At 43.9% G+C, this 72,089-nt stretch overlaps 2 protein-coding genes across 3 annotated transcripts; one reads left to right on the plus strand and one right to left on the minus strand.

Annotated features, from left to right (window-relative positions):
• Positions 1-20,096: 20,096 nt before the first annotated feature.
• On the minus strand, positions 20,097-36,022 carry LOC110521414 (DCC-interacting protein 13-beta). Of its 2 annotated transcripts, XM_021598944.2 has the most exons (20): positions 35,707-36,020; positions 31,064-31,162; positions 29,490-29,549; positions 29,015-29,086; positions 27,900-27,987; positions 27,732-27,773; positions 27,578-27,636; positions 27,042-27,188; positions 26,644-26,879; positions 25,611-25,799; positions 25,438-25,480; positions 25,186-25,242; positions 23,851-23,945; positions 23,543-23,698; positions 23,384-23,436; positions 23,105-23,279; positions 22,949-22,985; positions 22,529-22,684; positions 22,346-22,393; positions 20,097-22,276 (listed from the first exon to the last, which is right to left on the minus strand). In XM_021598944.2, exons 1-20 carry the CDS (start codon positions 35,758-35,760, stop codon positions 22,145-22,147), a joined length of 1,998 nt encoding a protein of 665 aa, XP_021454619.1. In that variant the 5' UTR covers positions 35,761-36,020; the 3' UTR covers positions 20,097-22,144. The 2 variants fall into 2 exon arrangements, with proteins under 2 accessions (XP_021454619.1, XP_036824696.1); XM_036968801.1 differs by lacking the exons at positions 29,015-29,086; positions 29,490-29,549 and having other exon boundaries at positions 35,707-36,022.
• A 2,329-nt stretch (positions 36,023-38,351) lies between these two features.
• Positions 38,352-53,912, plus strand: LOC110521415 (overexpressed in colon carcinoma 1 protein homolog). The gene is made up of 6 exons (XM_021598946.2): positions 38,352-38,685; positions 48,971-48,995; positions 50,946-50,981; positions 52,090-52,169; positions 52,806-52,845; positions 53,016-53,912. Exons 1-5 carry the CDS (start codon positions 38,643-38,645, stop codon positions 52,808-52,810), a joined length of 189 nt encoding a protein of 62 aa, XP_021454621.1. The 5' UTR covers positions 38,352-38,642; the 3' UTR covers positions 52,811-52,845; positions 53,016-53,912.
• Positions 53,913-72,089: the final 18,177 nt, after the last annotated feature.

A 72,089-nucleotide genomic window follows, 5' to 3' on the forward strand; every position in this document is an offset into this window, starting at 1 on the left:
TTTTAATTTAGCCATTGTAGATTTTCTTTTGTAGTTATCTTTCCAAGTGCAAAAAAATAAATGGTGTTTCTTTCCCCCTCTTCAATCCATTTCACTCTTTATCTGACAAAGGCACCCTGTATTATAATTCTTTAGAAAACGGTCAAGACTGCTCATCATTTTCTTCTCTCGCCAAGTTGCTTCAGCTCTTGGGCACGTTTAAGCTACAACTCTGATTTTATATTTGAATAATTCCCATCTACCTCCATGACTGAAGTCTTTTCTTGCAAAAAAATATTTTGGCTAACGATTTGATGTTTTCAATAAAAATAGGATCTTTAAGAAGTGTATTTAATTTCCAATAGCCTCGAATACCCAAGTATTTGATACACTGCCGATTTTGCAGGTTTTCCTACTTACAAAGCATGTAGAGGTCTGTCATTTTTATCATAGGTACACTTCAACTGTGAGAGACAGAATCTAAAACCAAAATCCAGAATATCACATTGTATGATTTTTAAGTAATTCATTTGCATGTTATTCCAACACTTTGAGAGAATGAGCAGTGGCCACACGCAGAAAAATTACCCCCAAACTCAACTCTGTTTTACTCCTGTCGCAGTGGAAAACCTTCAGCTGTCTCTTTCTACACAGCTCAACCACCAGTCTTTCCTGGGTGCAGAAATGTGTGGACGCAGTGTTCTTCTTCGATGAGGTTTAACAGCGGTTGGCATCCAATAAATGTTGCATTACTGCCACATACTAGACTAGAGTATAATGTACCTCGCTTATACTTTGCTAAGTACAAATAAATCAACCAACACCCTACTGTCTAACCCTACACTCACTAAAAACCCACCACCCTACTCAACTATTTAAATATATCTAGTCCTACCTCAGGCCAACACCACCACTCAACACACCTTGTAACTCTTCTGACATCAAGTCTCACACACCCAAATACCTCTCTGCAGCTGCCACAACAACTTCAATTTTCTACAACTTACGTTGCATCCTGCAGTACGGTTGATAACCATTGCTATAAATCTGTTCTTAATGAAGCATATATAACTTGTTGGCCTATCCCTCTGTACTGGTACAGATTTTCTCTCCAATTTCGTGGAATCCAATTGGTAGTTACAGTCTTGTCTCATCGCTGCAACTCCCGTCCGGACTCGGGAGAGGCGAATGTCGAGAGCAGTGTATCCTCCAACACAATGCCCACTTAACCCGGAAGCCAGCCGCACCAATGTGTCGGAGGAAACACAGTACACCTGGCGACCGTGGCAGCGTGCACTGCGCCCGGCCCACCACAGGAGTTGCTAGTGCGTGATGGGACAAGGACATCCCTGCCGGCCAAAACCTCCCCTAACCCGGACGACGCTGGGCATATTGTGCGCCGCACCATGAGTCTCCCGGTCACGGCCAGCTGTGACAGAGCCTGGATTCAAACCCACAATCTCTAGGTCCACAGCTAGCACTGTGATGCAGTGTCTTAGACCACTGTGCCACTTCGGAGGCTTACCCATCTTCTCTACTTTCGTCACTGCCCCAGCAATTCAAAAACAACTTTATTGGCATGGCAAACATCTGTTTACATTGCTAAAGCAAGTGAAATCGAAATAAACTAAATGAACAGTAAACATTACTCTCACAAAAGTTCCAAAGGAATAGAGACATTTCAAATGTCATATTATGGGTATATAGTGTTGCAACGATGTGCAAATAGTTAAAGTACAAAAGGGAAAATAAATAAACGCAAATATGGGTTGTATTTACAATGCTGTTACAGCATACGACAACTTCTGCACTACTATAACCCTGAAAAACTCAACCTGCCTCTCACACACTGGACATTTCAGAAGTTATTGGAGCCAGGCCCAGCCAATCAGATGTTTTATTTTCTTAAATACTCCTCAGCATGATCCCGCAGGTGAAGAAGCCTGATGTGGAGGTTCTGGGCCGGATGTGGAGATCACGTGGCCTGCGGTTGTGAGGCCAGTTGGACATACTGCCAAATTCTGTCAAATTACATTGGAGGCAGCTTATGGTAGAGAAATGAACATTAAATGGCAACAGTTCTGGTGGCCATTCCTGCAGTCAGCATGCCAATTGCACACTCCCTCAAAACTTGAGACATCTGTGGCATTGTCTTGTGTGACAACACTGCACATTTTAGAGTGGCCTTTTATTGTCCCCAGCCCAAGGTGCAATTGAGTAAACAAATTTGTGCACGAAATTTGAGGAAAATAAGATTTTAGTGGCGAGAGAGAGAAACTTCCCTAAACTTGATACTCTAACTATCACTGAATTCCTACAAGTCTGTACGTAGTCACTAAATGTGATTCCAACCAATTGCCTGTGCATTGCTTAGGATAGTTAGTCTTTTTTCAACAAATAACTATATTTCATACCTATTAGAATTTATGCAGTGTTACGCTGTGTAGTGTCCCACAGGCAGTCAGGCTCCTGTTTTTTCTGTGTTGTAGGTATCTGTCAGAGCTGTGCTGTGTGGACGGGGCTTTTGGTGTGGGCCAGGCTACCTTCCCTGTGGTAAGTTACTGTCACATTCGTTGAAATGAGTAGACCAAGGCGCAGCGTGCGTAGAGAGGGTTGTCGCTGGAGGCACCGGACCGTGGAACGTCGCCGGAGGCTCCAGACCGTGGATCGTCACCGGAGGATCCAGACAGTGGACTGAGAACCCCTGCTGAAGGCTCTGGAGGCTCTGGATTGCCGACCATTGCTGGAGGCTCTGTACCGCTGACTGTCGCTGGATGCTCCGGACCGCCGACCGTTGCTGGAGGCTCCAGACCGCAGACCGTCACTGGAGGCTCCGGACCGCAGACCGTCGCTGGAGGTTCCAGACCGCAGACCGTCTCAGGAGGTTCCGGGCCGCAGACCGTCTCAGGAGGTTCCGGACCGTAATCCATCTCAGGAGGTTCCGGGCCGTAGACCGTCGTTGGAGGTTCCGGACTGCGGACCGTCGTTGGAGGTTCTGGACCGCAGACCGTCGCTGGAGGTTCCGGGCCGTAGACCGTCTCAGGGGGTTCTGGACTGTAGACCGTCGTTGGAGGTTCCAGACTGTGGACCGTCATTGGAGGTTCCGGACTGTTGACCGTCATTGAAGGTTCCGGACTAAGCACCGTCATTGGAGGTTCCGGACTGTGGACCGTCGTTGGAGGCTCTGGACTGGAAACTGTCGCGGGAAGCTCTGGACTGGGAACTGTCGCCGGAAGCTCTGGACTGGGAACTGTCGCCGGAAGCTCTGGACTGTGGAGGCACACTGGATGCCTGATGCGTGGTGCCGGCACTGGTGGTACTGGGCTGGTGACATGTACCTCAGGGCGAGTGCGGGGAAGAGGCACAGGATGCACTGGACTGTGGAGGCGCACTGGAGGTCTAGAGCACAGAGCTCACTCCAGCCCGGCAAGTGTGGGAAGCTGGCACAGGACGCACTGGGCTGTGAAGGTGGACTGGCGACACAGTGCGTAGAATTGACTCAGGATATCCTGGACTGAGGAGACGTACTGGAGACCAGGAGCGCTGAGCCAGCACAATCCATCCTAGCTGAATGCCCACTCTAGCACGGCAACTGCGGAAACCTGAAACAGAGCGCACCGGGCTGTGAATGCGCACTGGAGACACCGTGCACATCATCGCATAACACGGTGCCTGACCGGTCACACGCTCCCCGCGGTAAGCATGAGGAGTTGGCTCAGGTCTGAACCCTGACTCCGCCAATCTCCCCGTATACCCCCCATTTTTGGGGGGCTGCCTCTCATGCTTGCTTCGTTGAGCTATCTCTTCGTATTGTCGCCATTCCACTTTCGCTGCCTCTATCTCATCCTTCGGACGGCAATACTCCCCGGCCTGTGTCCAGGGTCCTTTACCATCCAGGATCTCCTCCCAAGTCCACTCCTCCTGTACACTCTTCCTGCAATAGGTAAGCAGCTTGGTTTGAAGAAATCAACTGTGGGAGCAATTATTAGGAAATGGAAGACATACAAGACCACTGATAATCTCCCTCGATCTGGGCCTCCACACAAGATCTCACCCCGTGGGGTCAAAACGATCACAAGAACGGTGAGCAAAAATCACAGAACCACACGGGGGGGCCCTGGGGAATGACATGCAGAGAGCTGGGACCAAAGTAACAAAGCCTACCATCAGTAACACACTACGCTGCCAGGGACTCAAATCCTGCAGTGCCAGACATGTCCCCCTGCTTAAGCCAGTACATGTCCAGGCTCATCTGAAGTTTGCTAGAGAGCATTTGGATCATCCAGAAGAAGATTGGGAGAATGTCATATGGTCAGATGAAACCAAAATATAACTTTTTGGTAAAAACTGGGGGTGGAAACATCATGCTTTGGGGCTGTTTTTCTGCAAAGGGACCAGGACGACTGATCCGTGTAAAGGAAAGAATGAATGGGGCCATGTATCATGAGATTTTGAGTGAAAACCTCCTTCCACCAGCAAGGGCATTGAAGATGAAACATGGCTGGGTCTTTCAGCATGACAATGATCCCAAACACACCGCCTGGGCAACGAAGGAGTGGCTTCGTAAGAAGCATTTCAAGGTCCTGGAGTGGCCTAGCCAGTCTCCAGATCTCAACCCCATAGAAAATCTTTGGAGGGATTTGAAAGTCTGTGTTGCCCAGCAACAGCCCCAAAACATCATTGCTCTAGAGGAGATCTGCATGGAGGAATGGGCCAAAATACCAGCAACAGTGTGTGAAAACCTTGTGAAGACTTACAGAAAACGTTTGACCTCTGTCATTGCCAACAAAGGGTATATAACAAAGTATTGAGATAAACTTTTGTTATTGACCAAGTACTTATTTTCCACCATAATTTGCAACTAAATTCATAAAAAATCCTACAATGTGATTTTCTGGATTTTTTTCCTCATTTTATCTGTCATAGTTGAAGTGTACCTATGATGAAAATTACAGGCCTCTCTCATCTTTTTAAGTGGGAGAACTTGCACAATTGGTAGCTGACTAAATACTTTTTTGCCCCACTGTACATTTCACCTAGATGACCGACCCAAGTCACTATCACTTCCGGCGCCGACAGAGATGGCCGCCTCGCTTCGCGTTCCTAGGAAACTATGCAGTTTTTTTTTTTTTTTACGTATTATTTCTTACATTGGTACCCCAGGTCATCTTAGGTTTCATTACATACAGTCGAGAAGAACTACTGAATATAAGAGCAGCGTCAACTCACCATCAGTACGACCAAGAATATGACTTTCCCGGAGCGGATCCTGTGTTCTGCCTTCCACCCAGGACAACGGAATGGATCCCAGCCTGCGACCCAAAACAACGACGTCGTAAAAGAGGCAAACGAAGCGGTCTTCTGGTCAGGCTCCGGAGACGGGCAAATTGCGCGCCACTCCCTAGCATACTACTCGCCAATGTCCAGTCTCTTGACAACAAGGTTGATGAAATCCGAGCAAGGGTAGCATTCCAGAGGGACATCAGGGACTGTAACGTTCTTTACTTCACGGAAACATGGCTCATTCGAGAGACGCTATCGGAGTCGGTGCAGCCAGCTGGTTTCTCCACGCATCGCGCCGACAGAAACAAACATCTTCCTGGTAAGAAGAGGGGCGGAGGCGTATGCTTTATGGTTAACGAGACATGTTGTGGTCACAACAACATACAGGAACTCAAGTCCTTCTGTTCACCTGATTTAGAATTCCTCACAATCAAATGTCGACCGCATTATCTACCAAGGGAATTCTCTTCGATTATAATCACAGCCGTATATATTCCCCCCCAAGCAGACACATCAATGGCTCTGAACAAACTTTATTTGACTCTTTGCAAACTGGAATCCACACATCCTGAGGCTGCATTCATTGTAGCTGGGGATTTTAACAAGGCTAATCTGAAAACAATACTCCCTAAATTGTATCAGCATATCGATTGCGCAACCAGGGCTGGTAAAACCTTGGATCATTGCTATTCTAACTTCCGCGATGCATATAAGGCCCTCCCCCGCCCTCTTTTCGGAAAAGCTGACCACGACTCCATTTTGTTGCTCCCTGCCTACAGACAGAAGCTAAAACAAGAAGCTCCCACACTGAGGTCTGTTCAACGCTGGTCCGACCAATCTGATTCCACGTTCCAAGACTGCTTCCATCACGTGGACTGGGATATGTTTTGTATTGTGTCAAACAACAACATTGACGAATTCGGTGAGCGAGTTCATTAGAACGTGCGTTGAAGTTTCCATAGCAACGATTAAAACATTCCCAAACCAGAAACTGTGGATTGATGGCAGCATTCGCGTGAAACTGAAAGCGCGAACCACTGCTTTTAATCAGGGCAAGGTGACCGGAAACATGATCGAATACAAACAGTGCAACTATTCCCTCCGCAAGGCAATCAAACAAGCTAAGCGTCAGTATAGAGACAAAGTAGAATCGCAATTCAACGGCTCAGACACAAGAGGTATGTGGCAGGGTCTACAGTCAATCACGGATTACAAAAAGAAAACCAGCCCAGTCACGGACCAGGATGCCTTGCTCCCAGGCAGACTAAATAACTTTTTTGCACGCTTTGAGGACAATACAGTGCCACTGACACGGCCTGCAACCAAAACATGCGGACTCTCCTTCACTGCAGCCGACGTGAGTAAAACATTTAAACGTGTTAACCCTTGCAAGGTTGCAGGCCCAGACGGCATCCCTCAGATGCTGGTCCGCGCCCTCAGAGCATGCGCAGACCAGCTGGCTGGTGTGTTTACGGACATATTCAATCAATCCTTATCCCAGTCTGCTGTTCCCACATGCTTCAAGAGGGCCACCATTGTTCCTGTTCCCAAGAAAGCTAAGGTAACTGAGCTAAACGACTACCGCCCCGTAGCACTCACTTCCGTCATCATGAAGTGCTTTGAGAGACTAGTCAAGGACCATATCACCTCCACCCTACCTGACACCCTAGACCCACTCCAATTTGCTTACCGCCCAAATAGGTCCACAGACGATGCAATCTCAAACACACTGCACACTGCCCTAACCCATCTGGACAAGAGGAATACCTATGTGAGAATGCTGTTCATCGACTACAGCTCAGCATTTAACACCATAGTACCCTCCAAACTCGTCATCAAGCTCGAGACCCTGGGTCTCGACCCCGCCCTGTGCAACTGACGGGCCGCCCCCAGGTGGTGAGGGTAGGTAACAACACTGGGGCCCCACAAGGGTGCGTTCTGAGCCCTCTCCTGTACTCCCTGTTCACCCACGACTGCGTGGCCACGCACGCCTCCAACTCAATCATCAAGTTTGCGGACGACACAACAGTGGTAGGCTTGATTCCCAACAACGACGAGACGGCCTACAGGAAAATAACCTCACACTCAACGTCAACAAAACTAAGGAGATGATTGTGGACTTCAGGAAACAGCAGAGGGAACACCCCCCTATCCACATCGATGGAACAGTAGTGGAGAGGGTAGTAAGTTTTAAGTTCCTCTGCGTATACATCACAGACAAACTGAATTGGTCCACCCACACAGACAGCATCGTGAAGAAGGCGCAGCAACGCCTCTTCAACCTCAGGAGGCTGAAGAAATTTGACTTGTCACCAAAAGCACTCACAAACTTCTACAGATGCACAAATCGAGAGCATCCTGTCGGGCTGTATCACCGCCTGGTACGGCAACTGCTCCGCCCACAACCGTAAGGCTCTCCAGAGGGTAGTGAGATCTGCACAACGCATCACCGGGGGCAAACTACCTGCCCTCCAGGACACCTACACCACCCGATGTCACAGGAAGGCCAAAAAGATCATCAAGGACAACAACCACCCGAGCCACTGCCTGTTCACCCTGCTATCATCCAGAAGGCGAGGTCAGTACAGGTGCATCAAAGCTGGGACCGAGAGACTGAAAAACAGCTTGTATCTCAAGGCCATCAGATTGTTAAACAGCCACCCCTAACATTGAGTGGCTGCTGCAAACACACTGACTCAACTCCAATCACTTTAATAATTGGAATTGATGTAAAATATATCACTAGCCACTTTAAACTATGCCACTTTGTTTACATACTCATCTCATATGTATATACTGTACTCAATACCATCTACTGCATCTTGCCTATGCCGCTCTGTACCATCACTCATTCATATATCTTTATGTACATATTCTTTATCCCTTTACACTTGTGTGTATAAGGTAGTAGTTTTCGAATTGTTAGCTAGATTACTCGTTGGTTATTACTGCATTGTCGGAACTAGAAGCACAAGCATTTCGCTACACTCGCATTAACATCTGCTAACCATCTGTATGTGACAAATAAAATTAGATTTGATTTGATTTATCACGCCCCAACCAACACAGAGAATAAACAGCTTACTATGGTCAGGGTGTGACAGTTACATTACACCCCTCCTGCCTATTCACCACCCTTCTTTCTCTCACTCTGTCTGTCTATCTCTGTCTGTCTCTCAGACATTAGGAGTGAATTAACTCAATAGCCTAACACAGCCAATATCTTCTGTTCTTCAGGGTGTGAAGCTGCTCTCCTACCTGTACAACGAGGCCCAGAGCAACTGCAGCAATGCAAACTACACCATGCTGCTGTCCCTGCTCAAGAGCAGCTGTGAGCCCTACACATGGTCAGTCACCCCAGTCTGACACACACAACATGTATTGATCTGTCCCACACATCCCACATGGAATTCATGCTAACCTGCATGACTGCATCACCACAATGCTTTAAAGATGCTTGGAAACAACCTGTGCAGGCATGGTTATGTGCCTGATCGATCCTGTTCCCTGTGTTTGTGCTGTCTGTGGATTTGTGTCAGACTGGGTGTACAGCAAAGTGGTCCGGGACGTGAACAGAGAGTTCATGATCGAGGTCAACGAGGACTACCTCAGCTTCAGAGGTCAGAACATACAATTCACTGCCTATTAAGAGTAACCTGCTAGTACACTAGTGACTGTAGTGACCTTGGTACAGCACCCTGCGACCTGCATCAAGCAGTTCAAGCCTCTTGTAGTAACGAGAGCTATTGATACAGCCTGTTAACAAATATGGATTTCGTTACCACATTCAAGGACAGTATCACCTTTAGATTTGTCTGTGGTTTAGAGGATCATTAGCTGATCTGCAACCCCTCAACTCCTGCAGGGACCAACCTGGGGTTCCTCACTCCTGTTTTAGAGGACACACTAATGTCAACGACTTTACTCAGAGAGAAAGAGGCGAAGCGAGAGGATTTACTCCGCTCAAAATCTGTCCGCATGAGATAAGCAGACCAAGTGGGGATTATTTGAATGGAGGTCTATGAGAGAGTGTCGAATTACGTGAGGCTCATTTGATCGAAAATAAGTTTCATAATGTTTAGACTGCTACAAATGTACTGATAAAAGTGGATGCACGTGGCAACTTTGAGAAAACAACTTGATTGGGTCTGTTCACACGCGTATCTGCCCTCTCATTGGCTAGAATGATCCCACCTGATCTCGCCTCCTTCCTCCCGTCTTTGAGTACATGTATTTCCATTGTTGGAGCGGTCACTTGACTATATTGTCAATATAATGGATACTATTTGCTTTACTCCAAGTGAGTCAGTTAGCGAAGCAGTCAGTGAAACTTGCTTGGAAAAACTCTGGAAGATTTAGGGTCACATCTTCATGTAAAGAGCTATAATATGAAACCTGGTGAATTCACACCCCCCAGTGCCTGTATTAGGGTACACCGGATTAACCTGCTCAGTTTTTATTTCTATAGTAGAGCCAGGAAAAACCCAGTTGGAAAAACTCCTGGCACCACTGTAGTAGGGTCAGGAAAAACGCATTGCGTAGTCATTATTCCTGTGCCTCATAGTCTCCCTCTCATCTTTCCCATCTCCCTTCCACGCCTAGACAAGCACTTCTGAGTGCAGGGCACACCCCTGATCTCCCCTGACTTCGAGGACTGTGTGCCTGTCTTCTCTGACACATTGTCAACGACGTCTACGGGAGGACCATTAACCTACTCAAGATCTACTGTCCCCAGGTCAGTAGTAATAATTCATTTTCACAGCCATACCGTCTCATATTATGTCCTAGGGTCAGTGATTACTAGGATGAAATTACACCGAGTGGCACAGCGGTCTAAGGCACTGCATCTCAGGGCTAGAGACGTCACTACAAACCCTGGTTCAATTCCAGGCTGTATCACTACCGGCCGTGCTATGGAGTCCCATAGGACGGGGCACAATTGGCCAAGTGTTGTTAGGGTTTGGCCGGGATAGGCTGTCATTGTAAATAAGAAGGCTTGCCTAGTTAAAATAAATAAATCAATAATAAAGATACTGACCCATGGTTAAGGTTAGACTGTGGGAGTGCTAAGTTTATCCTAGATCTGTACCTAAGAATCTTTTACCAGATCAGCTCAGCGGTCCTATGTTGGAGCTCAGAGTCTGAGCTTCCCTCGCATCGCTGTCACCTTCTCCCTGCTGGCAGAGATGTGCCGTGTACTGAAGATGCATCCTTAGAAATGCATGAAACTCAAAACAGCCATTAATAAATAATACATAGTATTTTATAGCACTTTTCTAAAGCCAAAGTTGCTTTAAAGTGTAGTGCAGTAATGTTAATTAGAAAGATGTAAGGAGAAGAGACAGCAAGAGAAGGAAAGCAACAGTAATGGCCCATTAAACTGATGTACAGATACGCAACTTGAAACCTTGCATGATCTACAGTACAAATCCATGGCCTATCTTTCAGCTAGAACAGAGGGCAGGAGAGAACAGAACAGGGGAGAGGTAAGCCAGAGGGCAGGGGAGAACAGAACAGGGGAGAGGTAAAGCCAGAGGGCAGGAGAGAACAGAACAAGGGAGAGGTAAGCCAGAGGGCAGGGGACAACAGAACAGGGGAGAGGTAAAGCCAGAGGACAGGGGAGAACAGAACAGGAGAGAGGTAAAGCCAGAGGACAGGGGAGAACAGAACAGGGGAGAGGTAAGCCAGAGGACAGGGGAGAACAGAACAGGGGAGAGGTAAGCCAGAGGACAGGGGAGAACAGAACAGGGGAGAGGTAAGCCAGAGGGCAGGGGAGAACAGAACAGGGGAGAGGTAAACCAGAGGGCAGGGGAGAACAAGGGAGAGGTAAAGCCAGACGGCAGGAGAGAACAAGAGAGATAAAGCCAGAGGGCAGGGGAGAACAGAACAAAGGAGAGGTAAAGCCAGAGGGCAGGAGAGAACAGAACAAGGGAGAGATAAAGCCAGAGGGCAGGGGAGAACAGAACAGGGGAGAGGTAAGCCAGAGAGCAGGGGAGAACAAGGGAGAGGTAAAGCCAGAGGGCAGGGGAGAACAGAACAAAGGAGAGGTAAAGCCAGAGGGCAGGAGAGAACAGAACAAGGGAGAGATAAAGCCAGAGGGCAGGGGAGAACAGAACAGGGGAGAGGTAAGCCAGAGAGCAGGGGAGAACAAGGGAGAGGTAAAGCCAGAGGGCAGCAGATAGATCTCTGCTAATGATGGTCTGTCTTTGTTCTCTGTCTTTGCTGTTAGGTCCTGTGCAGAGAGCAGGCACGCCAGGAACTGATCAATCAAGTCGGAGTCGGCCCGCCAAGACACTGGAAAGCATCTGTGGTGAGAGGGACCATACACATGGCAATATACACACACACTTAGACAAATGCACAGGCGCACAAACACACCTTGCTACAACACTGATTATACCTTTACAACATTGCTCACAAAACTGATTACACCCCAAAAGAGTTATTGGCACATCCCTCTAAGAGCTCTCTATAACCCTAAGGATTCCTCACAGAGACGAAAGAGAGAAGGCGGGCTGATATGAATGAGAAAAGGCTTTGAACAGCTTCCAGCACTGCAGGGTGGGAAATCTAATCATCGCTCACATAGTTTAGGAAACTGCTCATATAATTTATTACTTCAAATATGTGCAGCGAGAAGTGAATGAAGCTAGGGCCAAGTACTGCTGTGTGTGTATGTGTGTGTTAACGGGGTAACCGGCCTGCTGCGGTCTCTTTCCCCCTGCAGGGTGCCAGGTGTCACAGCGTCTGGCTGAAGAGGGAGCGCTATGAGGACCTGAGACTGCACCTGGAGCAGGAGCAAGAGGTGGGACAGACACAGAGAAGGGAAGCCAGAAAGAAAGAAAGAAAGAAAGAAAGAAAGAGAGAGAGAGAGAGAGAGAGAGAGAGAGAGAGAGAGAGAGAGAGAGAGAGAGAGAGAGAGAGAGAGAGAGAGAGAGAGAGAGAGAGAGACTTTTTAACTATTTTTTGATCTTGAATCATATAAACACCTGTTAGGAACAAAACACTGTTGTTTAATCTGCCATGTTACTGTTGTCTTGCCTCAGCTGTAGTGTGGGTGTAACCTGTGTTTGTGTGTGTGTGTGTGTTGTTGTTGTTGCACAGTGCAGACAGGAGAAATGAGCAGGAGGATGACTACAGCTTTGGCAGAAAGAAGAAACTACAGGACCTGGAACAGCAGCTAGAGATCAGAGCCATGCCTTGCCACTAGAGGGCGCCACCACACCAAATTCATGTTGTACACACGAAGCCATGCCTGGCCACTAGGGGTGCGCCACCACACCAAACACACGTTGTACACACATAGCCATGCCTGTTCACCAAGGGGGCGCCACCACACCCAACACACATTGTACACACAGAGGTAATTTAATATTGTAATTTAATATTATGTGGATGAAGGGCGGGTGAGGGGTGGGCATGTTGAATAAAGAGAAAACAATATCTTAAAAAATCCCAGAATGTACCATTTTTGTGCAATTTGTATCTTTGATGTTTTTCTTAAATTATTTTAGGCTATATGTCATTAGTGCGTAAGCCTAAGCTTTATGTCCTAACTGTACTCAACACACCAATTGCCAAATGCTTTTGGGAACGAGCAGAAAAAGTTAACGTCGATCCATGGAAGCAAAAAGGACAATATGGAAGTTTAATTCAATAAGAGAAAAGCTGTGAAAGGAGAGTTGGAAATAAAGAGAAGGGAGGGTCAGAAAAGTCATATTTGGGAAAGATTTGATTAAGTGGAAAAAGAGGATGATAGCAGTGCTGGCTATGTTATGTATGATGATTGTGAGGCACTTTACAAATTTGACAGTCACAAGACTGGGACCTCAAATAGGCCTATGGCACATCAAGGGAACTGTAGCCTGTTTAGTTGGGTTACATGGAAACTGAAATCTGGACACTGACTTTAGGTCTATGACCTCTCACTACTCCTTCAGAATTAAGTATTTCTTGCAGTAAAATGATACACCATATGTAGGTGTAGCCGATGTGACGTGTGCAGAGCGTCCCTGGTTCGCGCCCAGGTCGGGACGAGGGGACGGACGTAAAATCTATACTGTTACATAGGCAACATTTTTACTTGGGAACAGGAGTGGAGAAATGTGATTTCCGTTCCTCAGCCTCTGACTGTAGCCTACAGCTCATTTTCTATATTAGCGTGTTGGGGTAGGGTGGGGACTTCAAATGTTCACTTGACCACATATAGGTTTCTTTCTATGTTTTGGCCTTTCTAGGGAGTTTTTCCTAGCCACCGTGCTTCTACACCTGCATTGCTTGCTGTTTGGGGTTTTAGGCTGGATTTCTGTACAGCACTTTGAGATATCAGCTGATGTACGAAGGGCTATATAAATAAATTTGATGAAATTTGATGATATAGTGATATAACAATTGCTGGCGGCTGTGGGTGAACAAACAGCTGATCTGCCCACCACCACCACATGCACACGTTACACACACAGAGCCAGGTCTGGCTACTAGGGGGCGCCACCATACACACACACACACACATATTACACAGCCACTCACACTCATTCCTTTAGAGCAAATACTTTTTAAAAGCATAAATTGGAGCTATTTTTATTTACAAAGTGTCCAAATGTAATAAAGCACGAATAATGGTTATAGGTTATTATGATAAAGGTCAGAGTTGCACTAATCTCATAATCAAATCATATCATCTCATATCTTGATATTTAAGACAAGCCTGATTAGGGTGAACATAAATAACCTGAGAAACAATGCATCCTGGTCCTCAGGAAGGAGCTGTTTGCCCAGTACAGCCACCTATCAAAGGAGGTAGAGGGTTCAGTGAATGAGACTGGATGGTTCCCAGGCAGTTCCTACAGCAAGACCAGCAGCTCATTTATCTAAACCCCGAGGCTATTCTTGAGAAGCATCCTCTAGGAGGGCAGAGACCCCCTATGGAAATAATACAGCCAACACCAGCTCAGACCACTCAACCATCAGCACAGGTACAGTGCCTTGCGAAAGTATTCGGCCCCCTTGAACTTTGCGACCTTTTGCCACATTTCAGGCTACAAACATAAAGATATAAAACTGTATTTTTTTGTGAAGAATCAACAACAAGTGGGACACAATCATGAAGTGGAACGACATTTATTGGATATTTCAAACTTTTTTAACAAATCAAAAACTGAAAAATTGGGCGTGCAAAATTATTCAGCCCCTTTACTTTCAGTGCAGCAAACTCTCTCCAGAAGTTCAGTGAGGATCTCTGAATGATCCAATGTTGACCTAAATGACTAATGATGATAAATACAATCCACCTGTGTGTAATCAAGTCTCCGTATAAATGCACCTGCACTGTGATAGTCTCAGAGGTCCGTTAAAAGCGCAGAGAGCATCATGAAGAACAAGGAACACACCAGGCAGGTCCGAGATACTGTTGTGAAGAAGGTTAAAGCCGGATTTGGATACAAAAATATTTCCCAAGCTTTAAACATCCCAAGGAGCACTGTGCAAGCGATAATATTGAAATGGAAGGAGTATCAGACCACTGCAAATCTACCAAGACCTGGCCTTCCCGCTAAACTTTCAGCTCATACAAGGATAAGACTGATCAGAGATGCCAAGAGGCCCATGATCACTCTGGATGAACTGCAGAGATCTACAGTTGAGGTGGGAGACTCTGTCCATAGGACAACAATCAGTCGTATATTGCACAAATCTGGCCTTTATGGAAGAGTGGCAAGAAGAAAGCCATTTCTTAAAGATATCCATAAAAAGTGTCGGGTAAAGTTTGCCACAAGCCACCTGGGAGACACACCAAACATGTGGAAGAAGGTGCTCTGGTCAGATGAAACCAAAATTGAACTTTTTGGCAACAATGCAAAACGTTATGTTTGGCGTAAAAGCAACACAGCTGAACACACCATCCCCACTGTCAAACATGGTGGTGGCAGCATCATGGTTTGGGCCTGCTTTTCTTCAGCAGGGACAGGGAAGATGGTTAAAATTGATGGGAAGATGGATGGAGCCAAATACAGGACCATTCTGGAAGAAAACCTGATGGAGTCTGCAAAAGACCTGAGACTGGGACGGAGATTTGTCTTCCAACAAGACAATGATCCAAAACATAAAGCAAAATCTACAATGGAATGGTTCAAAAATAAATATATCCAGGTGTTAGAATGGCCAAGTCAAAGTCCAGACCTGAATCCAATCGAGAATCTGTGGAAATAACTGAAAAGTTGCTCTTCACAAATGCTCTCCATCCAACCTCACTGAGCTCGAGCTGTTTTGCAAGGAGGAATGGGAAAACATTTCAGTCTCTCGATGTGCAAAACTGATAGAGACATACCCCAAGCGACATACAGCTGTAATCGCAGCAAAAGGTGGCGCTACAAAGTATTAACTTAAGGGGGCTGAATAATTTTGCACGCTCAATTTTTCAGTTTTTGATTTGTTAAAAAAGTTTGAAATATCCAATAAATGTCGTTCCACTTCATGATTGTGTCCCACTTGTTGTTGATTCTTCACAAAAAAATACAGTTTTACATCTTTATGTTTGAAGCCTGAAATGTGGCAAAAGGTCGCAAAGTTCAAGGGGGGCGAATACTTTCGCAAGGCACTGTATGTGTGTAGAATGGCATCGCATAGAAGTTAACCCATATGCAGACTCTTAAAACTCATAGAAGTGTAAGCTTGACTGAGTGTGTGATCTCTGCTCTCTGTCCTTACCTCACTGTTCCCATCCTTGTCTTGGATATAGCCCTGTGAGCATCAGCCAGAGGAACCAACCCAGGCCCTTCTCCACCAATCCTCTCCCCTAAACTCCCCCTCTACGACCCTCGACACCTGGCTAGACGTCACTGGACCTGGCTAGACCTCGCTGGGGACCTGCAGTACAGCTTGATGTGGCTCACCTCCACCTCCACCCCTACATACCCCTAGGTTCCTCCGAGTCTACTCTAGGATGTGTTGTGTCAGGGAGGGAAGTACCTACAGTCATTCTTCAGACTCCACCTTGGGAGGAGGGTGTGTAGTCTCTGGGGCTGAACCCCTTCATGCTCCTCCACCCAGGGTTGAATCTGAGGAGTGTCCAAAGTCACTTCCAAGTAAAGGAATGTGGTGTCAGGAATGGTAAACCTTCCTTCTCTGATACCAGGAAGTGACTATGGACACTCTACAGATTCAGCCATGGGCAGAGGGTGCATGCTATCCGGGATTGAACCCCTTCGAGCTCCTTTTCCTGGCAGCAACTTCGGACAATCCTCCGACTCCACCCTGGGCATGGGCTGTGTGGTGTCATGTGTAAATCCTCTACCCTCCCCCATCCCTGGCAGTACCTACGGACACAGCTCAGACTCTGCCTTGAGAGTGGGCTGTGTGGTGACGGAGACTGGTAATGAATACGACCTCAGGACTCTGGAGCAGCAGCGGCTGGCTGAGGGCGTCTTGTCCTGGGCAGCGGGCTTGACTCTGTCCCCTGGAGAGAGTTCAGAGAGGGAGTACCTCCACTCCCTGGCTGCTCAGTAACCGGTGGAGCAGTACGAAGACTGCTGTAGTCTCATGAGTAAGTCAAATACACCACTGGAGGCTGCTGAGCGGAGGATGGCTCACAATAATGTCTGGAATGGAGTCAATGGAATGGTATCAAACACAGTGAAACCATATGTTTGATACCACTCCATCTATTCCGTTCAGACATTACCATCCTCCCCAACTAAAGGGCCACCTGTGAAATCCATATATGCCTACATGTATAAATAATGTATAGGTTATGCAGTCAACTCCTGATTAGTGCACTTCACACGCACTGTTGTAGTATAGTGCAGTGCTTCTCAAACCTCTCCTCCGGGACTCCCAGGTGTTTCACTATTTTCTTGTAGCTCTGAACTAGTTCCCCTGATTCACTACATAAGGGCTTGATGCTTAGCTGACAAGTTGAATCAGGTGTGATATCTCTGGAATAGATCAAACACGTGGAATGGCTGTAGTTTCCTGGGGAGAGATTTGAGAAACGCTGGTATAGTGCACACTTCCATGACAGTCCCAAGTCACTGGGAGATTCTCGTTTGGGCAAAAGACAGTCCTCTGTCCTCTTTGCTCCATGACCTGGAAACCAATAAGTGGTCGAGAAGTGTGTCAATTCGTTAATTGGCAAATGAAAGTTCCCTCCCCTCCTCGATAGCCACCTTTCATCGAGGATCCTCATGTGTATCCTACTGCAGAAGAGTTTTTAAGTCTGCCACACCCACCTTTGAAACAGCTTCTGTTTTGTCAGAGAAAAACATGCACAGTTTAAAAACAATATGCTACGTATTGTTTTATCTATACAACTTTCTGCACAACTGACTTCATTTGTTTTGAGCACTTTACACATTTATTTTGGGATCCAGCCCTGGAAATGTAATTAGCCTAATGGCGCGTGAGTGGAGAAGGAGACTCATTTTGAGCAATCTCATTTCATCCACGTTCACGCTCCTCGCTGACTCTCCTCCATTAACTTTGACCTTTTCCAAAAGGAGGTGAGAGATGACGGAGGAGACAGTTTGCAGGAGGTGAGAGATGACGGAGGAGACAGTATGCAGGAGGTGAGAGATGACGGAGGAGAGAGTATGCAGGAGGTGAGAGATGACGGAGGAGAGAGTATGCAGGAGGTGAGAGATGACGGAGGAGACAGTATGCAGGAGGTGAGAGATGACGGAGGAGACAGTATGCAGGAGGTGAGAGATGACGGATGAGACAGTATGCAGGAGGTGAGAGATGACGGAGGAGACAGTATGCTGGAGGTGAGAGATGACGGAGGAGACAGTATGCAGGAGGTGAGAGATGACCGAGGAGACAGTATGCAGGAGGTGAGAGATGACGGAGGAGAGAGTATGCAGGAGGTGAGAGATGACGGAGGAGAGAGTATGCAGGAGGTGAGAGATGACGGAGGAGAGAGTATGCAGGAGGTGAGAGATGACGGAGGAGACAGTATGCAGGAGGTGAGAGATGACGGAGGAGACAGTATGCAGGAGGTGAGAGATGACGGAGGAGACAGTATGCAGGAGGTGAGCAAGATGGAATTGATAAAAGGCCATTGCATCATACGTATCAGGAACGGACTACTCCAGTCTAAAGTTGGCCAGGAAATTAACAGTAGTCATCTATTTGATTATAAGCTATTTTATTGAAGGAACCACAAATGTATTATACACATATATTTTGAAGTAGAATCTCACCATGTCTGTTTTTGTGAGCCGTTTCCTCTACAACATCGCTCTATTTGTGTGCTTAGCACGGACTATTTCGTACTCCTGTTAACCCCCCTCCTCTCTCCCCCAGTGTATCATTGGTCAACAAAGTGGTGGTGGTGGAGAGGCACTTTAAGGCCCTCAGGCACTTCCTGCTGATGGGTAGTTTGCCCAGTCTCTCAGCAACCTGATCTTTGAGGATAAAAGAATGCAGCTGTCATACCTTTTATTTATTTATCTATTATTTGACCAGGTAAGTTGACTGAGAACATGTTCTCATTTGCAGCAACGACCTGGGGAATAGTTACAGGGAGAGGAGGGAGGATGAATGAGCCAATTGTAAACTGGGGATTATTAGGTGACCGTGATGGGTTGAGGGCCAGATTGGGAATTTAGCCAGGACACCAGGGTTAACAACCTACTTTTACGATAAGTTCCATGGGATCTTTAATGACCTCAGAGAGTCAGGACACCCGTTTAACGTCCCATCCGAAAGACGGCACCCTACACAGGGAAGTGTCCCCAATCACTGCCCTGGGGCATTGGGATATGTTTTCAGACCAGAGGAAAGAGTGCCTCCTACTGGCCCTCCAACACCACTTCCAGCAGCATCTGGTCTTCCATCCAGGACCAACCCTGCTGAGCTTCAGAAGCAAGCCAGCAGTGGTATGCAGGGTGGTATGTAGGGTAGTATGCACACCGTGGTGTGTTTATATTATGTACTTGTGTGCGTTTTGCCTGGGTGTGTATTTGCTGTGCTTTTTCTGTCAGCGTGTTCTGTGTTTTGTAAGTGGTGTTTTCATTTCTAACCCATGTGTGTGTTCTCCTCTCGTCAGATAGGTAGTCGTCAGACTCCTGGTCCTGAGTAAGGCTCTCCAGTAGTCTCCATGGAGACAGTCTCCATGGCTCCTAACTTCACCTTTGCCCTGTGCTTCCTCCCTGAGACCTTCCACCCTCATACCCCTGACACTCAACTGCCTAGAGCTACGCTACAAAGGTCAGAGACCGGAGTGTATGAGGGAGCCAATGTGTGTGTGTGTGCAGTAGATTGCTGTCATCAAGGCAAAGGGTGGCTACTTTGAAGAATCTCAAATTTAAAATATATTTTGATTTGTTTAACAATATTTTGGTTACTGCATGATTCCACATGTGTTATTTCATAGTTTTGATGTTATAACTATTATTCTACAATGTAAAAAAATCCCTGCAACCCTGCAACTTTTGACTGGTAATGTATGTGTTTAGAAACTAATGATACCATGAATATGTTTATTATGTGCATGTGTACAAATCTCTCTCCCTACACCAATTGCAATATGTGGTAGTAATGTATGTTTGTTGCTTCAAATATCCCCTATTAAGGATCGACATGAGTCTATCCACATTTAAAATGTAAGTACAATGTACCTCAACAACCTGTTTGACAGCTTCAATGTGCCTCATCGTGCAGTATGATGTCCCCTGTCCACAATGCTGTACACTATCAAAGGTAATGGTTACAACCTTACAACCCCCCTACACGCTGATGCCAAACGTAACGACACTACCCAAAGCTCCAGTGCCACTCCCCTACTTTCCACCCCGTTCCTCAAACCCTGTGTATAAATAATACAAAAATACTTAAGGGACTAAGAAAATGTCACTTATATTTTTATTAAAGATTGAATGTTAACGTTTCCTAAAGTGTAAAGCCTTATGGGAAGTGAACACACTGTCATATACCACCAAAGGTCATTTACAAAAGAGAAATTCCAGCAAAGGAGAACAATGCACTTGCCACTTTTAGTACATTTTCCAGATGGCTTGTATATATTTTCCCTGACAGTACATTTTACTTAGAAAGCAGAGGGAACACAAGGGAGTTGTAGCAACATGAAGGGCAGACACTAAGGAGGATTACAGAAGATGGATCCTCTCTAGGGGAAGAATCCTAACGTCCGTTTAAGTCAAATTTTCACTTAGTCTCATCGACATCAATGCATGACAAAGTAAAAAATTGATTTACATACAATTTAAATTTGACCCTAAAATGACTCCTCCGCAGTTTAATGAGTAAACAATGCAGGAATGCAAAACCAACTCTGTCTATAGACAGCCATTTAAACAGAATGTCATAAAAGCCCTTGAGGGAAAAGGAGGGAACTGAATTACATTCTGACCACACTGCTCATGTCGCACCTTAAAGTTGGTTGTCCACCGCCATATAAAGTCCAAAGAAGAAGAAGAAGCCTGAAGGAGGAGAGATTGTTTCTAGTAAACTCGGTTTACCCTTTTATCTGTGGATGAATTGTTGGAGTAGAGGACCTTGTTCATTTCAGGTCAAATAACAACAATGTATATATCCCCGGACAAATTAGCTAGCAACAACAAGCTATCTAGCTAAATTGCCATAAATGTTTAATGCTTTTCAACCTGTCCAAGTTAATATAGTTGGTTCAGAGTTTGTTTGGATATTTCAACCTGCATGCCCTGATCGAGTCTGGTGTGGGTGGTCAAAATCAACATGCGTGCAAGTGGTCTGGTCGGTATGTTAGGCCTTACAATATGACCAACTAAGAAAAACACCTACCCAGACAAAACTCTGTAGAAGCTGTTTTAAAGTTGCCAATCATCTCGGCATGCAAGCAAACACCTTGGTCAACACTGAATGACCTCGCGGTCAACACAAAGTCGAGCTTTGACCTATTGTCTTTATTATTCCACATTACAAAAACATCTTACATTCAGAAACCGCACATACATGACGTTTAGTATTGCAGGTTAATCAGGGCTAAGAGAATATACACGCAGGAATGCAATTCTCGATCGAAAATGCAATGCATCAGTGATTTCCCCTTTGCCATTAGTGTTTTGTTTCGATTTTCAGATTCTATGAAGCCAATAGAATTAAGGGCTCGATTCTATCAGATCTGTGCTAGCGATCCACCGAATAGCAGTTGTTTTGACGGTGTCGGAAGTGGAAATGCATAACAGCTGTCATATCCACAAGCGGCTCCTTATTGCAGACACTGCCATGGAATGCAACGAAGTAAACACCCAACTTTATATCTGACAAATCCCATGCAGCCGCGTTACAAGTTATCTAACATGCTATGTGGATGTCGGCCAACATGGGTTGACACGCAATCCGATTGGCCTAAAACCCTTTCCTTTTCATTACTTTAGAATGCTGCCAGACAACATCTGAAGTTAGTGCATTCTACTACAGACATCAAGCCTTTGATTAAATAGAAACCTTGGAAGTGCAATATTGTCCTATAGGAATGATAGATGTATATTAAGTGCTGCTGAAAAGTAAGATGTCATGGCCATCCATCTCTACACAATACTTCTACTGCAGCACAGACACAATGGTACCACTAAACTCAAAGTTATGAAATGTAAGTGTATAAGTGTTGGAGGTCCCGGTTTAAACTGACAGGGTGGCTGAGGATATTCATTCCACCAGTGAAAAAGAGTGAAATAACGTAAATAGTAAACCTAAACATTGTCCCTTTGTATAAGTACCTGTACGTAACTCTTGTGGTCATAAGGGATACACCATATAGGGGTTTTTCCTGGTCAAGTGGTCAACAGTTAGTACCAGATTAGAGTCAGAGGTAGCGCTCATGAGAACACAGAAACGCCACGTGAGGAGGTGTTTGTTGGGGGAACCTCAGACCCTCCCCTGGGTCTGGCTAGGCCTCAGACTCCTCCTCATCCGGTGCGCCTCCGTTAGCCGTGTTGCCTGTCTCGTTGTCCAGCAGGAGGAACTTGCCCTCATTGGTCAGAGGCATGTTCTTCAACAGCTGGACTAGAGCCTCTGGGTCCTTCACACACACACACAATTAGTGGGTTAGATTGAGAATTAGTAAATTGAGGTTGATTTAAAAACATACCTTCTTTGCCTCCATAATATCCTTCCCCAAGCTTATTGTGTAACATATCTGTGAATGAAGAAATGACACAAATTACATTGTGAAACAGATGAACCCATGACAAGTAAAAGACAAGTGAATTCACTGACTGAAGGCTCTGTGCCATAGTGAGTCCAGCACATGAATGTGTTTAAGATGTCTTACCTTCTCCCCCTCTGTGTTGCTCTCAAAGACAAACGCACTAAAGGAGGGCTCTCCCTCCTCGTCGTCCTCGCCCCAGTCTCGCCCCTCCACCACAAAGCCCATCAGCCTGCCGTTCTCCTGGTGGGCCACAAACTGGGTCACCTCCTGTAGCTGGAACTGTGAGGGAGGAAGAGGAGAGAGAGAGCAGGAGTGAAACACTAGTGAACAGACAACATTACACTGATAACTACAGTATACTGCTGCGTTTACACAGGCAGCCCAATTCTGATATTTTTTCCACTAATTGTTCTTTTGACCAATCACATCAGATCTTTTTCAGAGCCGATCTGATTGATCAAAAGGCCAGCTAGTGGAAAAAGATCAGAATTGGACTGCCTGTGTAAACGCAGCCTACTAAGGTTAAATTTTTCAGGCCCTTACACCGATTCTTGTGACTTGTGTCTGGGGGTCAATCAACCTGTGGTAAAGATAACAAAAAAGAGAACACAATGAATCAACATAGCTGGCAGAAGCACAGTGGCAAGGTTAAAATCTGTAAGCACTTTCATACGTCTGCTGTTTGACTGGTTACTGTACCTGAGACAGCTGCTCGTGACCATGAGATGGGACTCTGTGGTTCTGAAGATGTTGTGGATGGCTCGAGCCGCCAGCACCTGTCTCATGGCCTCATAGATCACTTCCTGGGTTTGTCCCGAACGCACCGCCATGGAGCCCAGGAACCGCACTGCAAACACCTGCTGCAGCAGGGAGTCTACACACACACAGGCACACACATCAGGAGACAGAGAGGATCTGTAGATATGTAGTCCATAAAGAGTACAGTACCAATGAAAACTGGAATGGAGACACTCCTACCGTCGCTTTCAGGGGAGCAGTCATCGTCTGTTTCTCCGAAAGGGTTTGTACGCCTGTCAGCGAAGAAACACACACAATTAAACCCAGTTGAGCTATTATTGTACAAATCAGCGTACAGGAACTGGTTCTGACACGCCAGCCCTGTGGTGACGATCTTACCTCCCTCCAGCCCTGTTCTGGTCCTGGAACTCCGAGGCAGGCAACATGATGTCAAACTGGATGGGTGTCCCGGGAACTATCAGGTCCTCTGGCTCAGGAGCACTGGAGGTCTTTTGGGACGCACCGCTAGAGGACTGCATCCCACCTGGCTTAGCCCTGCAGAAAGAGGGAGGGAAATTAAGAGAGAGGAAGAGTGTGTGTGAGTGTACTATCAGAATTCCTGAAATAACACATGCATATATTCTTTATTTTCCTCTTGGGGAAATCCAGGAAAAGCAAGGTGTTTCCTCTGCATGATTGAGGCTAACCTGTCTGGGTTGGGCGAGCCCTCTCCTCTCTTCTCAAAGCTGGTGATGGGAGTGACCGCCTGAATGGCTGTCTGGTTCAGTCTGATAGCCACTGCCTAAAGAGGGGAACAGGGTGCAGTTTCTGTCATTACACTGTAATAATGATAAAAGTCCTAACATTATGCTCTGTGACTAACACATGGTGCCACAAGAGGGCATAGTTTGGTTAATTATACTGGGAACATTATTTAGTTTGAGGCAGGTATAGAAGTAGTCTGGGATCAAACCAACCTTCTTTACTGTCATCAATAGATTATTATAAGACTTACATAATACATAACAGGCTATGTACACCATATAGGCCTATGAAAAGTATCAATTGGAAGCAGTACTTGACCTTACACTAACCCATCAGTTGTTTGCATCTTGCCAGAGTTGCTTCCTGGTTTGTTTGGAATAAACAAATTACCCACGGGCACTAGGGAGCCATGAGGTCAGAGACGAAGTAACAGAACATACGATGCATTTGTTTATGTGTACAAATTAAGGAAAAGCATACTTCTGAACATGCAGAACCTGCTGGTGCACGCACACATATGCACCCACAAGCATGCATACACACACAGTATAGATAGAGCCTCTTAGTCTTGTTATGTAAATAGAGAATGGGTTTAAGTTCAACTGGGTGGAATCAGCAGCCTCTGATAATCAGATGTAGGATCATCCAGATGTAGGATCTTCATTTGACCCAGTTTGTTACAACAGGAAAATTATCCTGACGCAACAGGAAATGTGAATTATTATGTGGATTATAATTCACGTACATTTTTGTACTGGTTGGTACATTTTTCTTTAGGGCAAATCAAGTCTGAAATTTCAAAAAGAAAATTGCAAACCTTTTAAAAACTGAAATACATTACAATTTGGCATGTTCTGCTATGCAGTAAAATACAAAGTAACAAAAGCGTGATCAAATTAAGATCTTTCATCTGTAAAAGACCATATCCCAGTTTAGAGATATCCCATGGGAGCACAATCATCTCTAAAACAATCAGGAAATCTGCTAAAAACTAGACCAGACCAGAGCATAATCAGCCCCCTGCAAAGTCTCTAGGGCTATACTGGACTCTGGAAACATCCTGTCCTGTATCAGTCAATCACAGTGCCCTGCTGCTACACATATGGAATGGACTTGGTGTAAATTACAAATAATAAAAAAAACATATCTGTCTTCGCCTTATCACACACACAACAAAATATTGATTTAGTCATTGTGACTTCTTTCAAGTGCTATGAAATACTACTGATGTACTACTTATCTCACTGTATTGATTAGAGAGAGTATATATACTGTACCTCAGGGTTGTCAGTCAGGTAGATCTGTCGGGAGATATTGTTCAAAGTGCAAATCCACTGGAGATGAGAAACGGAGGAAAGTATTAGACTCACATCCATTGCTCAACAAACATCAGGGATTTCAAATAGCTCCTCTATTGCAGCGTGTGACAGGCAGGCAAGAAGAACTTTCATGGATGAAAACGTAACAATGTCTTTTAACACATGGATGAAAGAAACAGGTACAAAAGATTTGACTGGTATGATACATACTTCTTCATATTCCCTTTTGCTCTCTGCTTGTAAAATCATTGACCTGCAAAATCCCAATAACAAAATTAAAACACAACACTGTTTGTAGGCTCATAAGAAGTCTTCCTCACAAATCTGTGCGTGACCAGTGAGGGTCTTGGTGAGGAGGAAGTGTGAATACTTAGCGTACATACGTTTTACCATTGGGGGAGGTGATCTGAAAACAGTAGCGTCTGTCCTCGCACTCTACGGCCATGACAGAGCTGTTATCCAGGTCCAGCACCATGCCCCCTGCCACTGCCCCTCTCGGCTGGCACATGAGGTTCCCTCCCTGGGTGAAGAAGTAAAGCCGGTCCCAGGCTGTGGTGACTAGGCCCGTCTTACTGTTGGGGAGCAGAAAAGGGTTGTGTTCATTACGGCACACCATAGAAAATAAATAAATAGGTAAAACTTTTGCAACGTAAAACGAAAACAATAATTCAGGTAGTCCTTTCCCCCATCTGCTTCCATTTCGTTCCTAGTGAACACCACCCAGTTCACAGTGTTGGAGCAGCTGCCGTCTCCATGACTCAGCTATTAGAACTAAACATCTCAATCGGAAATCTAAAAGCAATCAGAAAGTGCTGACAGCTCAAATCGCAAAACTTTTTGTATGACTCAGATCTGTCCATAAAAAAACCCAGAACTAATTATCTTTTGGCATAGCTGCGCTTGTCAAGCATTTGAGACAGATGTGTCATTAAATAAAATGTCATTCTGCAGAACCTTTTATTTTGTGCTGCAGACATTTGTCAAAGACTGTATTTGACAGCTCTGACACATTACTAAATCACAACGTTAGTTCTGCAATTCTACGTCAAGCCAGGTTTTTCTTCTTATATTTAGCTAGAATCGTAGCTGACAGCCCACCTTGCCAGAGCTGACAAACAAATTGTATTCACTGAAGTACAAAGAGTGTAACTTTGAGACAACTTGTAATTGTAGTTTGACACATTCATTAATGTTTCCTTTGATACGGAATAAAAACAAGACCTGCAGTGACACAATTGTTGACAATTTAACACATCCAGCTATAGCCTGAAAACGTTAAACAAGGAGAAGACATTGAACCCTGACACACCAAATTGAAAAAAAAGGAGCATTGAATGAAGGACTGGGTGAAATGAAATCACCCTCAAATGCAAGATATTGGAAGACTGAATTGAACTTAATCAAACAGAGCCTTACTTCCTGATGTTGAGGTAGCCTGCCTTCTGTATGAGAGTGCGGTTGACAGGGGCGGGGTCGCGGTCAGGCATGTAGACCGTGTCCTCCATGGAGAGCAGCTCTCTCTGGGTCATACGCATGGCCTCAGCCTCTGAGTCCAACTGAGCCTGGATATTTTGTGTCATGCTGGACACTGACCCCAGGAAGCTGTCCATTTTCTTTGAAACTAGATCTATGCCTTTCTTATAGAAGTTGATCTGAGAGGGACACAAAGAGAGAAGACATTCATTGCTTCTCCAGTTCTGACTTGCTGTAGGACCACAGCAGTGTGTGGTGTCCTGGTTTATTGCGGTAGGAGTAAAGAGCGTGTTGATATTGGGTTAACGACTTGCAATGTGAATTTGGGTGTGTGTTGGTACCTGGGCCTGTGTGTAACCAAGCATGGGCTCCAGCATGGCCACTCTCTTGCGGTACTGCAGGGCGTTGAGGGCACAATAATACTGCATGGAGGCCTGGTGCTGCTTCCTCCTGGAGTAGGCCACCTCCCCCACCAATTCAGCTTTCACCTGCACCATAACACAGTAATTAATCACTCACACACACACGTCATTTAGCAGACGCTCTTATCCGGTGCGACTTACAGGAGCGATTAGGGTTAAGTGCCTTGCTTAAGGGCACAGACAGATTGTGACCTTTCGGTTTCTGGCCCAACACTCTTAACCTCTAGGCTACCTGTCCGCCCACATATACCCAGCTAATCAAAGGGAGAGCTAAGTAGAGCAACATGACCTCTCAACTAACATATGTCATGACCTCTCAACTAACATATGTCATGACCTCTCAACTATTATGAGGCAATGTTATCTATTGTACCAGTTTAACAGGTACTACCAGTGCGTTGTTGTACTGTTAAGAGGTTTGGCTAGTACACGTCTCATACAGTCCCCATCACTACCTTCTCATTCTCCTTCTTCTTGGGCAGTCTGCTGTACTTGACCATGGCAGCCTCATGCTCTGTGAGGGGGAAGGAGTGGACATGAGCTAAGACGATCAGCTACTGTGTTATGCCAACTCCAAAACCATATCAAATTTGAGAAGCCCATACATACCATCAGAGGCGATACCAAATATTTCTCTCAATGTGCTTATCTCTGAGAAGTCAAATACAGATTCAGTGTCAAAAACCATGACAAATCACAAAACCAGAATCAATCACATACAGATTATATTCAAAATGAGTGAAAGCAACTGGCTGATGAGCAAGTGTTTGTGTCTACCTGTAAGATCCTTCTCTCTGAACTGGATCATGGGAAAGATCATCCTGTCAGCCATCTGAGTGGCCAGCTCTGAGTGTAGTGTATTCAGCTGGGAAGGAGAGAGAACTAAATTACCCAGAGACACCCTGAAAACAGCAGGGGTTGATTGATTGTGGTTCAAAAGGAAGTTGAAAAGCAGTTCATTCAAATTACTGCTCATCACACAGCCAAATCCCTATTGTGTAATTGAGAACCAGTCAAAACACATTTTCTTGGTCTGAAGATGAATTTCATCCTGTAATTTCTTACCAATATAAAGCATATACCCTATGCAGCTATCCTCGACTTGGACTGGTTCATTTCACTATCAAGTCATATTCAAAGAAGTCAAATTCAGATAAGTGCTAAACCATCTACCAAGTAAAAACACAATGGTGTACAACACCTGCAGTAGTGTGAACCTACGGTCAGAGCAGGGTTAGGTGTAATCTGCAGGAAGATGGATGCATTCTTTAGGCCTGTGTAGTTAGGCCAGAAGGGCAAACAATGACTGCTCTAATGTCTCTCCAGCACAGGCTAGCCAGCCAGGCCCACAGACCCCCTATGGCTCAATCCATCTGTCTAAAGTAACAGTTTTTTACATTTCAGCAGACACTCTTATTCAGAGCGATTTACAGGAGCAATTAGGGTTAAGTGACTTGTGCAAGGGCACACTGACAGTTTTTTTCACATAGTCGGCTCGGGTATTCGACCTTTCGGTTACTGGCCCAACGCTCTTAACCACTGGACTACACCTCCACCTCCAGGAAAACCAGAGCAATTCTCTACCTGGCTGTACCTCTACTGGTCTCTCTACCTCATCCTGGAGGCCATAGCCTCTACAGAGTGCTGCTCTAATGTTGAAATGTGTCCGTTGTAATGACAAGGGACAGCCTATAATTCAACTTCCCAATGCATACAATTGTGACAGGGTATTTGGGGAATATTTTTACCACCTCCATATATTCCATGACTGTTGCACACATCCACACACTGTCGTTGACACTCACTCTTCTCAGACCAGAAACTCCTATATGCACACAAACACTCCCTGTGTAAACAGCATGCTCACAAACACGCAGATGCACTAGCCTCACCTCCCCCACAGTTTTTGCAAATTGCTGCAGTGTGCTGATCACCTCCTCGTCACCTTTACCAAGGGCAAAATTCTGAAGAAAACAATACGTGACTTAAAAATGTCATAAAACACTGAATTTAGCACATTCCAAATAAACATTGAGGCTATGATGTTAGAAATACTAAATTCCCATCAAATTTCTGGCATGCTGCTCTCTCCTGTAAAGGGACAATATGCTAACAAATCCAATGGTAGAAGTTTTATTTAGTTATTAGATCCCCATTAGCTGTTGCTATTTCAGCAGCTACTCTACCTGGGGTCCACTCAAAATGTTACAAAAATGACATAATGCAGAACATTAATAGACAAGAACAGCTCGAGGACAGAACTACATACATTTAAAGACTTTCTGAAATAATGCTAGGTAACAGCTATATCGCAATACACTGCAGTTAAGTACATGATCGTTGTCCAATATTCTCAATGAGACATACTTGCTTCTCATACTCCAGTAGCTGTCTGGACAGCTGTTCTGTAGCCAATCCCATCTCACTCTGGAGAACACAGGAAGTGATGTCATTAGCAGTTTATCCTCTGGATGAACCGTCTTACACGAAACCAACTCTCAGAAACTGCACACATGCAAACTAAGCTATTGTATCCTCACATAAAGAATCAATGACTTCAAATTGGATTGGACTAGGCTTGGGCGGTATACCATATTAACCGTATGCTGGGGTACTTGGAAATAGCCATGGGATGGTTTTTCCAATACTGTCAATACCGTAGAAACTATTTATTTGAGTTTTTTATTTTTTACTGTTTGTAAATAGCACAACAGGAGAAAGTGGGAGCGGGTGAGTTCAGCTGTGTATGACAGGGGTTTTATTGGAAGTCTGTGGTTGTTTTCTTCAATAGAGTGATCAGGGATGTGCAAATATAGTTATCCTTCAAAGAAAATACATTAGTTCAACATATTCGACAGACAAATATTTTTCATCAGATGACAACGCTATTTGGCTGGCAGCCACACAAGTAAATGCGCTTCCAATGAAAAAGCAAGGTATTTTTTGAAAAAACTATGCATGGCCATCATATTTCTAATGTTTAGGCCCATCATAGAAATAATGAAGTCAGCTACATTTCGTAATGTTTTGCCTAATGCTAATTTGCATTTTAACTGAGAAAAATAGGCTGGCTACACCAAGAAAAGTACTGTAGAAAATAAGCTACACATCAGTTGGAGCGCTGTCTGTTGGTATAATGCCTGTTCGTGAATTCTCATACGAGTTAAGAAGTGCAACTGAAGCACAAAATTAGTCTGATGCCAAGAAGAAATTACAATTAGAAGCATTTTAGATATGAGTTTACAAAATGCAGGAAGATATTTCTTATGCGTTATATTATTGTTTTCTGCTTGAAAAACTCAGAATTATGCATTAACATGACCGCTAGTTTAACTTGCTATCTAAGTAAGTGGCTGAAATAATAAGGTGACGGGCATCATATGGTGTTTGAGAAGTCAAAGCCCTTTGGATGAGTTCTGTGCAGCTGCCACTGCTCTCTCACCGGTCTTCTCCTCCCCCATCTTCTCTGAGCAGAGCAGGCAGGCCCGTTGCCCTAGCGACTCCAGACTCCACACAGACACAGTGTGAACACACGCTGCTCCAGAGCTAGTACTGAATGAGTCAAAACTTTGTTCATTTGCACAATGTCTCTCATTCACATTCGCTTGAAAATGTACAAACTCACCAAAAATGACATTCGGTAGCTCCTACCAATATATGTATAGCTTTATGAGCTGGATTGCCCATCTTCGCAATTTGTTTATTTTCATTTGGGATCATTAGCATATATTAGTGAGCAGCCTCCATGGAATTGATCTATTAATTGTGCTCATTTTGTTATCATTCTGGTAATAGACACCCAACGCACTATTTTGGCTCCCCCTTGTGTACTAAGCCTGTAATACCGTAAATTCCAGGGTGAGAGAAGGATGGTATGACAATATGAAAATCTGGATACCGCCCAACCCTAGATTGGATGTGTGTGCATGCGTGTGTGTTACCTGGGCTCCATACACCCTCTGCATGGACTGAAGCAGCTGGTTGGTGTAGTCTGTGAGAGTCCCTGCATCTTCCTCAAACACACTGAGCAAGGAGCGAGTCTGTAGAGAAGAGAAGGACACACAGAAACCTATGACAAATGGCAGACAGACAGGTAGGCAATGTGGCAATGGAATAAACAGACAGGCAGGCAGAAGGGAAGCAGCCAGCCAGGGAGGCAGCCAGCCAGGGAGGCAGCCAGCTAGCCAGACACTAGACAGATTGAAAAATGCTGACATAGACCAAATGAGGGATAAGCTTGTAAGACCTTCAGCCTGTAATTGTCTGGATACTGGCACAGTGTGGTAAGCTGGTATGGGTGCGGCAAAGAGGCACACACCTTTATTTAATGATTTATACTGCTGAAGTCAGACGTTTACATACACTTAGGTTGGAGTCAAAACTTGTTTTTCAACCACTCCACAAACATCTTGCTAACAAACTATAGTTTTGGCAAGTCCGTTAGGACATCTACCTTGTGAATGACACAAGTCATTTTTCCATCAATTTTTACAGACAGATTATTTCACTTATAATTCACTGTATCACAATTCTAGTGGGTCAGAAGTTTCCATACACTAAGTTGACTGTGCCTTTAAACAGCTTGGAAAATCCCAGAAAATTATGTCATGGCTTTAGAAGCTTCCGATAGGCTAATTGACATCATTTGAGTCAATTGGAGGTGTACCTGTGGATGTATTTCAAGGCCTACCTTCAAACTCAGTGCCTCATGGGAAAATCTAAAGAAATCAGTCAAGACCTCAGAAAAAAATTAGAGACCTCCACAAGTCTGGTTCATCCATGGGAGCAATTTCCAAACGCCTGAAGGTACCACATTCATCTGTACAAACAATAGTACGCAAGTCTAAACACCATGGGACCACGCAGCCGTCATCCCGCTCAGGAAGGAGATGAGTTCGGTCTCTTTGAGACGAATGTACTTTGGTGCGAAAAGTGCAAATCAAGCCCAGAACAACAGCAAAGGACCTTGTGAAGATGCTGGAGGAAACAGGTACAAAAGTATCTATATCCACAGTAAAACAAGTCCTATATCGACATAACCTGAAAGGCCCTTCAGCAAGGAAAAAGCCACTGCTCCAAAACCGCCATAAAAATAGCCATACTATGGTTTGCATCTGCACATGGGGACAAAGATCACACTTTTTGGAGAAATGTCCTCTGGTCTGATGAAACAAAAATACAACTGATTGGCCATAATGACCATTGTTCTGTTTGGAGGAAAAAGGGGGAGGCTTGCAAGCCGAAGAACACTATCCCAACCGTGAAGCTGGGGGGGTGGCTGCATCATGTTGTGGGGGTGCTTTGCTGCAGGAGGGACTGGTGCACTTCACAAAATAGATGGCATAATGAGGCAGGAAAATGATGTGGATATATTGAAGCAACATCTCAAGACATCAAATGGGTCTTCCAAATGGACAATGACCCCAAGCATACTTCCAAAGTTGTGGCAAAATGGCTTAAGGATAACAAAGTCAAGGTATTGGAGTTGCCATCACAAAGCCCTGACCTCAATCGTACAGAAAAGTTGTGGGCAGAACTGAAAAGGCGTGTGCGCGCAAGGAGGCCTACAAACCTGACTCAGTTTCACCAGCTCTGTCAGGAGGAATGGGCCAAAATGCACCCAACTTATTGTGGAAGGCTACCAGAAACGTTTGACCCAAGTTAAACAATTTAAAGGCAATGCTACCAAATACTAATTGAGTGTATGTAACCTTCTGACCCACTGGGACTGTGATGAAAGAAATCAAACATGAAATAAATAATTATTTCTAATATTATTCTGACATTTCACATTCTTAAAATAAAGTGGTGATCCTAACTGACCTAAAAAGGGAATTTTTACTAGGATTAAATGTCAGGAATTGTGAAAAACTGAGTTTAAATGTATTTGGCTAGGTGTATGTAAACTTCCGACTTCAACTGTATTTACACACCATTTGTAGGCCTAGCCCCTTTATTCATAAATATGCTGATTTGAAATGTGACTTTCTCGTCCCTAACTCACTCACATTGATTCCATGATTTGAATAGGAAGAACTATTCTGAAATATGCAGAGCAAGACACAAGCCGCAGGCATACAGTACCAGTCAAAAGTTTGGACACCTACTTTTTCTTTATTTGTATTATTTTCTACATTGTAGAATAATAGTGAAGACATCAACACTATGAAATAACATATCGAATAATTTAGTAACCAAAAAAAGTGTTTAACAAATCTAAATATATTTTATACTGTATTTCAGATTCTTCAAAGTAGCCACCCTTTGCCTTGATTTTCTACATTGTAGAATAGTAGTGAAGACATCAAAACTATGAAATAACACATATGGAATCATTTAGTAACCAAAAAAAGTGTTAAAAAAATTAAATATATTTTATATTTCAGATTCTTCAAAGTAGCCACCCTTTTCCTTGATGACAGATTTGCACTCTCTTGGCATTCTCTCAACCAGCTTTATGAGGTAGTCACCTGGAATGCATTTCAATTAACAGGTGTGCCTAGTTAAAACATTAATTTGTGGAACTTAATGCGTTTGAGCCAATCAGTTGTGTTGTGACAAGGTTTTTATTTAACCGTTATTTAAGGTAGGGGTGGTATACAGAAGATAGCCAGCCGTATTTGGTAAAAGACCAAGTCCATATTATGGCAAGAACAGCTAAAATAAGCAAAGAGAAACAACAGTCCATCATTACTTTAAGACATGAAGTTCAGTCAATCCGGAAAATGTCAAGAACTTTGAAAGAATCTTCAAGCGCAGCCGCAAAAACCATCAAGGGCTATGATGAAACTGGCTCTCATGAGGACCTCCACAGGAAATGAAGACCCAGAGTTACCTCTGCTTCAGAGGATAAGTTCATTACAGTTAACTGCACCTCAGATAGCAGCCCAAATAAATGCTTCACAAGTTCAAGTAACATACGCATCTCAACATCAACTGTTCAGAGGAGACTGCGTGAATCAGGCCTTCAAAGTCTAATTTCTGCAAAGAAACCACTACTAAAGGACACCAATAATAATAAGAAGAAACTTGCTTGGGCCAAGAAACATGAGCAATGCACAATTCAAGGCACGCTTAACCAGCATGGCTTCCACAGCATTCTGCAGCGATACGCCATCCCATCTGGTTTGGCTTAGTGGGACTATCATTTGTTTTTCAACCGGACAATGACCCAACACACCTCCACCAAGAAGGAGAGTGATGAAATGCTGCATCAGATGACTTGGCCTCCACAATCACCAGACCTCAACCCAATTGTTTGGGATGAGATAGTTTGGGATGAGTTGGACCACAGAGTGAAGGAAAAGTTGCCAACAAGTGTTAAACATATGTGGGAACTCCTTCAAGGATGTTGGAAAAACATTCCAGGTGAAGATGGTTGAGAGAATGCCAAGAGTGTCATCAAAGCAGACAGTGGCTCCTTTGAAAAATCTCAAATCTATTTTGACCTGCTTTACTATTTCTGGGTTACTACATGATTCCATGTGTTATGTCATAGTTTCGATGTCTTCACTATTATTCTACAATGCAGAAAATAGTACAAATAAAGAAAAAGAAAAACCTTTGAATGAGTATGTGTCCAAACTTTTGACTGGTACTGTATGTTGAACTTAAACTCAAAGGACCCAGTCGTAAGCTACATGCATATTTAAGATACACCATCATTTAAGTGCGTGTAATATGCTTGATTTTTCTGACACAGCCTATTATAGCATAAGTGCCAGTGAAGCCTAGCCTAAAGAAATGTAGCCTAAATTTGGTTGTATCTGCAAGTGGAATATATCAAGACTCTTTGCCTAACTGTTATTAAGTAGTATTAGAATACGTGTAATTAAGACAGTGTTATAAAGTTTGATTAAGAGTTTGATTAATAACAGTCGGCTACAAATATTAACTGAATTACATTCCCACACCAAAGCTATTGGGGACAATTAGGTTTAGTCAGTGCCTCAAATCATGACTGAAATATACTTCAGATTGCAGTCCCATAGCGGGGAAGTTTAGGATATTGACCAATTCCAATGGATTCCCATACTCAGAAACCCCTACAACAGCCCGTAAAATAGGCCGAGGCCCCAACACCGGTGCTTGCAAAAAACAACATATACGAACACTTCCTTCAAACAAATCATCCATGTAATTCGCAAAACATAATGGTCTACACTACAGAAGACTGTGACTGTCACAATAAACAACCAGTCGTTGTTCTGATGCACACTGTTTTATCAACTGCCAACTACAGGCCGGGCGATGCGCAACTCATCACGTCACTGCTCACACCAGAAAGGGAAAGGCATTCTCGAATCTCGAGCAATATGCAAATTATACGCGACATTTGTTTCTGATAGGAATTAGGTACGACTTGTGACACATTGTATCAACTTTGTATCGGATACATAGCCAATGTGCGAGTGTGCAACTGCGGAATAGTGTACATTTCCAAAACAATGAGCCAATTCAAAGCTGTCATCGTCGAGTTGAGTAAATAGCCTACAACAGTGGAGCTGGTTTAGCCAATTTCACATCTCCTACAAGACCTTTCCTCTCAATAACGGCACATAACATAAACATAGTATCGACCCACCTGAGGACTGTCCTGCAAAGCCTCTTCTAAAAGCAACGTATGGACGGCTGGCATCTTGTTCACAGCGAAGAGACCGGACTTGAATTATTTAGCGCGTGGACTCTCTTTCCCAGAGAGCTTTGTCTGCGGATGTGGGTGACACGTGTCATTTGCAGGCGTTCCTTGGCCAGCCAGTCTTCGAGCAGCCAGTGACCAGTCGTGCAAGGGTTCTGCCCTGATCACTGACACAATTTAGAATCAGACACGCTTACTTAAGGCCACTCGAAATACAAGTTACAATAATGTTATTGTCCTGAAAACGAGCTGTCTTTGAATGTTGAACTCCTGTTGTATTGGCTGTTCTAGTCTTTCTCTGTAGCCTGTAGGCTCACTGTCAATGGGATGAGAAACAAGACAACAGTGTCCCCCGCTGGATGCATGGGTAATTACATTTATTGTAATCTATTAGTGCCAATCAAATAATACAACGTGCCTGAATATGACCTCATTTTGAGGGACTATTCAGTTTGATGGGAACGTTAGGGGATTCAGTTGTATGCAACTATATCCCAACACCTCCGTTGAACTCTGTTCAGTGGCTTATGAAATGAACCCCAAAAACAACAACAAAGAACATTGAGCGATGAGTCATTCGAAAACATGTTGAGATGAAAAGAGGTCATGGCTCCTGAAATTGAAAACCTGTAAAGTAATCTAGCTCTGTCATCATCCTTGTAGTCTATTTATAATATTTCACAAAGGTGAGGATTGACACGAGCTGTTTAAATCAAGTCAAATCAAATTGTATTTGTGACATTTGCCGAATACAACAGGTATTCGGTATACAGTGAAATGCTTACTTACAAGCCCTTAACCAACAATGCAGTTTTAAGAAAAACAAGTATTATGAAATATTTACTAAAATAAACTGAAGCAAAAAATGAATAAATAAAAAATTAGAAAATTGAAAAATTACAAATAATTAAAGAGCAACAATAAAAAAACAGTAGCGAGGCTACAGAGTCAGTGTGCGGGGGCACAGGCTAGTCAAGGTAATTACGGGTAATATGTACATGTAGGTAAAGGCAAAGTAACCTTGCACACATAATAAACAGAGAGTAGCAGCAGCGTAAAAATGGGTGTGGTGGTGGTGGGGGGGGTCAATGCAAACAGTCCGGGTAGCCATTTGATTAGCTGTTCAGGAGACTTGTGGCTTGAAGTAGAGGCTGTTAAGAAGCCTTTTGGACCTAGACTTGGCGCTCCGGTACCGCTTGCTGGAGAACAGTCTATGACTAGGGTGGCTGGAGTCTTTGGTAATTTTAGGGCCATCCTCTGACACCAACTGGTATAGAGGTCCTGGATGGCAGGAAGCTTGGCCCCAGTGATGTACTGGGCCGTACTCACTATCCTCTGTAAGTGCCTTGCGGTCGGAGGCCGAGAAGTTGCCATACCAGGAGGGGATGCAACCAGTCAGGATGCTCTTGATGGTGCAGCTGTAGAACTTTTTGAGGATCTGAGGACCCATGCCAAATCTTTTCAGTATCCTGAGGGGAAATAGGCACTGTCGTGCCCTCTTCGACTGTCATGGTGTGTTTGAACCATGATAGTTTGTTCATTGATGATGTGGACATAATGGGTTTATCTTCACTCACAGTCAATGCATATTCAGCTTAATTCTCAAGATCTCATGACTGCAGCTCCTGTGTGTGTGTGTGTGTGTGTGTGTGTGTGTGTGTGTGTGTGTGTGTGTGTGTGTGTGTGTGTGTGTCTGTGCACCCAGAGTTAATGAAAGTTCTACCCTCAGGGTTTGGAGAGGACAGAGGACATCTGTATTTATTAAGGAATTGGACTACATAGCTCCAGCTCATTTTAAGCAAGGAATCCAGACATTGCAAAACACTGTATCATCAACACCTGAAACATTATGTGACCAGAAAAATATAACATTGTTGCTACGGGAAACCATAAGAACCATTATCTTAAGGGGGATGAGTAGCTTACACAGGTTATTTTGGTTTACTGTGCCTACAAACTACTGCCAATGCACACACGTGTTATTGTGAAAACTGGGTGCATTTACTTGTGAGGAAAGGCTATCTGATAGTGGTAGCTAGTTTTTTGTATAGTGTTTATTTGACCATAGGGAAAGAAGCTATTGCGTAAATACTGCAATGCGGGTTCCATGGAATTTGAGCCCTGAGAGTAATCTAGTAGGCTAGTAGTACACAGCAAGTTATCCAAGCTCAGGTCTTGTTACCAAAATGGCTTGTGAAACATAATAAAACATTCAGAGAAGGAAAGGCTAGTGGAGCTGTTGTGCTTTATAAGAGGATCACACAACGCTGAACTTAGTTTGACCCCAGTTGAAGGTTTTGAAGAAAATATTATTTGTGAGATATGTCAGGCTTCTCAAAGGCTTTCGGGCTTTGAGTGTCAATGGAGTATGCTTTTCAGCTGTATATTTTAACATGCATGTTACCATATCAGGAATTTGGAAAGTCACACATACAAGCTGGAACATTGATAATGTCCCCTTTTTAAATAAATAATTTGTTCCTTACCCAACTGGGAGCTCCATTGGCCTGCTTGCTTCACACCCTCCTCCCCATTCCCCCGTTTCCTGGGCAACCCTGTCAGGGTGGAGAAAAAGAGAAAATCATATGAGGGCAGAGCATCTCTCTCTCTCTGTCTTTCTCTCGGTCTTTCTCTCTCTCCCCCTCCCTCTGTGTATATAACAGCATCTCCATGCTTTCACACACCACTCAGTTCAGTTCTGCAGAGGGGATGGACACAGAGCGCAGGAGTCTACCACCAAATAGGAAATCAGTGTGACTGAGAGACATAAAACAACTCTTCCTTTCATCTGTTTCCATCTCCACATGGCTGTTGCTCTTTTCTCCTTTCCCTCCTCTTTGAGCTCCTCTCGTTTTCTTGGACGATAGCTGCATCCATGCAGAATGGGTTGTGGCAATTCCTCAGCCGCCAGCACGTCTGGAGGGGGTGAGTGTTCTTGTTCCAGAACATACACTGTGTGTGTGTGTGTGTGTGTGTGTGTGTGTGTGTGTGTGTGTGTGTGTCATTTACAGTTTCACTTATATTTATGCCGTCTCTTTCTCAATGGGATGTGGATGAAAGAAAGACAGGATTTTGGCATCTCAGCAGCTAGTCCTCCTCTGTTTCTTCAGATGATTGATGCTGGTTGTCCTCACTCTTTATCCTGGTTTCATTCACCAAAAGCCCAAAAAGGACACCTTTTACTGTTCAAATACCTTAAGGTCTTACTCGTGAATGTTCCTGGTTAATACACTACCGTTCATTGCCATGAACAAAGCAATGACTGAATAAAATGCCTGTTGTATTTCTGAGATTGGAGATTTGTATAGGCTGCTGCTGCGGTCATAAAATGATGGTAATAGAATCAGAGTGCCTGTGGAATTATCTCAATAACCAGCAAAGCATCAGCGAGAAAGCGTATGTATGTATGTATGTATGTATGTGTATATATATATATACACTGCTCAAAAAAATAAAGGGAACACTTAAACAACACAATGTAACTCCAAGTCAATCACACTTCTGTGAAATCAAACTGTCCACTTAGGAAGCAACACTGATTGACAATACATTTCACATGCTGTTGTGCAAATGGAATAGACAACAGGTGGAAATTATAGGCAATTAGCAAGACACCCCCAATAAAGGAGTGGTTCTGCAGGTGGGGACCACAGACCACTTCTCACTTCCTATGCTTCCTGGCTGATGATTTGGTCACTTTTGAATGCTGGCGGTGCTTTCACTCTAGTGGTAGCATGAGACGGAGTCTACAACCCACACAAGTGGCTCAGGTAGTGCAGCTCATCCAGGATGGTACATCAATGTGAGCTGTGGCAAGAAGGTTTGCTGTGTCTGTCAGCGTAGTGTCCAGAGCATGGATGCGCTACCAGGAGACAGGCCAGTACATCAGGAGACGTGGAGGAGGCCGTAGGAGGGTGACAACCCAGCAGCAGGACCGCTACCTCCGCCTTTGTGCAAGGAGGAGCACTGCCAGAGCCCTGCGAAATTACCTCCAGCAGGCCACAAATGTGCATGTGTCTGCTCAAACGGTCAGAAACAGACTCCATGAGGGTGGTATGAGGGCCCGATGTCCACAGTTGGGGGTTGTGCTTACAGCCCAACACCGTGCAGGACGTTTGGCATTTGCCAGAGAACACCAAGATTGGCAAATTCGCCACTGGCGCCCTGTGCTCTTCACAGATGAAAGCAGGTTCACACTGAGCACGTGACAGATGTGACAGAGTCTGGAGACGCTGTGGAGAACATTCTGCTGCCTGCAACATCCTCCAGCATGACCGGTTTGGCGGTGGGTCAGTCATGGTGTGGGGTGGCATTTCTTTGGGGGGGGCGCATAGCCCTCCATGTGCTCGCCAGAGATAGCCTGACTGCCATTAGGTACCGAGATGAGATCCTCAGACCCCTTGTGAGACCATATGCTGGTGCGGTTGGCCCTGGGTTCCTCCTAATGCAAGACAATGCTAGACCTCATGTGGCTGGAGTGTGTCAGCAGTTCCGGCAAGAGGAAGGCATTGATGCTATGGACTGGCCCGCCCGTTCCCCAGACCTGAATCCAATTGAGCACATCTGGGACATCATGGCTCGCTCCATCCACCAACGCCACAGACTGTCCAGGAGTTGGCGGATGCTTTAGTCCAGGTCTGGGAGGAGATCCCTCAGGAGACCATCCGCCACCTCATCAGAAGCATGCCCAGGCATTGTAGGGAGGTCATACAGGCACGTGGAGGCCACACACACTACTGAGCCTCATTTTGACTTGTTTTAAGGACATTACATCAAAGTTGGAACAGCCTGTAGTGTGGTTTTCCACTTTAATTTTGAGTGTGACTCCAAATCCAGACCTCAATGGGTTGATAAATTTGATTTCCATTGATAATTATTATTATTATTATTTTTTTTTTTGTCAGCACATTCAACTATGTAAAGAAAAAAGTATTTAATAAGAATATTTCATTCATTCAGATCTAGGATGTGTTATTTTAGTGTTCCCTTTCTTTTTTTGAGCAGTGTATATATATATATATACAGTGCCTTGCGAAAGTATTCGGCCCCCTTGAACTTTGCAACCTTTTGCCACATTTCAGGGCTTCAAACATAAAGATATAAAACTGTATTTTTTTGTTAAGAATCAACAACAAGTGGGACACAATCATGAAGTGGAACGAAATTTATTGGATATTTCAAACTTTTTTAACAAATCAAAAACTGAAAAATTGGGCGTGCAAAATTATTCAGCCCCCTTAAGTTAATACTTTGTAGCGCCACCTTTTGCTGCGATTACAGCTGTAAGTCGCTTGGGGTATGTCTCTATCAGTTTTGCACATCGAGAGACTGAAATTTTTTCCCATTCCTCCTTGCAAAACAGCTCGAGCTCAGTAAGGTTGGATGGAGAGCATTTGTGAACAGCAGTTTTCAGTTCTTTCCACAGATTCTCGATTGGATTCAGGTCTGGACTTTGACTTGGCCATTCTAACACCTGGATATGTTTATTATTGAACCATTCCATTGTAGATTTTGCTTTATGTTTTGGATCATTGTCTTGTTGGAAGACAAATCTCCGTCCCAGTCTCAGGTCTTTTGCAGACTCCATCAGGTTTTCTTCCAGAATGGTCCTGTATTTGGCTCCATCCATCTTCCCATCAATTTTAACCATCTTCCCTGTCCCTGCTGAAGAAAAGCAGGCCCAAACCATGATGCTGCCACCACCATGTTTGACAGTGGGGATGGTGTGTTGCTTTTACGCCAAACATAACGTTTTGCATTGTTGCCAAAAAGTTCAATTTTGGTTTCATCTGACCAGAGCACCTTCTTCCACATGTTTGGTGTGTCTCCCAGGTGGCTTGTGGCAAACTTTAACCGACACTTTTTATGGATATCTTTAAGAAATGGCTTTCTTCTTGCCACTCTTCCATAAAGGCCAGATTTGTGCAATACACGACTGATTGTTGTCCTATGGACAGAGTCTCCCACCTCAGCTGTAGATCTCTGCAGTTCATCCAGAGTGATCATGGGCCTCTTGGCTGCATCTCTGATCAGTCTTCTCCTTGTATGAGCTGAAAGTTTAGAGGGACGGCCAGGTCTTGGTAGATTTGCAGTGGTCTGATACTCCTTCCATTTCAATATTATCGCTTGCACAGTGCTCCTTGGGATGTTTAAAGCTTGGGAAATCTTTTTGTATCCAAATCCGGCTTTAACCTTCTTCACAACAGTATCTCGGACCTGCCTGGTGTGTTCCTTGTTCTTCATGATGCTCTCTGCGCTTTTAACGGACCTCTGAGACTATCACAGTGCAGGTGCATTTATACGGAGACTTGATTACACACAGGTGGATTGTATTTATCATCATTAGTCATTTAGGTCAACATTGGATCATTCAGAGATCCTCACTGAACTTCTGGAGAGAGTTTGCTGCACTGAAAGTAAAGGGGCTGAATAATTTTGCACGCCCAATTTTTCAGTTTTTGATTTGTTAAAAAAGTTTTAAATATCCAATAAATGTCGTTCCACTTCATGATTGTGTCCCACTTGTTGTTGATTCTTCACAAAAAAATACAGTTTTATATCTTTATGTTTGTAGCCTGAAATGTGGCAAAAGGTCGCAAAGTTCAAGGGGGCCGAATACTTTCGCAAGGCACTGTATATATAAAATCAGCAAAGACCAGACAGGCTTCTTGTCTACCAGAACCCCAGGAAGCTAATGGGACAAACAGCTTTATGTTTTCGCTTCTCTGATTCTACCCTGGTTCACGGTAAGGAGTCCCCGGGGGAAAATAATGTGAACTTGACGTGAGAATTATGATTATGTATGTTATACAATGGAAATATGTGGGAGATTCTCTGTGAAGGATCTTTAAGTCCACAGTTAGAGGTCAATCTCCAGCTCAGGGACAAGGATGTGAAGACATGTGACGATGTCATTAAGAGAGCTAAGGTAACTGAGCTAAACGACTACCGCCCCCGTAGCAGTCACTTCCGTCATCATAAAGTGCTTTGAGAGACTAGTCAAGGACCATATCACCTCCACCCTACCTGACACCCTAGACCCACTCCAATTTGCTTACTGCCCAAATAGGTCCACAGACGACGCAATTGCAACCACACTGCACACTGCCCTAACCCATCTGGAAAAGAGGAATACCTATGGGGGCAAACTACCTGTCCTCCAGGACACCTACACCACCCGATGTCACAGGAAGGCCAAAAAGATCATCAAGGACAACAACCACCCGAGCCACTGCCTGTTCACCCCGCTATCATCCAGAAGGCGTGGTCAGTACAGGTGCATCAAAGCAGGGACCGAGAGACTGAAAAACAGCTTCTATCTCAAGGCCATCAGACTGTTAAACAGCCACCTCTAACATTGAGTGGCTGCTGCCAACACACTGACTCAACTCCAGCCACTTTAATAATGGAAATTGATGTAAAAATGTATCACTAGCCACTTTAAACAATGCCACTTAATATAATGTTTACATACTCATCTCATATGTATATGTATATACTGTACTCTATATCATCTACTGCATCTTTATGTAATACATGTATCACTAGCCACTTTAAACTATGCCACTTTGTTTACATACCCTACATTACTCATCTCATATGTATATACTGTACTCGACACCATCTACTGCATCTTGCCTATGCCGTTCTGTACCATCACTCATTCATATATCTTTATGTACATATTCTTTATCCCTTTACACTTGTGTGTATAAGGTAGTAGTTTTGGAATTGTTAGGTTAGATTACTCGTTGGTTATTACTGCATTGTCGGAACTAGAAGCACAAGCATTTTGCTACACTCACATTAACATCTGCTAACCATGTGTATGTGACAAATACAATTTGATTTGATTTTCATTATTCAAAACAAAGGTCTAGGGTATTTTTTATAGCCTATTGGCAACCTAAATTTGGCCAATGCTAAAATGACCCTACACCCATCCATAACAGTATTGGAATCGTTAGTACTGTAGACTAAGTGTGATCATATCAGCAGTGTTGCACAACACAGCTGTGAGGTCAAATTACCAGTTGTATTACCAGTTGTATTCTATATGTGAGTCTGGTTAAATTCTCCTAACAACCTGTTGTCTAATGTTTTATTTTTATAATGATCAGGTAAGGGAAGTTGCGATTCTCAGTCCATCTTTATTCCACACCCATGTGTTTGTCCAGCTAAATAGGACTGTGACTTCCTAAATGTACTGGATATTGTGCTTCTCATCCCTCCTCTTGTGAAACCAGATCTGAGTCCCCTTAATAATGGATACGATTTTCTAAGGGTTGTGAAATGGCCACTCTGTCTTCTCCACTTACATTGTTACTGTATAATGGCTTTGGTCTCGTCTTCTATAGATAAGGATAAAATGGTGGTGTTTGTTGTGAATTGGGAGATGCACATTTCATATTTAAATACGAATAACATAAGTATTAGTAGATGGACAACATTTTAGAATAGCATTGGGGACACGACGGGGCCATACTTGCAAACATGAGAAAAAGTTTAAGCATCAGCCAATTAAAATTGTTGACGTAGTTGAGGCTACATTTTAGCTGTTCCTATTACATGACATGGCACATTTTGCCCTAAGCTAACCTCACCAGGTGGCCATGATTATATACGGTTCAAATTCCTAACAGTTACCATGTAGCCTTTGATCACAAGCAACTATGTGGACAATTTTAATTGGCTGACGCTTAAACGTAAACTAAAAAAACTAATTTTTTGTAAAGTTGACAAGTATGGCCTCCATAGGTGTACACTCTTTGTCAATGTCATGTGTGGTAACAGAGGAGATGGAGGATGGGGGAGGTGGTTTCATTACCTGGTTTTTAAAAGTTCAATAATGTTCCTTTTGATACAAGGACAGATTATTGAGACACAGCAGTGAATACAGAACATTCAATTACTTGCACAATAAAATAGAAACCATTGTGTTTCTAAGAATTTAGATGCAGATGAGGAAAGTGATTGAAGACAATTTGAATGGATAATTTCTAGGAATTTAGTAGCAGATGAAGAAGGTGATTGAAGACAATTTAAATGGATAATTTCTAGGAATTTAGTAGCAGATGAAGAAGGTGATTGAAGACAATTTAAATGGATAATTTCTAGGAATTTAGTAGCAGATGAAGAAGGTGATTGAAGACAATTTGAATGGATAATTTCTAGGAATTTAGTAGCAGATGAAGAAGGTGATTGAAGACAATTTAAATGGATAATTTCTAGGAATTTAGTAGCAGATGAAGAAGGTGATTGAAGACAATTTGAATGGATAATTTCTAGGAATTTAGTAGCAGATGAAGAAGGTGATTGAAGACAATTTAAATGGATAATTTCTAGGAATTTAGTAGCAGATGAAGAAGGTGATTGAAGACAATTTGAATGGATAATTTCTAGGAATTTAGTAGCAGATGAAGAAGGTGATTGAAGACAATTTAAATGGATAATTTCTAGGAATTTAGTAGCAGATGAAGAAGGTGATTGAAGACAATTGAAATGGATAATTTCTAGGAATTTAGTAGCAGATGAAGAAGGTGATTGAAGACAATTTGAATGGATAATTTCTAGGAATTTAGTAGCAGATGAAGAAGGTGATTGAAGACAATTTAAATGGATAATTTCTAGGAATTTAGTAGCAGATGAAGAAGGTGATTGAAGACAATTTAAATGGATAATTTCTAGGAATTTAGTAGCAGATGAAGAAGGTGATTCAAGACAATTTAAATTGATAATTTCTAGGAATTTAGTAGCAGATGAAGAAGGTGATTGAAGACAATTTAAATGGATAATTTCTAGGAATTTAGTAGCAGATGAAGAAGGTGATTGAAGACAATTTGAATGGATAATTTCTAGGAATTTAGTAGCAGATGAAGAAGGTGATTCAAGACAATTTAAATGGATAATTTCTAGGAATTTAGTAGCAGATGAAGAAGGTGATTGAAGACAATTTAAATGGATAATTTCTAGGAATTTAGTAGCAGATGAAGAAGGTGATTGAAGACAATTTGAATGTACTGGAATGTAACACATTTTGTGATGTAATATAAATTCATACGGTGTAGCATACAGTATGCTCGATGATGTATGATCATAGCTACATGACGCAAACGACCTGACATAAACTATGTCCACCGTTAACTCCGTCCACCGTAATCTCCGTCCACCGTCATCTCCGTCCACCGTTATCTCCGTCCACCGTCATCTCCGTCCACCGTCATTTCCGTCCACCGTAAACTACGTCCACCGTAAACTCCGTCCACCGTAAACTACGTCCACCGTAAACTACGTCCACCGTCATCTCTGTCCACCGTCATCTCCGTCCACCGTAAACTCCGTCCACCGTAAACTCCGTCCACCGTAAACTACGTCCACCGTCATCTCCGTCCACCGTAAACTACGTCCACCGTCATCTCCGTCCACCGTCATCTCCGTCCACCGTAAACTCCGTCCACCGTAAACTACGTCCACCGTAAACTACGTCCACCGTAAACTCCGTCCACCGTAAACTCCGTCCACCGTAAACTCCGTCCACCGTAAACTCCGTCCACCGTCATCTCCGTCCACCGTAAACTACGTCCACTGTCATCTCCGTCCACCGTCATCTCCGTCCACCGTAAACTCCGTCCACCGTAAACTACGTCCACCGTAAACTACGTCCACCGTAAACTACGTCCACCATCATCTCCGTCCACCGTAAACTCCGTCCACCGTAAACTACGTCCACCGTAAACTACGTCCACCGTAAACTACGTCCACTGTCATCTCCGTCCACCGTAAACTACGTCCACCATCATCTCTGTCCACTGTAAACTCTGTCCACCGTGAACTACGTCCACTGTAAACTGAGTCCACTGTATTCTCCGTCCACTGTAAACTGAGTCCACTGTATTCTCCGTCCACTGTAAACTGCATCCACTGTAATCTCTGTCCACTGTAAACTCCTTCCAGTTACATCCACTGTAAGCAGTTGGTCTATTTGACCCTTGTTTCTCAAAGTTAGCTGCCTTTGATACAGAGTATACCTGATATCCATCAAGGTTCAACCCTCTCCAAGGTCTAACCCTCTCACAGGTCCAACCCTTTCTAAGGTCCAACTCTCTCTATCCGTCCTGTCTCCCAGAGCCAGTGCAGGTTGTTATGACCTCTACATTTCTCTGACAACCTCCATAATACAGATCCAACCTCTCCTATCACTCCTCTATCAGAGCCTGTCCAACCCTCCCTTTCCCTCTGTCAGAGCCAGTCCAATCCTCCCTATCCCTCCTCTCCCTCTGCCAGAACCAGTCCAACCCTCCCTATCCCTCCTCTCTCTTTGTCAGAACCAGTCTAACCCTCCCTATCCCTGTCAGAGCCAGTCCAACCCTCCATATCCCTCCTCTCCTCTCTGCCAGAACCAGTACAACCCTCCCTATCCCTCCACTCCCTTTGTCAGAGCCAGTCCAACCCTCCCTATCCCTCTGTCAGAGCCAGTCCAACCCTCCCTATCCCTCTGTCAGAGCCAGTCCAATCCTCCCTATCCCTCCTCTCCCTCTTCCAGAACCAGTCCAACCCTCCCTATCCCTCCTCTCTCTTTGTCAGAACCAGTCTAACCCTCCCTATCCCTGTCAGAGCCAGTCCAACCCACCATATCCCTCCTCTCCTCTCTGCCAGAACCAGTCCAACCCTCCCTATCCCTCCACTCTCTTTGTCAGAACCAGTCCAACCCTCCCTATCCCTCCATCAGAGCCAGTCCAACCCTCCCTATCCCTGTCAGGGCCAGTCCAACCCTCCCTATCCCTCTCCTCTCTCTCTCAGAGCCTGTCCAACCCTCCCTATCCCTCTGCCAGAGCCTGTCCAACCCTTCCTATCTCTCCTCTGTCAGAGCCTATCCTTTCTCTCAGAGCCAGTCCAACCCTTCCTATCACTCTTCTGTCAGAGCCTATACTCTCTCTCAGAGCCAGTCCAACCCACTATATCCCGTCTCTTCCTCTGAACCAGTCCAACCCTCCCTACCCCTCCTCTCTGTCAGAGCCAGTCCAACCCTACCCCTCTCTCAGAGCCCGTCCAACCCTCTCTCTCTCCCTCTCCCTCAGAGCCTGTCCAACCCTCCGTACCTCTCCTCTCTTTCAGAGTCAGTCCAACACTCCCTACCACTCCTCTCTGTAAGAGCCAGTCCAACCCTCTCGCTCCCTCCTCTCCCTCAGAGCCACTCCAACCTTCTCCCTCCTCTCTCCCAGAGCAAGTCCTATCTGTGCTGCGGCCTCTACCTGTCTCTCACTCTGGCCCTACATGTCCTACACATCCATATCAAGGTCCCTCTCTGTGTGACGTGGAGTTGGTACATACAGTCCCCCCAGGAGAGCTCTGGAGTGCCACTCGAAAGCCACCAACAACTGTCAAATCACAGACAGCCCTACGAGCTCATCCAGCCAACATCACCCGCAGTGCTCTTTCACTGCCTTTACGATGGGTTCTGGATTGAGCACTGCCTTACAATGGGTTCTGGATTGAGCACTGCCTTACAGTGGGTTCTGGATTTAGCAATGCCTTACAGTGGAGTTCATTAAGCTGTGGCACATTGATTTCTGTAAAATCTTCTAAGAGTGGGAAGGGAGCTGTTAAGTCAGGTAGTTGTGTTAGTAGTGATGTGTGGAGCCTATGGCATTTCCGATAGCATCAGAACGGTACTGTAGAGATGGGTACAGTGATTAGCTGTCAATGATTCTGCTCTGTGGTTACTGATATTGTGGATGGTAATGATTCTTCAAAGACAGAGTTTGTCGTGTTTGCTGCACCTGTATGTAATGCACTACATCCCTATAAATTAGGGCTGTTCAACTCCGGTCCTGGAGGGCCGAAACACTTCTGTTTTTTGTTTCTACCTGGTGGTTAATTGCACTCACCTGGTGTCCCAGGTCTGAATCAGTCCCTTATTAGAAGAAGAGGATGAAAACCAGAAGTGTTTTGGCCCTCCGGAACCGAAATTGAACAGCCCTGCTACAGATAAAGCAGGCACACAGTACAAACAGGAGAGATAGACAGTGTGAATGGATGAGTAAATGTGGGCTTGATGTGATGCGTGTTGAGTGGACTCGCTGTGAGACAAGACCACCTCAAATCAGCAGCCTCACAAATAAAATGTACTTTTCTATTTTATTCCACACATCCAGAACAAAATAAGGATAGTTGAGTATTTATATTATTTTTATTTTTATTGAGTTCACAGGACCTGCAGAAACTTCCAAAGATTTGTAAGTACAGCAACCGTCTCATCCGATTACTCCTTCATAGACTCAACAAGGTGTTGCCTTCTTAGTGTACAGCACAGAGAGTGGAGAGTGTGTTAAAAATATTTATAGACAACAGGGAGGAGAAAGAGAGAGAGGGGGAGAGAGGGAGTGGGGAGAAAGAGAGAGAGAGGGGAGAAAGATAATAGAGAGAGAGGGGGAAGAGAGAGAGAGGGGAGAAAGAGAGGGGGGAAGAAAGATAATAGAGAGAGAGAGGGGAGAAAGATAATAGAGAGAGAGGGGGTAGAGAGAGAGAGGGGAGAAAGATAATAGAGAGAGAGGGGGTAGAAAGAGAGAGAGGGGAGAAAGATAATAGAGAGAGAGGGGGAAGAGAGAGAGAGGGGAGAAAGATAATAGAGAGAGATGGGGTAGAGAGAGAGAGGGGAGAAAGATAATAGAGAGAGAGGGGGAAGAGAGAGAGAGGGGAGAAAGATAATAGAGAGAGAGAGGGGGTAGAGAGAGAGGGGAGAAAGATAATAGAGATAGAGGGGGTAGAGAGAGAGAGGGGAGAAAGATAATAGAGAGAGAGGGGGTAGAAAGAGAGAGGGGGGAGAAGAGAGAGGAGAAAGATAATAGAGAGAGAGGGAAGAGAGAGAGGGGAGAAAGATAATAGAGAGAGAGGGGGTAGAAAGAGAGGGGGGAAGAAGAGAGGGGAGAAAGATAATAGAGAGAGGGGGGAGAAAGAGAGGGGGGAAGAAAGATAATAGAGAGAGAGGGGGAAGAGAGAGAGAGGGGAGAAAGATAATAGAGAGAGAGGTGGTAGAAAGAGAGAGGGGGGAGAAGAGAGAGAGGGGAGAAAGATAGATAGAGAGGGAGGGAAGATAGAGTGTGAGAGAAAGAATGAGAGAAATGTAATGTAATCTGTCTTAAATCAAAAAGGTCTATTACATGTATGTATCTTATGCTGATATTCCCTTGCAATACCTCAAAATGCCTACTTTCAAATATGGTATTTGTACGATGCAAACATTTAAAGTGAATTCTCTGGTAAATTGTTCAGTCTTTCATATCAAGACCTTCAACTCTTTTACCAATAGAATATTAGTGTGTAGAGAAATGAAAATATGTCAACTGTACTGATTTTACAATGAATCAGCATTGTTCAGTAAAGAACTGACTCACTGTACATCAACAATATGTGCAACACATCCTGCTGCCCTGTCCTCCACCAGACGCAGTGTGCCACTGTCAGCATCACAACGTGGGCAGAGGGAGGAGGCAGCCATTTCCCCAATTTAAAAAATAATAATTCAGTGTGTGTGCTTTATGATAAACATCTGAGCAGTTAAAGTGCTCAATCCAGAACCCTGACAGCAGCACACTGCCAACCACAGCCAGCCAGTCAGTCACACACCTCCAGGCCCACAATGCCCCGTTGTCACACAGACACGACATGTACACTTATTTTTTCATGCCTCTTTTGTGGACAGAGAAGAAACGTGACAATGTCCATGGCATTGTCTGGTAACCATTTCACCTCCATTCATTGTAGGTAGAAAACCATCATCCACATTGTTGATTCCCTATGATCAGTGGCCTCACAGAACCACTGTTTCAAGTTATTTATTTTTCCGTTATTTAACTAAGCAAGTCAGTTAAGAACAAATTCTTATTTTCAATGACGGCCTAGGAACGGTGGGTTAACTGCCTTGTTCAGAGGTAGAACTACAGATTTTTACCTTGTCAGCTCAGGAATTTGATCTTGCAACCTTTCAGTTACTAGTCCAACGCTCCAAACACTAGGCCACCTGCCACCCCAAGTCTTGCCCATCTCATAATCAAGTCACATTCACTATCCAGGTCAACTATATTAATAAATGATCTGTGACGTGTCGGCTGTTATGTACAATATGTTTGTGCTTTGAGCATTCTGTCCGGTCATGTGAGCTGATCTGTGGTTATTGTCTTAATCAGGACAGAAGAACCCTCACCAGACGATGAGAAAAGAAGGTAAGTGATTGTCCTATCGTCCTACTCCTCTGCAAAAGGTTTAGCCCAAACACAATCCAAACCATGTGTGTTCTTACAGTCATTAGATCGCATTAAGCGATTGATTTCAACGTCCACAGTTGTCTGGTCCGGACGGACCTATATTTGGCCTAAACATATACGTCTATAATTGGTTCAGATTTGGTCTGGACTGCACCAAATCTGAACCAATTATAGACGTCTATGTTTGGACAACACAGTACAGTACAGTACAGTAGAGCAAGGCAGAGTACATTACAGTACACAGTAAAGAACATTACAGTACTGAAGTGTACAGTACAATACAGTAGAGTACAGTAAAGTATAGTGTACTGTATTGTACTCTACTTTACTATACTGTACTCTGAATTAAACTATACCCATACTCTACTGTAATGTGCTCTTCTGTGCTGTACACTACTGTACTCTAATCTACTGAATTAAACAATACTGTACTATCTATACTCTACTCTATTGTACTGTGCTCTTCTGTGCTGTACTCTACTGAATTAAACTATTGTATTGTACTCTAATCTACTGTACTGTGCTCTTCTGTGCCGTACAGTACTGTGTTGTTCAAACTTGTGAAACAGACTTGACGTCTATGATTTGTTCAGATTTGGATCTGGTCTGCACCGACCAAATTTGTACTTGTTTGGAATAATACCCAGCATGCTTTGCACGTGTTTGTTTTTACATTTTGGTCATTCAGCAGACCCTCTTATCCAGAGTGACTTACAGTCAGTGCATTCAACTAAGGTGGATAAATAAAAACATCACAGTCATAGCAAGAAAAAATGTCTGTGACCATTACTAAGAATGTTATTGTAGATTAACTGGTCTGCTGGTTATTCTTAATGATAATGTATAGCAGTTGACATTTTGCTGTAGAATCAATGACAGTCCAAATGACTTATTTTTAACGTGTGTTTATTTTTTACATCTGCAAAAGATGTCTTCACCTTTCATTCAGCACCAAAATATTTGTATTTTTGACCTCCGGAAGTCATCTCTGAGACTGTTGCTTCCTTAATGCGTTTTGTCTGGATGTCTTGTGACCTTGGATGTTTTTTCATACTACCTCTCTCAGGAACTATGGCGGGGTGTATGTTGGTCTGCCATCTGACATGACCACTGTGGCAGCCAGCCAGTCCAAGTCCACAGGAAAAGGTACAACATGACAGCTGCAAGATATCTGTGTAGTGTTGTAAGGTTTAAATTATGCATTGCAATACGATTGGTTGTTACATAATTTCCACTAATTTTGACTGTACAGGGAATATCAGATGATCTACCACTCAAGGACATACCACTCCTCTTTAGCTGGTAGTTGATGCCCAGAATAGATTGATTGGTTCCTCCTTCGTGCGAAGTCTCCAGAACATATGGCTGTCGATGGTTTAGGAGTAGTGAACCACCGGGCACACACTGGTTGAATCAACATAGTTTAATTGAAATGCAGTGGAAACAATGTTGAACCAATGTGGAATAGACCATTTATTGTCATCTGTGTCCAGTGGGGAGACATTATATGCCAGTAGTGTGACATCTGTGTCCTTATTGGAAAGAGACAGATTGGGAACCTGAGGATGTGAATTCTTCGTAATGTGGATTTAAAAAAAAATGTGTGGAGGGGCAGTGGGTGGGAGTGTGTCTGGGAGTGTGTGTGTGTGTATGTGCATGCGTGCCTGCGTTGGTGCGTGCATGTGCGTTTATGTGTGCAACACAGGGACTTTGACTCAAAAGACTAATTTCATAATGTTGAAAATGTTCATAATTATGATGTCTGTCTGTCCCTCCCCGTAGACTAAAATATATAGAAGGGAATCATTGACATACAACACAGGTACACAACTATTTTCATCCCTTCATCCTCTTGACATGATAATACAACACAATTAATGTCAGCCTGCATGGATTATAAATGTTGTACTCAAACACAATAACATCTTATGCAATGTGGTGGCTGGCTATGACCTCTGTCTGACTGTCTGTATGTGTTATTCTTCTTTCCAGGACTGTAGATACATTATTCAAAACATACAGGGACATTCAATTCACATGTTGAGAGGAGGAGTGTGCTCGGATTACTGATTCCCCAACACAATACAGCCTTCGTAAGAGTGAGAGACCGTTCCCTGGCCCGGACCATAAGGTCAGCCTACTTCTGTCCTGAGGAAACTGTGTCAGTGTGGCACCGAGTGGAGGCTCCATGGACACCTTTTTCTGAGGATTCTTTGCCCTTATTGACACTCACATAGATGTGGACAGCAGAACCAGAGCAGTCGGTGGCCGTGGGGAGAACGTGAGCATTTGGACCAACCTCCAGGACTATAGGGCAATGTTCTGGAGCAGCTTCTTGGGCTCAGGAAGAGACGTGAGACAAACACAGCCACCCTGAGACTCCTCCTCGACAGGCTCTGCCAGCGGCTGACAGGGACAAGAATTCGACCCTAGCATTTTATCCACGCCAGCCCACATCACTGCAAGCACTGCCAACTCACCCCCAGTTACAGTTGGTGGCACCAGCCCATGATTTGGTAGGGCCTAGATCATGAGTAATCATCTCAAAAAGTAATTCATAGTGGTTTATTAAGAAGTGTAATAAGTTGTTTCATCTAACGCATCCAAGCAGGAATGCATGACTCAAGATATTTTGTGCAACATAATCCAGTGATTGTCATTCATTTTGTTAGACTATAGTTGCTATACTCCACTGTCAAAATAGGACTCCAGTGCCTCCCGAGTGATCCATCATGTATGATATTCCTGGGTATGTAAACTTAAATTATTTTTGTATGTTCTCTATATTTATGTAGTTGAAAATGTATCAATTGACCAATTCGGCACATTTGGGCAGACTTGATACAAAATACTGTGCAGTATTGCAATGCTTCATTGGCTCAATCTGAACTTTGCTCAATCTGAACTTTGCAGAAAATGCATGTTTTTTGGTTTGTATCATCTTTTACCAGATCTAATGTGTTATATTCTCCTACATTAATTTCACATTTCCACAAACTTCAAAGTGTTTCCCTTCAAATGGTATCAAGTATATGCATATCCTTGCGTCAGGTCCTGAGCTACAGACAGTTACATTTGGGTATGTCATTTTAGACGACAATTGAAAAAAAGGGTGCAAGGTTTTAACTAGATTGCTAACTCTAAATATAATACCCACTGCTAGTAGCCATGTGTTGATCCAACAGTAAATGTTATGTCCTAAAATAACTTTGCAGTTGTATGCTACTAACCATGAGCCCTTGCAATGGCCAGTGTGCATTTTGGGCACGTGCCGCTCCATGGGCTCTATTTTAACAAACCTAACACAATGGTGACTCTTAAGTGCATGCAGTAGCGCTATAGGTTCAGGGGTGTATCAAACATATTTATACTATTTTCACTTGGGAAGACTTTTTTAGTCTGCATTGGGCAGTCTTAAATATCCCTATCAGTGCTGCCTGAAAATAGAGCCCCATATCTCAAAGCCATATCCAATATCTTGGTTGTAAAATAGTTGCTATTGAGCTGAATATTGAGAGTTGAGAAATATAAAAGATGCCTACAGAAAGCTGAGACCCTCCTCTCCTCAACAGGGACAAGGGGGCAAAGCTTCCAAAGCTGTGTTTCTCGCAATTGCAATGTTGTTATGTTATACAATCAGATCAAATTTTGAGACAGGGAGACAAGGGCAGGTGCAGGGCACACTTTCATTACAGGAATCATGAGGATGCATTTTAATGTTTGACCAAATCATGGTTTTAGCCGCACCTAAAATTAGGACTTTTTGAGTGAGGTGACAACGTAGAATGTGCTCTTTCTAAGTTTATACACACCCTTTCCCATGATCCATGATCTTGTCTGCCTAACTAATTTCAGAGTCAGAGTCGGAGCAGGTCTCTTTGCTAATCAATGTGACTTACTGAGTTTGTGATCATCTCAGTCGATCAGGGGGGCTGGCCATTGCACACAGATCCCCCAATGGCTCATTGTAGATCAGTATAAGAGAGAAATTGGGCAAACATTTTGAAAAAATATCCATGGGCCATCGGCCATGTCACCTTTTTCTCTCTTTAAATACATTTATATATTAGTACCAGTCAATGTTTGGACACACTTACTCATTCAAGTGTTTTTCTTAATTTTTACTATTTTCTACATTGTAGAATAACAGTGAAGACATCAAAACTATGAAATAACACATTTGGAATCATGTAGTAAGCAAAAAAGTATCAAACAAATATATTTCATATTCTTCAAAGTAGCCACCCTTTGCCTTGACGACAGTTTTGAACACTCTCGGTATTCTCTAAACCAGCTTCACCTAGAATGCTTTTCCAACAGTTTTGAAGGAGTTCCCACATATGCTGAGCACTTGTTGGCTGCTTTTCCTTCACTCTGCGGTCCAACCCATCCCAAACCATCTCAATTGGGTTGAGGTCCGGTGATTGTGGAGGCCAGGTCATCTGATGCAGCACTCCATCACTCGCATTTGGTTACACAGCCTGGAGGTGTGATTGGGTCATTATTCTGTTGAAAAACAAATGATAGTCCCACTAAGCGCAAACCAGATGGGATGTCGGATCACTGCAGAATGCTGTAGTAGGCATGCTGGTTAAGTTTGCCTTGAATTCTAAATTAATCACAGTGTCACCAGCAAAGCACCCCCAGACCATCACACCTCCTCCATGCTTCACGGTGGGAACCACACATGTGGAGATCATCCGTTCACCTACTCTGAGTTTCACAAGGGCACGGCGGTTGAAACCAAAAATCTCAAATTTGGACTCAGACTAAAGGACAGATTTCCACCAGTCTAATGTCCATTGCTCGGGTTTCTTGGCCTAAGCAAGTCTCTTCTTATTATTGGTGTCCTTTAGTAGTGGTTCCTTTGCAGAAATTCGACCATGAAGGGCTGATTCACACAGTATCTTCTTAACAGTTTATTTTGAGATGTGTCTGTTACTTGAACACTGCATTTATTTGGGCTGCAATCTGAGGTGCAGTTAACTCTAATGAACTTATCCTCAGCAGCAGAGGTAACTCTGGGTCTTCCTTTCCTATGGGGGTCCTCATGAGAGACAGTTTGATTGGTTAAAAGCATCAAGAAGCATTAACAAGGCACGCCTGTTATGTGAAATGCATTCAAGGTGACTACCTCATGAAGCTGGTTGAGAGAACATCAAGGCAAAGGGTGGCTATTTTGAAGAATCTCAAATATAAAATATATTTAGATTTTTTTAACACTTTTTTGGTTACTATGTCATCATTATTATTCCACAGAAATAGTGAAAAATAAAGAAAAACCTTGGAATGAGTAGGTGTGTCCAAACTTTTGGCTGGAACTCAAATCAATGCGTTGAATATAACACTGTCCTTAACTCCATTTCTTGAACTGGTGGTTGGTTAAGAAAACATTTAATAAATAAACTAATGTTAAAACATTTTATCAAACCAAAAAGTAACACAAGAAAATTACATAACAATAACGAGGCTATATACAGGACTCCTGAGTGGTGCAGCGGTCTAAGGCACTGCACTGCACTGGTTTGAATCCAGGCTGTATCACATCTGGACGTGATTGGGAGTCCCATAGGGTGGCGTCGCAGGGGTAGGCCGTCATTGCAAAGAAGTATTTGTTCTTAACTGACTTGCCTAGTTAAATAATAAATACAGGGGGTACAGGTTAGCTGAGGTCATTTGTAAAGTGACTATGCATAGATAATAAACAGCCTGTCAGGAAGTCCCGGATCCAGTTGCAGAGGGAGGTGTTTAGTCCCAGGGTCCTTAGCTTAGTGATGAGCTTTGTGGACACTATGGTCTTGAACACGAAGCTGTAGTCAATGAACAGCATTCTCACACAGGTGGTTTGTTTTTGTTCAAGTGGGAAAGGGCAGTGTGGAGTGCGATTGACTCATCTGTTGGGGCGGTATGCGAATTGGAGTGGGTCTTGGGTTTCCTGCATGATGGTGTTGATGTGAGCTATGACCAGCCTTTCAAAGCACTTCATGAGTTCCGACGTGAGTGCTACATGGCGGTAATCATTTTTGCCAGTTACCTTTGCTTTCTTGGGCACAGGGGCTATGGTGGTCTGTTTGAAACATGTAAGTATTACACACTCGGTCAGAGAGAGGTTGAAAATGTCAATAAGAACAGTTGCCAGTTGATCAGCGCATGCTTTGAGTACACGTCCTGTTAATCCATCTGGCCCCGCAGCCTTGTGAATGTTGACCTGTTAAAAGGTCTTGCTCACATCGGTTACGGAATATCTATAATTAGTGTCCTGCTCCTTGAAAGCGGCAGCTCTAGCCTTTAGGTCGATGCGGATGTTGCCTGTAGTCTATGGCTTCTGGTTTGTAAATGTACGTAAGGTCACTGTGGGGACGACGTCGTCAATTAACTTATTGATGAAGCCGTTGACTGAGGTGGTATACTCCTCAATCTAGAAGAAAAAGAAACGCACACCTATTAAGACGAGGTGCTGGCTAGCGGAGTAGAAAACTTGAAAATAAAAGAGAGCCGCACACTCTAGGAGCTCAGATGCAAAAATGTAATTACCAACGTTTCGACAGCCAAGCTGTCTTCATCAGGGTATGGGTATACCCTGATCAGGGTATACTCCTCAATGCCATTGGATGAATCCCGGAACATATTCCAGTCTGTTTTATCAAAACAGTCCTGTAGCGTAGCATCCACGTCATCTGACCACTTCTTGCTTGTAAGCAGGAGTCAGGAGGATATAATTATGGTCAGATTTGCCAAATGGAGGGTGAGGGAGAACTTTGTATGCGTCTCTGTGTGAGGAATAAAGGTGGTCTAGAGTTTTTTTCCCCTCTGGTTGCACATGTGACATGCTGGTAGAAATGAAGTAAAAAGTATTTAAGTTTGCCTGCATTAAAGTCCCCAGCCACTAGGACCACCTCTTCTGGTTGAGCATTTTCTTGTTTGCTTTTAAGGCCTTATACAGTTCGTTGAGTGCAGTCTTAGTGCCAGCATCGTTTTTTCTCAAAACATTGTATTTTTATCCGGATTTCGGTATGAACAGTAACAGACAAAACAAATACAGTAGAAGATAAACAAATAGGCTTGCTACTATAAAGAAAATGATGGTGCATCCGGTCTCCTATTTGGGTCTGGCCACAGCACAGAATCAACATCACAAGTTGATGTTCTCTCTGCCTAAACAGTAAGGGAAGTAGTGTCTGAAGTAGCGTATCCAGCCCTGGCATGCCCCCTCGTTCATGTCACCACAGGCCTCCTCCATCGCCTGGAGAATGGGTATGCGTTGGTGGGGTTGGCAATCACTTCCCAACGTCACGCCAAAAATAACTTCCATTGGGTTTAGAAATTGAGAATATGGTGGCAGGTTGAGCATCAAAACGTGATGGTCAATGAACCAACTGTGGCCCAGAGCAGCCCGGCGGTATCTTACGTTGTCCCAGATGACAACAAACCTGGACGGCTCTGGCCCATTCCTCTGGTCATTGGGAATGAGGATATTATGCAGGGTGTCAAAGAAGGTGATAATGTGGGCAGTATTGTAAGGACCAAGAGCAGCATGATGGACACCGTTCTGACTAATGGCTGCACACATTGTGATGTTGGCACCACGCTGTCCAGGGACATTGACGATGGCGTGGTGTCCTATGAGTTTTCTTCCCCAGCGTCTTGTTTTGGCTAGGTTAAAGCCGACCTCGTCAACGTAGACAAAAATCATCATGCTCTGCAGCAGCATCTAGATACATAACTCTGAAACAGACAAGAGATTATTGTATGACAGTATGAATAGACAGAGCAGTCAACATGTAGCACAATCCACTGGAATACAGTACCAATGACAGGATAGTATAGCTTACTTCTACGTATTCATAGCGCAGTTGTTTCATACGAGCTGCTTCATACGAATCTGATTTCAGGAGACGGTCAAGTGCGGATAAACTCACCCCATTTATGTTACTGAATGTTGTGTTGTCAGTGATGTGGTGTTGCAGTTGTCGTAAACGTATGCTGTTGTTTGAAATGACCGTACACATTATGTGTTGTTCCTGCTCTGCTGTGAACAGACCGTTTCTTCCTCCATGGAAGGGACGTCTAGCAATTCTGCCAAAACATGATGTGAATAGTTATGGTGCAGGATTTCTTTCAGTATGAAATGTGACTGTAGTGCTGTAAGTGTTGCAGTGCTGTACGTACAGTAACATGGTATAGAGGGTAGGTTTACTTACCTGATCTCGTTTCGAAATGTCCGGATGACACTTGCCGCAGTGTAGTGGCTCAAGTTAGGCTGGACCCTCTGCCCAGCCTCCCTAAAACTCAAACCATGGTTGACCACATGGTCAGCCAAAGTCGCCCGGATCTCATCTGTGATTGTTCTCCTTCCTCCTCTTCCTTGTCCCACTCCTCGTCCTCATCCTCTTTCCCCCCCTCATCCTCCTCGTCCCCCTCTTACTCTCACTCCTCATCCTCTAACTCTCTCTCCAAAACTGGTCTCCATTGTTGTCCAAACCAAGAAAGCCAACCTGAAGCCTATTTATAGTGCTCAAGCTCTGATTTCTAAGTGAAGAAATGAGCTATAAGTGTTTTCACACGTGAGCACTGGCTGTAGGTAATCGGTAAATGAGTGTGGCATTTTGAATGGCAGTGTTTTCCAAACCAAACACGAGACCTGTTCGTTTTGAATGATGTGTCTAATGTAGAGAACTGTGTTTAGTGTTTTGCAAAAAGTGTTTTACAATTGGAAACTGAGTGTAAAGCAGATAATGTGCTTGCAGTTTTGCAGACTTGGTCTGAAGATTAGGTACACAAGTTAATGGTTTCACTGAGTGTGTCTCAAGGACCACGTTTAGTGTGTAAGCGATTGTAAAAACCTGTAACCAAATCTAAAATGAGGACAAATCAGGAAATGCAGTTGTCCTTTAAGTGCCAAATAAAGTAACAGGGTTGACCTTAACAGAGTTGACAATTTCATTTGAAATCAGCCATTAATCCCCTCATGACAGGGGGAATGGAAGCTTGTTGTGTGCAACAGGGAGAGGTAATTGAATGCAAGCTTCAAACAAAAAATAAATTGACTATTAAATGTTTAATGTTTAAAAAAAAAAGTATTTTAAAAGGAATTATTTCACTATGTTAAAACGAGAGTTCAGTTCACGTAACAGGGTTGGCACAGACGTAAATTAATCACTAATCAAGTTAAATAAATAGTCATCTTCAGAAATGACTGTCAAAGCAACAAAATAACTAGGGCTTTACAATGATGGTGAAACCTGGAGACATTTTGGGATTTAGTGGGTTGAAATCTTTCTAGAAGTGACACAGGGTTGGGAGATGTAAAAACTCTGAATTTTGGCACTTTAGCAATATTAAATATTCATATTAAAAGTAGGGTTTATTGAATTATCCATGTGGTCTATATTAAAGGGCATTTCATTTCATATAACAGGCTTTTAAAATGCATTATTTGTGCACAATATCTACTTCAAATAGCAAAGGGATGCAAAAGGCACTGTTTTTGTGGAATGACCCTCTTATCGGCCATTTTAGCAGCTACGTCATCATCCAGAACTTGTTTCTACAAATAAATGTCATTTTTACAGTGCGTTAAACTCTCCATCTGCAATTTGTAAAATGTGGTCTTTTCTGTTTCTAACCGGAATATTGTTTCAAATGTAGAACCCTTGCGCATCAGGACAGTTGATTGGAAAGATGTCCTGATTTATATGTACAGATACTGAAAATGATCATTCAAAAACTAACATCTGAACTACATTGCTGTGCAAAGGGTTGCCTACTATAAACACATTTTATTTGACTCTGTATTACTCATTATGAATTACTTGATGATGTGTCAGGCTGCAGGTGAGGTTTGTGAATGTGATGGTTACCAATTGAAGAGCACCCCACAGTTTCTGTTCTGCTACTTTTCATGATGTCTACATTTCCTTTCTGTTGAGGCTCCTCCACTTTAATTTTGTCAGAGTCCCCTGGACTTTGGCTTTCACAGTGCAACACTCTGCCTCTTCCTCTTTTTCTCTGCTCTGGCCAACTCCTCTGCCTTTTACAGACAGCCGTACTGTAACACAAGGGTGAATGTCACTGAGTTAATCCTGCTTTATTCAATTAGGAAGACTGGGAGGGAAGCGGATGGAAAAAAGGATATGAAATAGCCACACTGGGAAAGGAAACATTGCTACAGAATATCAACACAGGAGTTGATAACCAAGTATAGCTATCAGTCAGTGCACAGTATGAATGTAGCTCTTGGAGAAAATGCGTTAACTAAGCAGCTTCCATGGAGGCCTGGCATATAGTGTCTTCTGGTCCCTTGTCAACCTTACTGTATCTCATAGAATTTTCAGTGATATACTGTTCATGGTGCTGCACATGATTATGCACAGGACATGGGAATTGATTACTTTGGAGTCATTTGAGTCTAAAGCAACTGTGCTTGGGGCTTCTTATTCTGTTTCTATCTCCTTGCGTACAGATGAATGTCCATAATAACACATTTGGGAAGGGAGGAAACACATAAGAAAACTACCGTATGAGTTTGATAATCCATGATGACTTTTTATGCTATTTACTACTGTATGAGATACTGTTCTTAATCATTATATCTTAATCATTGATGCTCCCAACTTGTTGTGGATCACTTTATGTACACACAGTACATACTCAAACACACAGCAAGAAGCATGCATACAGTAATTCATGGTTATAACCTGACATAGTGTATGTATTACCTGTCCTCTGTCATATCACAGATCTATTTATGCTGAAAGTATTTTATATTGTCTGTGCACAGCTGTGGTTATTGATCGTGTTTTTTTGTGAAAGAGATCTTGATTCAGGGACTACACCCATCCTTGGTGGCATTACAGACTGCGAAAACAAAATGAATCATTGCTGTGAGGAACGTTTGTCATTATTGAACGGGGTCCCTCAAGCGGTTGTAAAATGATCAATCATTCTTCCAGCTCTGTAATTTACTGTATAGGGAGTAGATGGAGGGGGAGAGAAGGAGGAGGAGGAGGGAGAGAGATGGAGTTTATTTCCTTGAGGCTTTCTGCATTTCTCTTTCTACGCTTCCTGGAGTTGCGGTAAGGTAAGTGAGGTATGTTTTTCAAACTCAAGTCACATTATTATTTGAGAGCCACAAAAGCTTCTGTTAGAATGAAATCAATATTGTGCTGCCGTCTTAATTAATGAGAAAATTGTGGGACAGAGAGCAAGATTATTGACCTGCAGTTTGCTGCCAGAAGATGTGCCTGCATACACACACTCTCACAAGCATGCACATGCACACATGTACAGTATATATATACACAGAAAGATGGATAGAACAATCAAGATTACAGTGATGCCCTATAGCCCGTAAGCCAGGCTTCTAGTTGGGAATGAGAATAATACTGCCTTGACTGTCTATATAAAGGAATAAAGAAGGTGTAGTGAAACTGTTTCATTAAATGTAGGCCTGCTGGCATAAATCTCAACCCCAGTTAGTTCAGTTGCTGCCTGCTTCATCATGAATATCATGTGACCTGCCGTTTCAGTTTTATCTTCAGCAGCACCAGAGAGTAGACTATACCCTTCCCATTAACAGTTTTTTGCAGCATCCTAAGTAGCACCTTATTCCCTATAGGCTGTAGTGCACCACTTTTGTCAAAAGAAGTGCACTATATATGCAATAGGGTTCCATTTGGGACACAACTGTTATCAATGACAGACCAGTGAGCACATCCTGCAGGCAAAACCTTGAAACTAGATCTCATAGACTTCCTATGCAATCTATTTTGCTTTCATGAAGTGAGAAACTTCAAATCATATTCACACAGTGTGACAAAAGAAAAAGGAGTCTGAACAAAACTATCTATGGGTCAGTCTAACCATTTATTTATTCAGTTTATTGTTCATGACGCAAGTAATGGAATAAATAGGGTAAATCTACAGTAACTACCAGATGTTTTTTTTTTTTTATTTGCAAATGGTAATCAACATAAGGGCATTGCATATTTTAACCCAAATCCAATGACATGTTTTTGTTGATTCCACGTCGACAACTCAACCAAATGTAAATCAAAACTAGATGTTGAACTGACGTGTTACGCACAGTGGAACAGGGGAACCCAAGAGCAGACTCAGGTGAGGAGATTGGGATGAAGTAAACAAGGTATTTATTGAAACACAGGGGGAAGTTGGAGAGCAGGCCAGGGAAGCTAGGGTGGGTTGCAGGTGTGACGACCCTCCCACTCTGTCTGCCGTATTCTGTCTTTGTTCTTGTTTCCTTATTAGGATGCCGGTGGGCGGAGTCGGGAGGGTCATCAGCTACATGGGAAACACCTGGGCCAGGTGTGTCCCAGGATAAATAGACCTCTTCCACATTCATGGAAGAGACTCTCTCCATGCAGACACCTTTGTAGATTGTGTTGTGGTTCTTGGTGGCCTTTTGTTTGTTTGCTTTGGCACCTTTCAACACCCTGCATTATCACATTCATGCATGCAAAACACTCACACTACTGATTACTGATTACACACACCATTGTATATTTTCCTTAGTTGCTTTAGTTAATAAATATATATTTTGTTACTCCTTATCTCCACGTTGTCTCCCTTTGTTACGGGCTTTGAGCCGGTTCGTGACACAGGGAACCAGGTGTGGAGCCTGAGGCTGAGCGAGAGTGGTTGGGACAGGGTAAGCAGGTCCAGAGGGGAATCCAGGACAGAGTAGCAGGATGACGAGACGTGGAACTGGAGACAGGGACCAGAGTCAGAGGAGGCGGAACTGCAGCGGGGAGAGGAAAACAGTGTCAGGCAAGGAAACCAGGCACAACAGGATAACAGGCTCCAATAGTAACAACGCTTGCCGCGTAGACTGACTGAGCAGAGATTACGATCTGGCAGAGTGGAAGTGGCAGGGCTGAGTATTTGTAGAGGTCTTGATTATGGAACAGGTTGCAGCTGGTGGGGATCTGACTCCAGCACACCTGTCCCTGCCCACATAATCACACACACACACAAAGAGAGAGGGAGAGGAAGAGAGTACTGGGGGAGTGGCGGCAGGTCAAGGAGACACAGGATGAGCAGTAGAGGGCGTTGCTGGAGCAGATGTGACATTACGTCTGTGCCCAGTGGGCGGGGAGTCACCACTGGGGTGGCTGGTGTTGATAAGAATCTGTGAGTGTGTGTGTGTGTGAGCGAGAGTATTTTTGTTTGTGTATGAGGGGTAGCTACGTGATGCAGCACACATCCCTAATCACATCATCTGGTCATGACCAGATCACACCTGCTTTGCCTCCTATCAACAGTGGCATAGCAATGATTCTGCCCTGTTCTCTGTTGTATATTTAATCACATCTCAGACTGGCTGCAGTACAGTAGGTGTTACTATGTGTTGTCACTAGGGTTGAAAGTAGGAGAGTTACAAGCTCCCAACCTGTAGTTCACAGTTGAATAGCTAATCAAGCAAATATTACTCTCTACCCATTCATTATTTTATCATTTTCAATAACTCAAAGGGAACCAGACACAGAATGTCAAAGAAAAAGACACAAGGAAAATGTTGATCTTTATTCAAAATAGATAATCAGTTGCAATTCTGCTTCATACCAACAGGTGTCAATGTAGCATAACCAAAAAGCCTGTCTGCAAGCCGACAATGGATTTCGTTGGCTGGATACACATAACACTGCATATTTCCCCAGATCTCCTAATTTCATGTATACTGAACAAAAGTATAAACACAACAATTTCAAATATTTTACTGAGTTATAGTACATATAAGGAAATCAGTCAATTGAAATAATAATCTCTCTGTACTTTGCTCCGTTCATCTTTCCATCATTCCTGACTAGTCTTCCAGTCCCTGTCTCTGAAAAACATCCCCACAGAATGATGCTGCCACCACCATGCTTCACCGTAGGGATGGTGCCAGGTTTCCTCCAGACCTGACACTTGGCATTCAGGCCAAAGAGTTCAATCTTGGTTTCATTAGACCAGAGAATCTTGTTTCTCATGGTCTGAGAGTCTTTAGGTGTCTTTTGGCAAACTCCAAGCGGGCTGTCATGTGCTTTTTACTGAGGAGTTGCTTCCGTCTGGACACTCTACCATAAAGGCATGATTTGTGGAGTTCTGCAGAGATGGTTGTCCTTCTGGAAGGTTCTCCCCTCTCCACAGAGGAACTCTGGAGTTCTCTCAGAGTGACCATTGGGTTCTTGGTCATTGTCAACTGTGGGACCTTGTCAACTGTGGGACCAACTGTGGGACAGGTGTGTGTCTTTCCAAATTATGTCCAATCAATTGAATTTACCACAGGTGGACTCCAGTCACGTTGGAGAAACACCTCAAGGATGATCAATGGAAACAGGATGCACCTGAGCTCAACTTTGAGTCTCATCTCAAAGGGCATGAATAGTTATGTAAATAAGGTATTTCTGTTTTTTATTTTAAATATATTGGAAAAGATGTCTAAAAACCTGTTCTCACTTCGTCGTTATGGGGTATTGTGTGTAAATTCATCAGGATTTTTTAAATGTAATCCATTTTAGAACAAGGCAGTAACGTAACAAAATGTGGAAAAAGGGAAGGGGTCTGAGTATTCTACATACACTACATGACCAACAGTATGTGGACACCTGCTCGTCAAACATCTCATTCCAAAATCATGGGCATTAACATGGAGTTGATCCCCCCTTTGCTGTTATAACAGTCTCCACTCTTCTAGGAAGGCTTTCCACTAGGAAGGCTTTCCACAATGTTGGAACATTGCTGCGGGGACTGCTGTTGGGCGATTAGGCTTGGCTCGCAGTCGGCGTTCCAATTCATCCCAAAGGTGTTCGATGGGGTTGACGCCAGGACTCTGTGCAGGCCAGTGAAGTTCTTCCACACTGATTTCAAAGTTGGAAACACAGAATTGTCTAGAATGTCATTGTATGCTGTAGCGTTAAGATTTCCCTTCACCAGAACGAAGGTGTCTAGCCCGAACCATGAAAAACAGACATTATTCCTCCTCCACCAAACTTTACATTTGGCACTATGCATTCGGCAAGGTAGCGTTCTCCTGGCATCTGCCAAACCCAGATTTGTTAGTTGGACTGACAGATGGTGACGCGTGGTTCATCACTCCAGAGAATGCAATTCCATTGCTCCAGTGTCCAATGGTGGCGAGCTTTACACCACTCCAGCCGACACTTGGCATTGCTCATGGTGATCTTTGGCTTGTGTGCGGCTGCTCGGCCATGGAAACCCACATCATGAAGCACGTGATGAACAGTTATTGTGCTGACGTTGCTTCCAGAGGCAGTTTGGAACTAGGTAGTGAGTGTTGCAACTAAGGACAGACGATTATTACACACTACACGCTTCAGCACTTGGTGGGCCCGTTCGGTGAGCTTGTGTGGCCTACCACTTCACGGCTGAGCCGTTGTTGCTCCTAGATGTTTCCACTTTACTATAACATCACTTACTGTTGACCGGGGCAGCTCTAACAGGGCAGAAATTTGACAAACTGACTTGTTGTAACGGTTCCATCCTATATCGGTGCCACTTTGAAAGTCACTGAGCTCTTTAGTAAGGCCATTCTTTTGCCAATGTTTGTCTATGGAGATTGCATGGCTGTGTGCTTGATTTTATACACCTGTCAGCAGCGGGTGTGGCTGAAATAGCCAAATCCACTACTTTAAAGGTGTCCAAACTTTTGTATATATAGTGTACAAAAGACCCACAGTTAGGAAGGGCGCGCCCAACAATTTTGCAACCACTGCCCTAATGGAAGATTAGTCTCCCCTGTTGTGGCTTTCCCTTACTCCATCCCTCTCTCCCATTCTCTCCCTCCCTCCTTACTGCCACCCTCTCGCCTTCCACCCCACTACCCCCTCCACTTGACCCAACCCATGGTTTCGCACCCCAGCCCCAGGGGAGCCACTGTCGGGCCCAGCTCTACTCTGCTCCCCTCCACTCCTCACCCCTCCTCTCTTCTTCTTGCCGCTGCTTTGAATGTGCTTCCAATTACAGACAAAAGAGAGGCGGCCCTGTGTGTGCAGCATGTGGTTCCATTTAGAGCAGGTGAAACAATGTAGGAAAATAGATCCGTCATCCGTCGCATTCCGGAGGCCAGTGAGAACGGCGCTAAATCATAGCAAAGCTAATCCTCGGGGGAGGGGTTCGTCCAGGGCCCCGCCGGGCCGGCTTCTCTTACAGGGGCCCGCCGTGGTTCTCAGAGTGGAGCACCACAGGGGGGCCTTATAGCACTCTCTCTCTCTTGCTCTCTCTCTGTCTCTCTCTCTCTCTCTCTCTCTCGCTCTCTTTTGGTCTCAATGTAATCTCTGTCTTGGTCTCTCTGTTGTTCTCTTCCTATCTCTCTCTCCGTATAATTTGGTTATTATTGTTTTGCCTGCTCTCTCTCTCTCTCTCTCTCGCTCTCTCTGAAGTCCTCTGTTAGGTTATAATGCAAGCCTTTATAATGCAAGCCTGGGATTCCACAGCCTAGTCCCTCTCTGACCCACTGTCTCCCAGGTCCCCAGGTGTTCCTGCTAAAAACAACGGAGGAAATATCAAATTACATTTTTGCAAAGTGGTGGAGGCGTGGAGGGGTATGAGAGCAGAGAGCAAATAGCAGAGAGTTGAGAGCAGAGTGCTGGGACAGGGGGCTGTCTTGATCTGATTCTATCATAGCTCTATAACACCCCTCCCTCATGTCTCCAGCTTTTCACGTGAACACTTGGAGAAGGTGAAGGAGTTTGCATGTGGTTGTAGTCAGTTCAAGCAGTTTGGACATATTCGACTAGCTAACTCCTGTTAGAAAGAATGTAGGTTAATGCAGCATGAGGGGGTTGGACATCTCACTTTCATTTGGGCTTTACAGGCGGAGGAGGGGAGGCATAGGGTGGGTCAGAGGCATTAAATCACTAGATGTTCTGCGTCCCGCTACTTTATAGGAGTAGCGCACCGCCAGGCCCTCTCACAAGCACCCAGTAAAGCTCTGACATGCAGAATGAAAAGAGCAGGATGAAAGAGAAGCTGTATTTTTAGCAACCGAAAGAACGGACTGAACGCCCATTGATTACACACAGAGCCGAAGCATGTCAACTGGACTCTCCATTAGAGAGAGAGAGCTTGTGCGTGTTGGTAGTTACCACGGGACTCTCACTGTCGGAGTGGCTAACCTTTTCCCCATGCTTTCACAGCAGAGAGAGGAACACGGAGGTAGGCCAGAGTCATTTTAGGAGACCCCTGCCAAAACCAACCCAATCTCCTGTTAAAAATGTGAAGGCTTAGTTTCCATGGGTCTCACAAGGCCTTTGCAGTGTGCTTTGTGCAACCCCCCCCCCCCGACATTCCAAGGGCTGATCCAGGTTTTTATATTTATGTAAAACCAGAAATTAAAGTTAACATTAATTGTTCTGGAGTCCATTTGCGTTTTAAGCTAATGAGCATGAGGAATGTTCCAGTTTCCCCCAAAAAAAGCTTTTTTACTGGCTCCACTAAACAAGCGTCTTTTTTCTTTTTTTAGACATTTTCATTTCATTTTAAAAGGGGCAGAGCTCCGAAAATGGAAAGTGCATTAGATGTACTGTCCCAAAATGTGTTTTAACAAGCTCATGAATTGCAGTGCACTTTGATTGCTGATTGTAGTTAATATCAGGAAACAGAAGATTACAGTCCATTATGTCCCAGGACTGATTATACCAAGTCTCCATGACTCTCCCTCATATATAGTCCTCTTTCTCTTTCCCCCTCCCTCTCTCTCTCCTCCCCTCTTTATCTCTCCTTTCCTCCCCCCCTTACCTCAATTCTTTCTCTGCTGTTTTTCTCTGCTTCTCTTTCTTCCTCTCTGAGTGAGCTGTAAAGCCTATGACAGCAATGTGCAAAAGACTAGATTCATGATAATGTCACAACACACCATTCCAGTTGTTGGATCATCACCCTCCCCGCTGTTCTACAGCCCAGGGCTTCCTATCCTTTACCACCCAACCATGGTCTGTTCCCAAAGGGACAACCTCCTGGCCTCTCAACTCTCTTACAGTCCAGCGGAGAGAGACATGGACACACACAGGAAGTCCCCCCCCCCCCCGAGTGGGGCCTAATCAGACCTGTGGCTTGGCAGTGCTCCCCTCATCATGCCCTAATTCCTCTGATCCCCCCCCTGGTTGCCCCCTGCACCTCCACTGTCCTGCGGGAGAAACCCCCCATTATGGAGCTAATGAACTGTATCCTAGAATCTGATAGCAGCTAAACCATAATCAGAGCTCTGCTGCTCCGCTGTTCCTTTTCAGTGAACAATTAACCCTGCAATAAATCACCCTATCTCACCCTGTCCTGCCTGAAGCTGCACCGTCACATGGGTCAGGATAGGCATCAATGAAACAGGGGATAAGTCGGGGAGCTTGGGGTTACAGATGCAGTAACCCCGCATGCGTTTGAAGTTTGAGAACTTATGATTATGTAAAGGGGGAATGGGTGGATAGGGCCCCCTTGAGAGTGGGTTTTCCGGGTTTAGATGAGAGAAGTGTAGTGAGCAGTGTTTAGGATTAGAGTAGTAATCGCTGTTAACCGAAGGTAAGGCCCAGCTTCAGCACTATAGTGTTGTGTAAACTGTCAGGGCAGTAATGCATGCTCTGTTGTGATACATTTATCTCCTTGTCTTTCATCAATAGACTAGAGCTGTGTTCCAAATGGCATCCTATTCCCTATATAGTACACGCCTTTTGACGAGGGCCTAGGTCAAAAGTGGTGCATTACAGTATATAGGGAATAGAGTGCTGTTTCCGATGTACCGCTGCTACCCGCCCCCACCACCACTACAGCTAATCAAGACAAATCAAGACAGCTAATCAAGACAAAGCTCCTGTACTGCTGAGAGTCAGTCGGTTACTTAGTTTATTCACTCCGCTGGGTGTTCTGAAGGAAATGGAGTGTTGATGTATTGAGAAATGCCATGATTATTCTATTGACCATAAGGTCCTAATCAATTTGCCCATTAAACGTGCAAGATGTTCAGTTCCCATTTCCTGATGGTGCCTTGATGCATTGATTAAACCCTGGTATCACTTCCCCATCCTGTTGAGACTGGGATGATTATTTCACTCAATCACTTTGATGTTTACTTAATTGTTTAATTTCAATCAGCGCCTCACTGATTATTCTTTGAGAACTGGTGATGTTTACTCTTTGCATGTAACTCTACACCACGGTCCACTAATGTAGGGCAGATCTGTTGATCGTTGGCTACTTTTGGAAAGTTTAATGTTTTTGATACAGTGCTTCCGCCACCAGATTGATCCAGATCAGCCTTTTGATCTCTTACAAGTCAAACTGAATCAATATGTGCCAGAAGTCCAGAACCCAGTGGGTAAGGGCATATACAGTATAGGCTGCTAAATATTATAATATTCATTATTTGTGAGACTGAGTTTCTGTTTTCACAGATCCAATGATACTTCCAGCGCTTGCTCTCAGATATGTGTGCAGTGCTCTCAGCCACTCACACATCATGTGATTGTTGTAAAAATAATGTTCATTAAACTGTCAATTTGTTAAAAGTATTTTTTCATCAAAAGCTCTATGCTCTATTATTATGAAAGGAGCTGAACTGTCTCATCAGGGCCGCATGAAAAATTCTACAGTATACTATGGTATAAATACTATAGTATACTATGGTATAAATATTATAATATGCTAAGATAAATACAATAATATACTAAAACAATAAGGCACAAGGAGGTGTGGTAAATGGCCAAAATACCATGGTTAAAGGCTGTTCTTATGCACGATGGAACGCAGAGTTCCTGAATACAACCCTTAGCTGTGGTATATTGTCTATATACCACAAACCCCCGAGGTCCCTTGTAGCTGTCATAAACTGGTTACAAACGTAATGAGAACAGCCATAATAAATGTTTTGTCATACCCGTGCTATACAGTCTTACCGTATATACCACGGTTTTCAGCCAATCACCAGTTTTTCTAGGTCCTTTGCAGCACCTGACCACATGACTGGGCTATAATCAAGATAAGATAAAAATAGAGCCTGCAGGACTTGCTTTGTGGAGCGTGGTTTCAAAAAGCAGAGCATCTCTTAATCACGGACAGACCTCTCCCCATCTTTACAACCATTGAATCAATATGTTTTGACCATGACAGTTTACAATCCAAGGTAACGCCAAGTCCTTTAGTCACCTCAACTTGCTCAACAGCCACATTTTTAATTATCAGATTCAGCTGAGGTCTAGAACTTATGGAATGATTTGTACCAAATACAATGTTCGTAGAAAAAGAAGAAGGCCAAGAGCGCTGCCCTGCGGTATACCACTCTTTACATGTTTAGCCTCTCTGCCAGGGAAAATGCAGAGCGCCAAATTCAAATAAATTACTATAAAAATCAAACTTTCATTAAATCACACATGCAAGATAGCAAATTAAATCTACACTTGTTGTGAATCCAGCCAACATGTCAGATTTCAAAAAGGCTTTTCGGTGAATGCAAACAATGCTATTATCTGAGGATAGCACCTCCGTAAACAAAGAGAGAAAAGCATATTTCAACCCTGCAGGCATGACACAAAATGCAGAAATAAAAATATAATTATTGCCTTACCTTTGACAAGCTTCTTTTGTTGGCACTCCAATATGTCCCATAAACATCACAAATGGTCCTTTTGCTCAAGTAATTCCGTTGAATTATATCCAAAATGTTTGATCCAGAAAAACACTGGTTCCAACTTGCGCAATGTGACTACAAAATATCTCAAAAGTCCGCTACCAAAACCTGCGGACTCTCCTTCACTGCAGCCGACGTGAGTAAAACATTTAAATGTGTTAACCCTCGCAAGACTGCAGGCCCAGACGGCATCCCCAGCAGCGTTCTCAGAGCATGCGCAGACCAGCTGGCTGGTGTGTTTACGGACATATTCAATCAATCCTTATCCCAGTCTGCTGTTCCCACATGCTTCAAGAAGGCCACAATTGTTCCTGTTCCCAAGAAAGCTAAGGTAACTGAGCTAAACGACTACCGCCCCGAAGCACTCACTTCCGTCATCATGAAGTGCTTTGAGAGACTAGTCAAGGACCATATCACCTCCAACCTACCTGACACCC

The sequence above is a fragment of the Oncorhynchus mykiss genome, chromosome 30, assembly GCF_013265735.2.
Source record: "Oncorhynchus mykiss isolate Arlee chromosome 30, USDA_OmykA_1.1, whole genome shotgun sequence".
Classification (NCBI taxonomy): domain Eukaryota; kingdom Metazoa; phylum Chordata; class Actinopteri; order Salmoniformes; family Salmonidae; genus Oncorhynchus; species Oncorhynchus mykiss.

Bases quoted from the DNA above. Each gene is read 5' to 3' on its own strand.
- LOC110521415 (XM_021598946.2), top strand. From the start codon at position 38,643: ATGGGTTGTGGCAATTCCTCAGCCGCCAGCACGTCTGGAGGGG. The intron at 48,996-50,945 runs GTAAGTACAGCA...TGTCTTAATCAG, and splicing joins GCAGAAACTTCCAAAGATTT to GACAGAAGAACCCTCACCAG. The intron at 50,982-52,089 runs GTAAGTGATTGT...TACCTCTCTCAG, and splicing joins CCAGACGATGAGAAAAGAAG to GAACTATGGCGGGGTGTATG.
- LOC110521414 (XM_021598944.2), bottom strand. From the start codon at position 35,760: ATGCCAGCCGTCCATACGTTGCTTTTAGAAGAGGCTTTGCAGGACAGT. The intron at 23,437-23,542 runs GTAAGATCGTCA...CTTCGCTGACAG, and splicing joins CAGAACAGGGCTGGAGGGAG to GCGTACAAACCCTTTCGGAG. The intron at 22,685-22,948 runs GTAAGGGCCTGA...CCTCCCTCACAG, and splicing joins CACAAGTCACAAGAATCGGT to TTCCAGCTACAGGAGGTGAC.